Raw genomic sequence first — 72,089 nt, 5'->3', positions numbered from 1 at the left:
AAGGAGGGAGGAAGAGCAGAGCCCATGCCAGGGACTGAAGCTGCTGCCGCTAGGTGGGGACGAGAGAGGAATTGATGCTGCTGTGCAGGAGGGTCAGAAAAGGGAGGGAATAGAAAGAGGAGAATGCTAGCTAAATGGGGAACGAGGGAGGTGTGTGAATTGTTGCCTCTGAAGGAGGAAGAACTGTGCTGTAGCTGCATATTATTTTTGAATATTTTTTACACACATGCTATTTCAACCCAAATCTATTTATTGATTATTAGATGTTATAAAAATAGATAAGGTACTTATTTTATAAAATGAAAAAAAACCTGACCAACCTGGTGGCTCAAGTGGCAAGTGCTGTGCTCTGCCATGTAGAAGGTCCCTGGTTTAAACCCTAAATTGAGTGTTTTGCTCTCTAGGTTGGCTGGGGCCGGGGATGCTGTGCAGGCAGTGTTCATAGCCACTGGGGCAGTGTTTCCCAACTTTCTCCACAGCTAGCCAGTCAGGTTTTCAGGATATCCGTATTGAATATGCATGAGATAGATATGCATGCAGTAGACACCCAGGGCATGGAAATCTACCTCTTATATATTCATTGTGGCAAAACTGAAAACCCAATTGGATAGCTGTGCCTCCTGGAGAGGGTGGGGAGTCACTGCCCTAGGGAGGAGAATTCATGGTCCTTGCTTAAGGGTGACACCTAGTGGCAGGATTCAGGGCCCATGACAGCAGAGTTTCAGAAGGAGCCCTGGTGTAAGACCCCTGACCCAGGACCAACAGTGCAATGACCAGATTCGAGGGTGGGGAAATAAAATAGGGGAGAAATCCTTGGGTAGTTGTGAATGAAGGCTCATAGTGCCAGATCTTATCACTTCCATGTTAAAACAATTTTAGCTTTAATTTTAGGCAATCAGCCTCAATGATTCCTCAATGGCTACTTTCATCACACAGCAACATATTGTGATTTCTAGTAGTTGGTACTTGTGTGCAGCATCCCTGGGAGATGTGAGAAGCATAATTCTTTTAACAACAGCAAATAACTGGATTCCTGGAGTCAGCAACATGAGCATCTTCAGTATCAGATTTTTTTATTTTTTTTTTTTGTAATACAATTTTTATTGAGTGATCCTCAGACACAATATGAAACTTTGCCGATAACAGACAAGCAAACATAATACAGCAAACGATATTGATGACACAAATCACAGAACCATGAGGAAACACTCCTCAATTTTCCCCCTTCCAGATATCTATCACTGTGTCTAAGACATCTCTAGAGCCACCCTAGAGAATACTCATGTCGCCAACAAACTAGGAGAGGCTGCACTCTGATACCTCCCCCAGTCAGATTTGGGCCAGATGTACTAAGCATTTTTTTCATAGACACAAAATAGGAGAACACCTTTAATATATCTGGTTCATTATGAGACATGTTATGATATTAATTAAATTCAAACAGCACTTTCAGCTAAACAAGATTGCAGCACCCTCCTTAGTAGCTTAGTTTCAAAATGTGTGCAGATTACAGAAACCATTTCAGCATAATGAGACTGCATGATAGCTGTTATTGCTATCACGGAATTATAATAAACAGGGCAGAGATGTAAAATGACCTGCCTGAGGTCATACTGAGTCAGAGAGAATGAATTGAACTTAGGAGTTGCCTGATGTCCAGTCATCTGCCCTAATCACTATATTTATTATACTCTTTCAGTACACTGTGGGAGTAATTTTATAACATTGTGCAAAAAAAGGCAGCAAATGCTAGCATAAGTTACATCAATTTTCTACGTGGACTCAACGCGCATAAATCTGCTTTGAGAATTATCCTACCAATCTATCAAGTTACAGCTGCTAAAATATCCACAGCAATTTTTCATGAAAACTTACCTGGATACTTTTAAAAATCCAAAACTATGTGATTATGTCTAAACTCCTCCCCAACTCCACCCCCAGGAATGCCTCCGTTCAGTCTGGGTAAATTTACATGCGAAGATGACATACATGTGTAAGTTTACATGCATATCAGGCAGGCAGTTTTGTAAAAGGCCACTTCTGTGTGTAAAATACTGTTTTGCTCTCAGAAGTCCCTTTGGAAATTACCCTCCTAAAACCTAAAGCACCTGTGACATTCAATTGCATAAAAAATAAATTAAAAGGTAAAGTTGACTGAAATGCATAACCTGAAAACATATTTAAATAGAATTAATATGTATAAACTTCCTTTTAAACCAATGTCTTCAATTTTAAACTTGCGTCATCTATGCAGTTGGCACGACTGGACGCTATTTCAACGGGCCGCACTTTAGATGCTTCCTATAGTGCTTATTGGACTGCTTGTTTTGCTCTACTCCCTTTGGATATACAAACCCAACTCTTAAACACTGGCTATAGTACCACGTGGACATAATCGTGATTCTCCAAATGACTTATGATATAATGTTCGCCGGGACTGTATCATATCTCTCTTTAGACTAATTGTTTTTGTGCAAGTTTGGTTCATTTGCTGTTTGATTTTAAAACACCATCCCCTGGGGGGGGGGGGGGGAAGGGAGTTATAGGGGGGATGTATGGGTGGATATGTGAGTGTGATTGAGGTGGTTGACCTGCAAGTTGAGTGATGGGGGAGATATATAAATTGAGAAAAAGGGGGACGTGTGCGCGGTTACAGTATTTACATTGGTAATGGCACAATAGTTCTTTTGAGCCATGTTTGTATTTTATACTTGTTTCTGGATTGTATTGGTTGCCTCCCTTGAGGCTACTGTGATTGTAGACACGCGTTCTCTAACAAAAATGATTTTGAAAAAAAAAAAAAAAGAAGAAGAAGAAGCAAGATGTGCTGTAATAGCCACTTTCTCTATGTCCTAGCTGCAGTTTTGAAAAGTAATGACAGGAAAAAATATAATTTTTCTAAAAGAGGATTACAGTGATTATCATCAGGGTAAGACTAGTACTACAGCAGTGTGTATCAGTGTCTGCAGAAAAGGTACAGATAGAGAGACTGACTCTCTCTCTTGCAGCATGTGCTGTCATGTCTTTCTTTGTATAGAAGAAAGTGACGGTGTACTAATTCTTATAAGCGTGTCTCTTCCACTGAGTTTGACTTAGTACATATAGTCTGAAAGCATTAGTAGTTCACTGTGCTTTGTTTGTACGAAAAGCAGCCTGGTTTGCTATCTACATGTGTCCACATTAGGGTCTGCATTGTAACACGAAAAGCCCTTAACCTCAAAGTGATCTATTTTAATAAATTCCATCATGTCACTGACATCAAGAGGAAAACTTGACAATGGGAAAGAAACAGAGAGGGCTGAGGGCAGCATAAGTAGCAATTGCAAAGATGAGAGGCATAGGGTTACCAGGACAAGGATCCCCACTGCTAAGATCAAGATAGATCTTTTTAAGAAGAGGAAACCTGTGAGAGATGCAGGTTTGGATGAGAAGCTGGAACAAAAGCCTTCTTCTCTGATCTCCACTCCTGGTATGCTACAGAAGCAGAAGAAGGCAGAATCAGTGGATAGTGGCAACAGCAGTGTAGAAGGACTAGGAGGGCATAAGTTAAAGCCAGGCTAGCATTGCCTGATGCATTCTGACCAATGTCTCCAGCAAAGTCTTTAATAAACATACTGATTTAGATTGACCATGTGAGGTTATTTGAAGAATTGGAGGAAAGGGATATTGAAAATCTAGTAGCTGAGGAAGGTTTGGAAAAGGTACTGTGTAATATCCAGTGAGCAGCTGCAAGCATCTAGATTAGTTTTAAAGGTAGTAAGTGATAGGGATGTGATTCGGCCAAACCTTTTGGTTTGGCCTTCGTTATTGGCCCGCCACGAGAAATTTCATTTTCCTGCGGTTCGGGCCGATTTTTTTCAGCTACCCCGATTTTCGGGGTTAGCGCGCAGTAACCCCGTTAGTGTGCACTAACCCCAAAAAACAAATTTTCCCCAAATTTCAGGAAAATCCACTTTATTTTTTGGGGTGGCCGAACCAGGATGAATGCACATCCTTAGTAAGTGATTCTGCTGGTGCCAAGAGCACCCCCCCCCCCCGAAGAGCAGGTAGTTGAGAGCCTGAGAGCCTTTTACTTCCTGGTCTCCCCTCAACTCTGGTCCTGGAAGCAGCACCCAAAGATCCAGAGAGGGAATTCCACAATATATCATAGGTGTGGAGGCTCTTTAGAGTTATGGAGAGTCAGCATTTTGCAGACTGCATTCACTGTTTGAAGGCCATCTGTAGAGGACTGGTACTGGGCCATCTTTTAAACAGTGGTATGCAGTATCATATGCAAAACAAGCACTTATTACTGTTGGTATTCAGGGAAGGCAGTTATGTCTGGTGAACCCATTTTTACTCAAGGCAGCAACAGGGAAGACACATCAAAGAGGAAGTCCATCCCCCAAATTGAGTTCCCAGCCTCTTCTCCCAGTGTGGCGGTTGGCCAGCAGCCCTCACACCCTGTCAGCTGCAAGGCACCATAGAACATAGGGCGGTGTTTTGCATCACCGTCTCAAGGCAAAGGGCAGGCAGCATCAAAAGTGGTGACACGGTGCAGCAGGGAAATGATTGCCCTGGATGACCAGCCCCTGCAGGGGGTGGATAACATGAGATTTATATGGCTGCTGCACCACTTAGCCTCCAATTACAAAGTGTCCTCAGAACAATTTATTAGGCAGATAATCCCAACCCTGTACAACTCAGTTCCTTACCCAGATGAAGGCACAGCTGGCCAAGGCAGAGGGGAGTAGTATTTATTTCACCAGTGACTCCTGGACCAACCAGAACACTATGCATTAGGGATGTGAATCGTTTTTTGACGATTTAAAATATCGTCCGATATATTTTAAATCATCAAAAATCGTTAGAGGCGATATTTAATAGGAATTCCCCCGATTTATCGTCAAAAATCGTAAATCGGGGGAAGGGGAAGGGGAAGGGGAAGGGCGGGGAAACCGGCACACTAAAACAACCCTAAAACCCACCCAGACCCTTTAAAATAAATCCCCCACCCTCCCGAACCCCCCCAAAATGCCTTAAATTACCTGGGGTCCAGTGGGGGGGTCCCGGTGTGATCTTTTACTCTCGGGCCTCCGGTGCGTTGTAGAAATGGCGCCGGCGCAAGGTAGCGCCGGTGCCATTTTGTTTTTTGTCCCCCGACGTCAGGAGCATAGGAGATCGCTCCCGGACCCCCGCTGAACCCCCAGGGACTTTTGGCCAGCTTGGGGGGGCCTCCTGACCCCCATAAGACTTGCCAAAAGTCCAGCGGGGGTCCGGGAGCAACCTCCTGCACTCAAATTGTTTTGCCGTACAAAATGGCGCCGGCCATACGGTGTATGGCCGGCGCCATTTTGTACGGCAAAACGACGTCAGAAGCGTAGGAGATCGCTCCCGGACCCCCACTGGACCCCCAGGGACTTTTGGCCAGCTTGGGGGGGGGGGGGGTCAGGAGGCGCTACCTTTGCCCTGTCATATGACAGGGCAAAGGTAGCGCCGGCGCCATTTCTACAATGCATCGGAGGCCCGAGAGTAAAAGATCACACCGGGACCCTTCCTCTGGACCCCAGGTAATTTAAGGCATTTTGGGGGGGGTTCGGGAGGGTGGGGGATTTATTTTAAAGGGTCGGGGTGGGTTTTAGGGATGTTTTAGTGTGCTGGTTTTCCCACCCTCCCCCGATTTACGATTTACACGATATTTAAAAAAACAAAACCGCGATGATCCGATTCCCTCCCCCCCCCAGCCGAAATCGATCGTTAAGACGATCGATCACACGATTCACATCTCTACTATGCATGCATATCTCTTCCTGACAGTACACTGGAGGCAACTGAATGAAGCATCAGCTTTATTTGGGTGCACCAGCATGGTACAAGTGGGCTATGCTGCACATCTAGTTGAAGAACCAGAGCCATACCTCGGCCCATATCTTAGCAGTGATAAGTGGAATGTCCTATGTGAAACAATAGAAAGGTGCAGGGAAATAGAACATATTAACTGGAGTTTGAAGGATGAGTGGGAAGCAGGAAACAGTGGGGGCACCACTAGTTTATTCAGGATGTAGTCACCGGGTGGAATTCCACTTATCTGAAGACATCAAGGTTAGTGGAGCAACAGACCCTCCTTAATGAGCTATCATTGGATGCGGAGATCAATGTCAATCATCCCCCTGTATATCAGGACTGCTTCACTTGACACAGGCACAAGTCCTGAAGCCATTCAAAGATGCCACAGAGGATCTGAGTTCAACAACAGTCATCCTAAATGAGGTCATCACCGTAGTCAATATCCTGGAGCAGAAGTTACAAGGTTTCTAGCAGAAACAGGGGCTGGCTCCAGAGGTGTTGGTGCTGTGGCTTCCTTGTAAAACTGACTCAAACTCCTCACCCAGCTGGATCATGATATGTTGACCATCATGTATGATCCACAGGTGAATGGGATTATTACCTTGCAGTCCAGTGCTCTGGTATACTGGAAGGAGAATTTGGTGACTAGGGTGCAGAAATAGTAGTGGTAGGTGCAGAGGAGTAGTAGTATCAGCATCAGCATCATCCTGTCAGTTACCACTTCTTCATTTATCTGCTACCCCCTTCTGCCCCAGGGCTACCACAGATCAGGCCCTCCTGAGAAAGATCAGAGCTTTAGCATTTGGCATCAGAGAGTAGTTTCCCTCCCATCAAAGGAGCTTCTTATACAAATTTCAGGAACATGGTTCCTTGTAAAGCCCATCAAGATCATGGCCACAGATTCATTGGCATACTCAGTAGATAAGACCACAGTTTGGTTAATCTTTGTCAAGGTGGCCCATATTTCCTTTCCTACTCACCAACCAAATTGCCTGATGAATGGGTATTTTCAGTAGTAGAGGACATTTACAGCTGTAGTGCCAGCTGTAGTTTACAGCTGTAAATGTAGAAAAATGTAGGCCTGTCTGAAAAAGAGGTGGAATGAGCTCAGAGTTATGTGAAGCACTATCACATGGCTTTAACTATGCTGTTTTCATGAGTGTTTTATTACACATTGCAATGTTTGGGAGAGAGAGTGAGGGACTAGCTGTAATGCCTGCCCACTAGATAGGTATTTATATCTCTATGAGAAGCCCACCTAGTAACTCGAGGTGAGGTTTAGGTATTATTGTAGAGGTTAGGGGCCACTTTGACATTCAAAGTGAGACGTACGAACAGCACAGTGTCTCTTGTGAAGATTTGATGACCTTCGGAGTGAGGAAACTCACCCAAAGATGAGATTTATGCAATATTCTCTCAACCTTCTCAAGAGACACTGTGCTGTTCGTACGTCTCACTTTGAATGTCAAAGTGGCCCCTAACCTCTACACTAATACCTAAACCTCACCTCGAGTTACTAGGTGGGCTTCTCATAGAGATATAAATACCTATCTAGTGGGCAGGCATTACAGCTAGTCCCTCACTCTCTCTCCCAAACATTGCAATGTGTAATAAAACACTCATGAAAACAGCATAGTTAAAGCCATGTGATAGTGCTTCACATAACTCTGAGCTCATTCCACCTCTTTTTCAGATTTGCATGGTACCATGCATTATGGGTGTTAAGGGGTTTTCACATGTGTTAACTGTACTTAACGCATGCAAAAATGCAATAACACAATTTGATAAATGACCCCCAAAGTGAAATAAGGAACTAAACTGAAATTTATATCTGTACACATCCCTAGGTAATAGAGCAGTTTGGCAATAGAGATCATAGTATAATAAATATTTACATACTCCATGGAGAGAGAATAATAAATAAGAACATAAGAAATTTCCATGCTGGGTCAGACCATGCTGGGTCAGACCAAGGGTCCATCAAGCCCAGCATCCTGTTTCCAACAGAGGCCAAACCAGGCCACAAGAACCTGGCAATTACCCAAACACCAAATAAAACTACTGCAGTAGCATATAACTTTAAAAGGGATGATTCTGATAAAATGATGAAAGTAGCTGGAAGGAAACTAAAAGAGTAGTTGTAAGGGTTAAATTGTATAAGGCATAGAGATTGTTTACCATTGTGGAAGTCCACATAAAATCTATTCCACAACTTAAAAAAGGTCAAAAGAGATCAAGCAACTGCCAAAATGGCTAAATGATGATAAGAAAATGGTTATTAAAGCCAAAAAGACATTCTTTGAAAAAAGTCCTAATGAGGAAAATAGGAAAGTACATCATCACTGGCAAATTAGCTATGAAACATTAATAAGGCATGCTAAGAAAGAATTTGAGAAGAAACTTGCCAAAGAGGCAAAAAGTAATGATAACACATTTTTCAAGTACATAAAAAAATAAGCTTGCAAGGATGTCAGTTGGACCATAAGACACAAAGGAATAAAAGAGGAGGTCAGAGTGGATAAGACCATAGCAAAAACAAACTAAATGGAATCTTTGCTTCAGTCTTCACTGCAGAGGATGCTGGGGAAGTAGCAATACTGGAACTGTTCGTTAAAGGTAATATTTCAGAGGAACAGAAGCAAATTAGTGTGAAAAGGTCCTAGAACAATTTGACAGCATTCACACACTAGTTCAAAAGGAACTCAAATATGAAAATTCAGACTTGCACCTGAAGGCTGGAGGGTAGCCAATGTAATGCCAGCCAGTTTGTTTTTAAAAGGGCTCCAGAGGTATCCTGGAAATTATAGACCACTGACCTTGACATTGGTGTTGGATAGAAAAATGGAAGTTATTGGTAAGAACAGAATTATTGGCCACATGGATAAACATGACTTGACAGGGAAGAAATAGAATGGATTTAGCAAAGAGAGTCATGCCATCCTATTCTACCAGACAAACCAAAAACCACGGGAAAAAAACAGGATGATAACAAAATGGTAAAGAGACCTTCATATAATTGAGTGATCTATATTCGCCACATACTGTACCAAAATTGTATCAGATACAAAATTGTTTAAACTGAGCTTATATTTTGTAATCACTGGTCTCATCTAATATATTCCATATAACAATTTTTTTCAGAAAATTATTCAGTGATGCATTAAAATGGTAGAGAGCAGATCAGCATTTATCTTAAATTCAAGATGCTGTGGATCAATATAGATAAACTCCAAGTGAGATGGTAAGAGTCCTTTCTGTCAAGAGATTTAAATGCCACTTTCCGACAAACTGTGTGTTTCGTTTCTTCTTCAGGGGAGGTGATATTAACATAGGACAAGGGCTATCAACCTTAACATTTCCATATAATCCTTGAAAGCACACTTTCCTTAATGCTGTGCAACTCACTGAATTCTTAACATAATGGCGTCCTAGTCAGTGAGTTGCACAGCATTAAGGAAAGTGTACCACCCAGAGTCTTGGAGGAGTGAATCCTTTTCCCTACCAGTAAAATAACTTGGCTCTGGAGAGGGTGGTAGATGCCTGGAAAGCCCATCCAGAAGAGATGGTGAAGACGAAAACAGTAAAAAAATGTAAAAAGTCATGGGTTAAACACTGTGGATCCCTACCCCTAACTGAAAGCATGGGGATTACTACCATTAACCAATTAGCTTTCATGATTTTGACACAATTACAACATCTCTCTCCAACTCTACGGCGATGAGAAAAAGTCAGGGAAGGGGCGGGACCTGCGACAAAGCCAATAAGAACAGGCCCATTGGACTATTACCTAGAGGGGAATTAGATGTGTGAGTTTCATTTATTTTCATTGCCTGCTCAGCTGAACCAGATCGGGGATAGGAGTGCCCTCCAGCCCCGACGGGGAACAGCTGTTTGGAGACGCCCACCGAAGGGGCGGGACCAGTGACAAGGCTGATAAGAATGGGCCCATTGGACTATTAACTTGAGGGGAATTAGATGTGTGAGTTTCCTTTATCTTCATTGTCTGCTCAGCTGAACCAGACCGGGGGTAGGAGTGCCCTCCAGCCCCGATGGGGAACAGCTGTCTGGAGATGCCCACGGAAGAGGTAGGACTCGTGACAAGGCCGATAAGAATGGGCTTGCTCTGGCGCACAGCCAAAGCCATGCACGCCTAAGGGGCACGCGGCAATGGCAGGCTTAGCCTGGCTTTGCCTGGATTTTGACTGGTTACTGACTGAAGTGGATAATATTTCTTTTCCTTTTATTTGAATGGTTCTTGTTCCCCTCTCAGGTAGGCAATTAGAATATCTCAAGTTTTCAATTCTTGTCTACTATCCACCTCCATAAGAGACTCCTCTGTATACATAAGGTGCAATAAACCTTCGAGGCTAACCCTATTGCTAAGAGTTATATTGCCTTACAAATTTTCATTTGTATATAACGCCCCATACAAAGAGAAAGGCCAAATTAAGGCCAGCCACTAATATGGTGAATACTGAACCTGGGCAAAGGACTGTCTCAGAATGGCTTGGATCCCCATTAATTACCCCCCCGTGGAACAGACCACTTCAGGGGAGGATTTAGAGGAGAATCCGCCCCTTATTGTCATTGAGACATCTTTAAGTCTGGGGACACCAGAAACACCACCACCGCCCGGCATTGAAGGAGTTTTCTCCTCAAGAGAGCCGGGAAATATCCGAGGAGCTTCTAATAATCTTGATTTAATGGGGGGAACCCCGGAAGAGCACAAAGAATTAATCACTGCGCAATCAGAGCCCCAATTATCCATAGAAACATCAGAAGTTATTGAAAATGGAAACCTCCAAATAATTCCTAGACAAGAAAGTACACCTAAGTTGATTGTACTCAGTAAATTTGAAACTGTAAAACCTGTTACTTTAAAACCTGGTAATATTACATTAGAGACTCTATGGAATTATATTGTAAAATTGGATACATCCATTGTAAAATTAACAGAAGTAAAGGAAACGAACAATTCATTAAAGGAAAATAATGAAAGATTAGAAGATCAAAACAGGAAGATAAATGAATTGGAAAATAGATTTGCACAAATTGAGAAGATACAAGGTCAACAGATTAAAACTGAGGTTGAGGAGATGCCCACAAGATGGCCGACTGAGAGGACACGCCGGTGTGAGCTCCTGAGTTTTTCCTCGTTTCGTTGAAATTTCATGCCTCATACTAAGTGGAAAGCGAAGGTGCGGGGAGGGGAAACCTCCTCTACCCCGCTAGAATCTTCTCAGCCGCGTATTGGGAGTTTCTTTCCGGCGATTCCACCACTTACGCCGAGCGGGCTGGCCCTTGAAGGAGCGGAACAAGAGCATGGTCTGACCCTTCGGGCCGACGAAACTTCTCTGAGCCCCGGCTCACCTACCAGACCGGCACCCCCAGGCTCTGACTTGGAACGTGGAAGGACTGGAACCATCGATTCTACGGGTGACTCCCCGCAGGGAATCGAAGTGGTTAAGCAAGGAATACCATTTGGAGGACTTTCTATCATGGAGAACGCGACTAAAGCACAGCCCCTACCAGGTAATGGCCGGGGAGAGGATGCGGGAAACGTCGCAGTAATTGGTATTTCAGGCCTGGATAACGGTGCCGGGGAGGCTAGGGGAGGAGGAATGGAGAGCCGTGAAACTCTGGGACTGAATTTATTACTTCAGCCTACTTCTGAGGTGACCTTAACTGCAGTTTGAACGGCGCTTCAGTCAAGTGAGAAGTTAATACTGGCACTCTCAAAAGATGTTACTGATATTAAAAATCAAACCCTTTTAAATGCGAACCAAATAACGGAGCAAAAGCAAAAGAATGAATCGATAGAAATACGTCTGGAAAAATTGGAAAAAATACAGGAAACAGTGATCAAGAAAGAAATTGAGGTCGATAGAAGGCTTGAGAAAATTGAGAATAATTTGAGATCTCATAATTTAAGATTCACAAATTTTCCTGTTTTGAAGAATGTTTCCCCGGTTGATATATTCAGATTTTATGTCGCTCAGATATTGAAAGTACCGGAGGAGATAAAACCGGTTATAACTAAAGCATATTATTTACCTTATAAAGAAGTGGCCACAGGAAATTTAGAAGATCAATCCTTGCCAGATTTGACTACTCTTCTAGAATCGTCTTTAGAATTGACTGTCTCAAGGAGGAGACCATTATTGATCACCTTCACTTTTCTAATGGACAAGAATAATATATTTAAATATTTCTTCAGGAATCGACAAGCCATGTTCTTTGGACACAAGATATGGTGCTTTCCGGATCTTGTTAAGAGCACCCAAGAAAGGCGAAAGCTTTTTTTGAACATGAGGTCTGAAATACTACAATTGGGAGCGAGGTTCAAATTACAATTTCCTTGTAAATGTCTTATTTTCTTTCGTGATCAGAATTTTGTTTTCTTTGATCCATCCCAACTCAGAGTTTTCATAGACTCCCATTCCCAAGTCCCCCAATAGTTTAACAACTAATATGATAGGCATAAGCAATTATAAGTGGTGGTACCTCTCACAAGCCTGTATGTTTAATATAGTTAAATGTAAATTTTCCAATGTAATGCTCTTTGTTTAGGGGCTCTCCCATATTTCCTTTATTTTATAAAGTGCAATTAGGGGATTAAAACTGCATAAATAAATAATTAAAAAAAACAAAAAAAAAAACCTGAGGTTGAATATCAAAAAAGGTTAGAAAATCTAGAAAATGCTGTTAGAGCGCTGAATATAAGGGTAACTAATTTTCCTATCATAAAACAATTAGGGCCTGTTGAATTATTTAAATCATATGTTACGCAAGTTCTTAAGATGCCTAAACAGTGTCATCCTGTGATAGGGCCTTTTACGTAGGGGTAAAGAAAAAGGAACAGGTGGAATTTGATAATATTCAAGAATCCTTGATAAACGTTTCTGATTTACTGCAGAAATCTCAAGAAGATATGGAAATTAGAAATAGAGGTACATTGTTAATACAATTTGCCTTTATAACTGATAAAGACAATATATTGAAATAATTCTTTCGCAATAGATCTAGAATGTTTTATGGGCAAAAAATTTGGATGTTCCCTGATTTAATAAGAAGTACTCAACTGAGTAGAAGGAGATTCCTAGCTTTAAGAAAGGAAGTAGTGGATAAGGGAGGTTTTTTCCTATTAAATACCCCTGTAGGTGCATTGTCAAATATGGGGGGAAAGATTATTCTTTTATAGAACCAGATCAGCTTAGAATTCTCATTGGCTCTTAGATATCCGGATAGCGGTAAATTTTCAAAGGGTTACGCTCATAACCCTTTAAAACCTACTCCTGCGCGCGCCGAGCATATTTTGCATAGGTTCGGTGGCATGTGCAAGCCCCGGGATGCACATATGTCCCGGGGCTTTGAAAAAGGGGTGGTCTGGGGCGGGACCGGGGGCAGAGTGGAGGTCCGGGGGCGGTCCTGAGTCCTCTGGCACAGCGGCTGTGCCAGGGGATGGCGTGCCGACAGCTGGCAGGCACGCACAAGTTACGCCTGCCTCGGGCAGGCATAACTTTGACAACAAAGGTGGGGGGGATTTAGGTAGGGCTGGGGGGTGGGTTAGATAGGGGAAGGGAGGGGAAGGTGGGGGGATTGAAAGGAAAGTTCCCTCCGAGGCCGCTCCGATTTCGGAGCGGCCTCGGAGGGAACGGGGAAAGCCATATGGCCTCCCCTAAGGCTCAGCACGTGCAAGGTGCACAAGTGTGAACCCCCTTGTGTGCGCCGACCCCAGATTTTATAACACACATGGACACGTTATAAAATCAGGGGTCGGGCCACGCAATGGGGTGCACAATTGTGCACCTTGCACGCGCCGAGCCGCACTGCCTTCCCCCGTTCCCTCCCAGGCTGCTCCGAAATTGGATTGACCTCAGAGGGAACTTCCCTACCCCCACCTCACCTTCCCTTCCCCTACCTCCCCTGTCCTTCCTCCCTATCTTTTTCTTTTATTTCTTTTGTTTTAAAACTTACTTCAGCCCTGGCGATCTCCGGCACAGCAACAAATGGCCGCTGTGCCGGGAGCCTCTGACCCTGCCCCTCCTCCTCCCCACCCCTTTTTACAAGCCCCGGGACTTACACACGTCCCTGGGCTTTATACGCAACGCTGGGCTTTTTGAAAATAGCCCCTGGCGCGCGTAAGCCCAGTTATGCGCGTAAATCCTCCGGATTTATGTGTGTAACCTTTTGAAAATCTGCCCCAATATGTTTTATGGTTTTACTTGCACACTGCTTTGAACAACCTTTCAAAGACTGGGGAGGCAGAATGATTTAAATAAATAAATGGCAGATGAAATTTAATGTGGACAAGTACAAAGCGATGCACATAGGGAAAAATAGTCCTAACTATATGTACACAATATTGGGTTCTACATTAGGTATTACCACTCAGGAAAAGGAACTTGGAGGAGTTTTAGACAATATATGAAACACTCAGCTCAGTATGCAGTAGCAGTCAAAAAAGCAAATAGAATGTTAGGAATTATTCAAAAAGGAATAAAGAATAAATCGAAGACGATGCCTCTATGTACAGAACCTAAAGGATCTCTACTAAAAGGATTTCCCCAATTAAATAGGGGGAAACAACAGAGCTAGTTTAATGTGAGTTGTAGCTCCTCCCTGTGCGAGACTTAGATGGCGTGCTCTTACGGGTGAATTTTAAAAGCCCTACGTGCGCCGAAGCCAGCGATATGCACAGAAGTCAGGCTGTCGCGCACGAATTTTAAAAGGCGTGTGAGTACACACGTATCGCCCGGTACACGCGCATTTTTTTACAAAAAAGGAGTGGGGCGTTGGTGTGGTCTGGGTGGGGCATAGGTGTCTCTAGATTTCTCAATTAAATCTACGTGTAAGTATTTTCTCACACAAGCATGCACTGGGGTCCCCTACAGCATAACATTACTTCTGCTATGGATGGCGTGTAAATCCTAAATTAAAAAACTAACAAGGTTAATGGGTTCTATGGGTTGGGGCTAACAGAGTAAAAAGAAAGCTAATTTATGAGGGGGAGGGGGGTGTTGGGTTTAGAAAGTCTGATCCCTTAACTAGGCATGAAACTAGTTTTATTGGTAATTGCATTGGCGCATGTATCTACTAAAATTCCCCCACTTACGGAGTAGAAGCAGCATTTGCATGCACATGCTCGATTCCATATAAAATTGTGTGCACATGTATGTATGTTCCGTCTATTTTATATCATGCACACATAAATGTGGAATGTTATAAAATAGATGTGTCCATCGGCGTGAGCTGGCTTACGCGTGTACATGTACGCCCACGTGGCTGTTTGAAAGTTACCATCTTAGAATATAGAGAGCCTGCCACCATCTTAAGATAAGGATCTTTCTGTGGGCCCATCTAGGGGCAGCACGTTATTTTGCTGCTCCTGTTTAAGTTTATTTTCTTAGGAGAGGACCCTTGGATCTCTGGGTTTGAGACCTGGGTAAAGTGAAGAAGAGAGTGCCTCTGCCTAATTTAACCATGTTTTTGGAAACCTTGTTTTTGGAGGAGGACATTTCCCAACTTTCCTGCCTCTGTTTGGTTTCCCTTTGGTTTGTAATAGGTTTCCTTTTGTTCTTTTTCTAAGTACCCTAGGGCCTAGGGCCTCAGTTTTCTATACCATTTTAAGGAAGTGTGTCTTTCCCAGTGAGAGGACCAGTGAATTATCAGTGTCCCAGTAAAGGAATGAATTCTCATTCAGTCCTGGGGCAAAGGAGTGAGTGGGGTTGGAAGAAGACTCTGGCATCCCACCGTTGTATCCATGATAATCTCATCAAGGTAAACAGGGAAGTGAGGAGCTTGAGACACACATTCAGGTACAACAACAGGGAGGTGAGGAGAATGATGAACTACTGAAGTATCGGTATAAAGCTGGGACTTTGTATTAATGCCTAAATTGGAAAATCTTCCTATTCATCACTTATTTGGGAGAAAGCTTAAAGTCTACCTCAGAACAGCACCAATTGAGATAATTGGATTTAACCATCAAGTTAGTTGATTTGGAAGCCCAAGATCACAAATTTATTGACGATCTAAATTGTGGAGAAGGACTTGTAAATAACAAGAATTGTAAAGGAACATTTTATCGGTTTCCACCAGTATTCAGTAAAAGTTATATTGGAAACCATCCATTACTTTCAGCATCCTTATTGCTGCTGTTTACTATCATAAGATCATTAGTGCCATTTGCCAATGACATTAATGCTTGATTAAAAACTAAAACAATGCACAGGACCTAGAAGAATAATTTCCTCCCCTGTCAGGGAATTCTGGACACTCAGAGAGAAACAACATCAAAAGACCGGGATACATAAAACTGTGATTGAGGTGTGGTTCCTGAGGCCCTAGTAGGGGATTTTAGACCAGGGGTTACTCTCCATAGAAATCTGAAGTGCAACCTTACCATGAGTTCTGATCAACACAACTCGAAAAGCGTATAGCAGAATTAGAAAAGATACAAGAAGGATAACAAGAATGATAATGCTATGGATCAGCTCCCTAGTGAAGAAAGGCTTAATAGGTTAGGGCTCTTCAGTTAGGAGAAGAGATGACTCAGAGGGGATATGGTAGAAGTTTATAAAATCATGAGTGATGTAGAACAAGTTAATAAAGAACAATTATTTTCCATTTTAAATAGGACTAAGGGATACTCCAAGAAAACTGGCAGCAAATTTAATATATATCAAAGTAAGTATTTTTTCATTAATGCTCAGTTAAGAAGTGCAATTTATTTCTGGAGGATGTGGTCAAAGCTAGTAGTACAGGTGAATTAAAAATATTTTGTCAAGTTTCTGGAGGGCAGGTCCATTAACAATTATTAGACAGATAAACTTGGGGGATCATCACCTCTTCTAGGAGTGAACAATAGGGAATGGATCTCCCCACTGGGAACTTCCAAGCAACCTGGATTGTTCATCATAAGAAACAGGATGCTGGGCTCAGTGGACCATTGCTCCGACCCAGTATGGCACTTCTTATGTTCTGAGTGGTGGTATGTTTGTTTGCTGTGTTTGTATGTGTGCTGGGGTTTCCCCCATTCATTCCTTTGGAACTGGGGTATGCAGATGAGGCAGAATAAAGAGTGAAGTATGGGCAGGCAACTTTGGCTTTATGTCTTTGGATTGTGCTGCTAGCATGGCCTGCATATATTCAGTATGATTTTCTTGCTCTTTTCTATAGGAGACTTGTATCATGCAAGCAACTTTGCATGTCTGAAAAGAGAAAAGGAGGCTCATATATAGGCAACTAATAGAATTTACAGCTAGGAACTGAGTGAGCCTGGAATGCTTTTTTTTATTTCCTTTTTTGTCCTATTCACTTCTGTTTAGTCTCCTGAACAGCCCCTGTTCGCTCTCTGAATAGAAAACATTTTAATTTGCTGACCTATCTGTATAGCTATTTGCATCTGACTGCTTCCCAGTGGAGAAATGGATGAATCAATATGTGGTATTTACAGATGGAAATTTACCAGCTAATACAATGAAAATATAATTTTTGTAAAATAGTTCTTTGCTGCTGTCAGTACTGGCTTATGTTCAGGACCTAGGTAATAAATTTTATCAATAGAGGGAGCTAGAAGTGCTTTCCAAGCTAACAACAACCAGAGTAGAACTTCTGTACTGAAAAATGCTCTCACACCCACATGTGAAAACAGAATGCAAGATGAAGAGGGAAGAGCATTCACACAGCAACCAAGTCTGTGGCTGGCACTCCTGAAAGGAGTCCTGTGCTTGTACAGCTGCTTTGCACCAGTGGCTGCTGGCAGGTAGCTTTCTCTACAGCTGTCAGGAATAGTACTCCGGCAGGTAAGACTTAATAATTGAAATTGCACTTGGTAAACTGAGAATTTGCTCGTGTACATTTCTGCCCTACTGCTCACTTCAGGTCACTAAATCATAGTTTTTTGCAATCCATTAGAAACCTTTTACCACAAGATTTTCTTGAAAGAGAAACAATAGAGACGGAGCACGGGGTTAATTTTCAGAGTCACGGTAAAGGTTATCGGTAGGATACTGTGCATATTTGTGTTTGGTGAAACTCTGACTTCTAGTGTATTTAATTCACACAGGTGATAGAGAGTCGCTGTTTTTGTGGTAAAGGGCTGAATATGAAAATGAAAAATCCATTCAGAATTTAAATTTTGGATGACAGAATGCATTTCATCACAAAGGAAAGGGCGAAAGATGTTCCAAAGAGTGTACAGCTTTTGGTATAAAATATATACATTTATTCAGGCACAGAACCAAACCCAATGCTTTTTTATTTTAATACGTTTTAAAGCAAAGCTTCTGCACTCTTTGGAACCTTTTGGTTCTTTTCCATTTGCTTCGGAAGCACAGGCTGCCGAGAGGAGCACTTTTATACTTTCATTCTGGCACGCACTTCATCAACATCTTAAAAGCCAGTTCTTGCAGCTAAAGGAGGGCAGTGGAGCAAATAAACAAGTGTGGGTGGGTTGGTGACAGCGGTGCTAACATAATGCTTCTCAGAATTGCAATTCAGAGGAAGAACCCAGCTCATTATTTTAAGCTTTGTCAAAACAGGGAATGTTAAGTTAAAAGCAATAGTCTCCTTAACACATTGTGACCCACTGAGTCCAGAAGCCCACAAGAAGATGTAGGCTGAATGTAATTTGCATTGAAGTGCCTGAGAAGTAAAATAGAAATCAAATATCTATAAATAAATAGACTAACTCCCCCAACTTTTCTGCAAGGACCCTCTTTACTCAGTTTTATACAGCTCTAAAATAGTTTCGTTTTAACATTTCTGATTCTGAAAGCAAAGAAAGGGAGAGCAGTTAAGCTAGAAGAAAGGAGAACTTAGCTTAGTAGGAGCCTGATTTTTCAAGGGTTTCTCCCATAGGCACACAATGGGAGAAAAACCTTTACAAGTCATGCCTTCTTATTTGCATTACTTATATTCAATAAATCAGTATGGTCCTCCTAATTTAAATTTCTCTATATTGCATTCTGAAGTGGCTTCAATCAGTTTTAAACATGTTCCAAAATTATTGGTTATAAACCAGATTCAATTGATTTGTTTAAGGAAGTTAAAATAAGATTATATTGTACTATGCTTAAAATCAATTGTCCATATTCTATAGAACAGGACAATTGATTTCAAGAATAAATAAAGCATGCAATTTATTTTCCACAATAGGAACAGATATTATCTTTTTAATTGCTTTCTACATTTTGTTGTATTATATTAGAACTACATTTATTGGGAGCAATTTTCAAAACCATTTACACCCATAAAACCTGGTATTATACAGAAAGGTATATAGAGGAGACCTTCAGGGACATACTAGAGCAGTCCCAGCTCCAGTCAAGCAGCCCTTTTGTGCTTTGGAGAAGCAAGGTTACCTGGCAGGAGACCATCACCTTGATGTGGCAGGAAATGATCCTGTAGCTAGGACCTGCCCTCCAGGTGATGCTTTTATCCTCTCACACCGAGGAAGTGTCTCCAGAGCTCTGTGCCCAGGAGGAAAGGGTTAGGACAGCCATTGTAGTGGCTGATTCAATCATTAAGAAAGTAGATAGCTGGGTGGCTGGTGGGTGTTAGGATCGCTTGATAACTTGCCTGCCTGTTGAGAAGGTAGCAGACATCATGTGTCACCTAGATAAGATTTTAGAGAGTGCTGGAGAGAAGCCGGTTGTCATGAAACATATAGGTACCAATGACATAGGAAGATGCAGGAGGCAAGATATAGAGGCTAAATTTAGGCTCTTAGATAGGATTTGAAATCTAAAACCTCCGGGTTGCATTCTTAGAAATGCTCCCCATTCCATGTGTAGAATCCCAGAGGCATGACGAGCTCCAGTGTCTCAATGTGTGGATTAGATGATGGTCCAAAGAAGAAGGTTTTAGGTTTGTTAGTAATTGGGGAACATTTTAAAGAAAGAGGAGCCTCTTCTGATGGGATTGGCTCCACCTTAACCAGAGTGGAACTAGGCTGCTGGCACTAACTTTTTAAAAAAAGATAGAGCAGATTTTAAGCAGATTTTAAACTAGAACACGAGGGAAAGCTGACAGTTGCTCAGCAGTGCATGATTTGGAGGGAGGTATTTTCAAAGTAACTGGCACACTGAGGCCTGGATTTTCTAAAATTGCATGACTTTCTGAATCCCACGGTAATGGGGGCGGGGGGGGGCAAAGCGGGGGGTGGGCCTGCGAAAGCCGGCAGCAATTGTACCACCGTGGTGTTATTGCTGCCGGCTTTCATACCCAATAGCGCCACCGTGAAAGGTGGTGCTATTGGGTAAGTTACCGCTGCGTCCGCCCCAATACCGCCCCGATCCCTCCTCTTCCGGTCCCAACTCCTCCCCGACTCCACCCATATCTAGCTATCACAGGGGAAAAGTCCCTTTTCGCATGCAATATCGATAGAAAATGACCCCCTAAGTAAGTTAGAACGTCCCAATAGAGAGGTGATCATAAAAACTGAAAAATCCCAGATGTATTTAAATACAGAGCACACAGATAAAAATTACTCAAAACTGTATCATCAGGTAATAAGCAGGTTGTGGGTACATATAAAAATAGAAATAGAAATAAAACTACTTTAAAATGTTTGCCTATAAATCCAAGTCTGAAAAGAGATATAATGTATGGTGAGTTAGAATGTATGACGCTAAAGGAAGATATAGAAATAATAGTATCTCAGAGACCTGGTCAAAGGAGGAAAATTAATGGGAAATGATGATACTAACTACAAATTTATTTATTTATTTATTTTTAATTTTTATATACCGAAGTTCTTGTAGGGACTACAAATCAATCCGGTTTACATAAAACGAAGAACTGCTCAACAGAGAGCGGAGCTTTACATGGAACCGAGGAACATATGGAACAGTATAACTGATTGACAATTTAACATAGTGCTAAATAAAGTAATAATAGTTTAACTGGAAATAAATAAAGCAATATAATATTTTATAAAGACAGTTTAACTGTTTTAACGTATCAATAAATATAAATATAAGCAATGCCAAATATATATATAAAATATAGTAAATTTTTGAGCTTAACGGTAATTGTCCAGTAGCAGATTCTAAAATTAGTACTTGATGCCGTGTTCATAATTAGGGTAATTAGGATACTTAGGAATTGTGAAGTCTGTTCGTCACCGTAAAATTAATCGTCTGGGAAAGCTTGTTGGAAGAGAAATGTCTTCAATCTTTTTTTGAATTCTTGATGACTGGGTTCTAGTCTAAGATCTGGGGGAAGCATATTCCACTGGTGAGGGCCTGCTGAAGATAGCGCTCGTTTGCTCAATGATGATTTAATTTGTGGAGCCTGCAATGTTCCTCTGTAAATGACATCAACATGACAGAGCAGAAATAATTGGTGAGGGGAATTCCACTATATGTTAAGCATGACATAGAATCAAGCAGAATAAAAGTTTTGCAGGAAACAAACTGCACTCTAGAATCTTTATGGATAGAAATTCCAAGGATAAAAGAGAAAAGTAGTGTAGTGGGGATATATTACCACCTGCTTGGCCAGGATGAGGAAACAGACTGCAAAATGCTAACAGATATTAGACTGGCTAGTAAAATGGGCAACATGATAATAATGAGAGACTTCAAGTACCCGAGTATTGATTGGGAAAATATCACATCAGGATATGTAAGGGAGGTAAAGTTCCTAGATGCCATCAATGCTTCATGCAGCAGTTGGTCATGAAACCAACGAGAGGGGGAACAATATTAGATCTAGTTCCCAGTGGAACACCGGACCTGGTACAAGAGATAAAGGTGTGCATCTGCTTGGCAATAGTAATCATAATGTAATACAATTTGGCATAATCACTGTAGGGTGAATACTAACAAAAATGACTGCAATAGCATTTAACTATAAAAAGAGTGAGTATAATAAAATGAGAAAATTTGTTAGAAAAAAACTTAAAGGAGAATCCCCAAGGTTAAAAATTTGCTAGCAGTATGGACACTCATTAAAATTACCATACTTGAGACTCAGGCAAAATGTATTTTGTGCATTAAAAAAGGTCAAAGAAAAATCAAATGACTGCCAATTAAAGCCAAAAGGCATCATTCAAAAAAAATGGAAAGCAGACTCAAATAAGGAAAATAGGGAAGAGTATGCACACTGGCAAGTCAGATGTTAAAAATTAATTAAGTAGGCTAAGAAAGAATTTGAAAAGAAGCTTGTATAGAAGTAAAAACAAGAAGCTTGTATAGAAGTAAAAACAATTTTTGTCAAATATATGCAAAGCAAATAGCCTGTGAGGGTGTGAGCTGGGTCACTAATTGACTGATGGATAAAAGGGTCATCAGAGAGGATAAGGGAATAGCAGAAAAACTAAATGAATGCCTCTGTTTTTAATGAGGAGAATGTCTGTGTCATACTTTATTATTATTATTATTATTTATTTTTTTTTATTCACTTAATCACAATATTTTACAAAAGTAAATCAAAGTAATGAACATAAGAATTGTAATTACAAATTAAGAATACAATCAAAAAGATAATTCATAAAATGGTAGTTAATCACATAAACATATAAGCAAATATTAAAATAAAAACAATCATAAATATAATAAAAGTAAGTGAATATAAAATAACATTAAAAAATACAATAAAACAGATCCTGATCAGAAAACCAAAGATACAACTTTTAATAAAAAATGAACTAATAGTTTTCATATGCTTTAACAAAGAGGAAAGTCTTCAGGGCTTTTCTAAACTCATAATCTTTCTCTAGTCAAATGGCCAATGGTATAGAATTCCATAGGTTAGCTGCAAGGTAAGAAAAACTTCTCTTGCTGATCATTTCTAACCTCATATCCTTAGGCGAGAGTAAGACAAGCATTTCCTGTTGAGAAGATCTGAGTGGACGAGAAGAACAGTGAGATGTAATAAAACATGCAAGTAGGGGGGAACAACTGAATGTAAAACTTTAAAAGCCAGTCATCCTATTTTAAATTGAATGTGTAAGGTTATGGGAAGCCCATGTAGATCTTGCATTAAAGGAGTGACAAGATCTTACTTCTTTTTTCCAAAAATCGGTTATGCCGCAGTGTTTTGTACTAATTGAAGGCATCTTAGTTGATGTGAAGAGAGTCCATATAGCAGAGCATTACAGTAATCAATACAACTTAAATAAGAGCATGTATCAGAGTCTTGAGATCTGAAGAAGTTAAATATGGTTTAATTTGATACAAAAACCATAAAATGTAATAACAGTTTTGAATAACCTTGATTACATGAAAAGAAAAACTCAAGGATGTGTCTAGCCAGACCCCCTAATACACAAATAGACTCTTTGATTGGAATAATATTTCCTGCCATAATGAGAAATGGTAGTTGGTTAATATTTTTGTTCCTAAGAAACCAAATGGCATCTGATTTTGATGGGTTTACCTTAAGCTTTCAAGATGATAACCAGTTCACAACTTCAGTCAAACAGCTATTAAAGTTTGACAATGATTCAGCAGAATCGAGATCACAGGTGGTTAGAATCTGAATGTCATTCACTGGAAACATTTTTTGATGGTGAGGACTCTCAATGACTAGATGGAATCACTGTGAAACTGGAAGACATAATAACTGAAACTGACAGCCTAAAGAATAAAAAATTACCAGGATTGAATGGTATAAACCCCAGAGTTCTGAAGGAACTAAAAAATGAAATTGCAGATCTGTTTCTGAAGATTTGCAACAGTAAATGGATATAACACAGGAAAAAGAGGTTAGGATTAAATGGTCAGTTTTCTAAATGGAGAAAGGTTGTTAGTGGAGTTCACCAGAAGTCTGTACTGAGACCTGTGCTATTTAGCGTATTCATAAATGATTTGGAGAAAGGAATGACAAATGAGGTGCCCAAATTTGCAGATGACACAAAATTGTTTCGAGTCATTAAAATGGCAGTAGATTGTGAAGAAATGCAGAAGGAACTTGTGAGACTAGGAGACTGGGCTTCTAAATGGCAGTTGCAATTTAATGTGGACAAGTGCAAAGTAAAGTATGAAGGGAAAATAATCCTAACTACAGCTACATGATGCTGGGTTCTGTGTTAGGAGTCATCAACCAGGAAAATGACCTCAGAGTCCTTGTGTGGACAATATCTTGAAATCTTCAGCTCAGTGTCTGGTGGCGGTCAAAAAGAGAAATAGAATGTTTGGAATTGTTTAGAAAGGAATAGAGAACAAAATTGAGAATACCACAAGTCTCTTGTATAGATCCATGATGCATCTGCACCTTGAGCATTGTGCACAATTCTGGTCATAGCATCTCAAATAAGATATAGCAGAATTAGAAAAGTTTGCCCCACTTTAAAAAAGGCATAGTGTTGTGTTTGAGGCATTGTGGACTCTTGGTCACTGCAGTGATGACTCCGCCCACGGGGAGTGGCCCCGCAGGGAACTGCAGTGATAGGCTGGAGTTAAGGAACAGACACAGAATGGATGGAGGCTTTATTGTACTGCTGTAATAGATGATGTAGGCAGGTAGGCACTGAGGTCTGCGAAGTGCCAATACGTTCAACAGGCCCTGGATGTAGAATCTCACCCAGATGATATGATAGGCAGTAGCCTGCAGTCTGGCAATGCCGTTGCTGATAGGTGGAATAGGAGCACCGGATCGTAGAGGTACTCACAGGAATAGGTGACTTCCTGGTGGTTGAATGGAGGGACTGAAGGTCCGTGGTGCAGGATACTTGAAGATAGGCCCTTGAGGAGTGAGTACCTGAAGTCCGATATCCTGTAAGGTAGAAAGAGAGAAAAGATCCCCGAGGACCGGTTGTCTTTGTTAGTGGAGACCCCGAAGGGAGATGGAAGCGAGAGACCCCTGAGGAGCGGGTGTCTAGAGCTTCTGAGCAGCGAGGTCCTTGGAGCGAAGCAGTGTCTAAGCGTGCAGCTTAGAGCGGTCAGAGCAGCTTAAACCAAACTCTTTGCTAACTTGATTTGGTATCAGAAGTGGAGGATTGATATACCTGGAGGTACTGACATCATGCGGTGGGGACGCCCCCGAGGTTCCCGCCATGACGTGTATTTGAGCGCAGGAGATGTGCGCGCGCACGCCCTAGGAGGCCACATGACTGAGCATGGTGGACTGGGAAGCCCATGCTCGTCTGGAGACGCCGAGGCCCTCGGCACTCGGCACCGGAGGCAGCCATCTTGCCCAAGGAGGAGGAGGGAGGAGCGACCGATGGGTGCAACACATAGCGGACGTAGAAAAGTTACAGAGAAGGGCAACAAAAATGATAAAAGGGATGGAAAAGCTCCCTTATGGAGAAAGATTAAACAGATTAGGGCTCTGTAATTTGGAAAAGCGATGACTGAGAGGGAATATGATTGAAATTTATAAAATCATGAGTGAGGTGGAAGGGGTACATTGGGAACAGTTATTTACATCTTCAACTATCACTAGGACTAGGGTGATCCTGGAAACTACAGATCAGTGAGCCTAACATCTATGCTGGGAAAAATGGTTGAAAGATCAAATTACTGAACATATAGATAGACATATTTTAATGAAATAAAATCAACATGGATCTACCCAAGGGAAGACTTGCTTCACCAATTTGCCACATTTTTTGAAGGTGTGAATAAGCATTTGGATAAAAGTAAACCTGTTGATATAATGTATCTGGATTTTCAGAAAGTATTTGTCAAAGTACATCATGAGCGTCTCTTGAGGAAATTAAAAAGTAATGGAATAGGAGGCAGTGTTCTATTATAGATAGCTAACTGGTTAGAAGATAAAAAACAGAAAGTTGAGCTAAATGGTCATAATGGAGAAAGATGAATAGTGGAGTGCCCCAGGGGTTTGCACTAGGACTACTGCTTTTTAACATATTTATAAATGACCTAGAGATAGGAACAATGAGTGAGGTGATCAGATTTGCTGATGATACAAAATTATTTAAAGTTGTTAAATCACAAGAATATCGTGAGAAATTGCAAGAGAACCTTGCAAATCTGGGAAATTTGGCATTCAAATGGCAGATGACATTTAATGTGGCAAATGCAAAGTGACGCATGTAGAGAAGAGAAACCCAAATTATAGCTATACAATGCAAGACTCCACATTGGAAGTCACCGCCCAGGAAAAGGATCTAAGACTCTAGGATAATATGTTGAAATCCTCTACGCCAACAATTCTTTACCTGTGTGTCGCGACACACCAGTGTGTCGCCAAGCACCAGCAGATGTGTTGCGGCTCCCGGTGCCCCACTGCCCTGGTTGTATTTCCCTTCTCGCTTTTTCCAGCCCCTGCGGGCTAATGGGAAGCTTCTTTTCTTCCTGCCCCCACTGCCCAATGGGAAGCCTCCTTTATTCTTCCTACCTCCACGCAGGCCAATCAGAAGACTCCTCCCTTCTACTTGCCAGTGGAAGTAGGAAGAAGGGAGAAAGCCTCTGTTTGGCCAGTGAGGCAGGAAGAAGGGGCATTGCATAGCCCACGGAGGGGTGGGAGGAATGGCAGTGTCGAACTCCGACCAAGCAAGGCCACCACAAGAGCTCATCCCCGTGGCGGCAAAGAGGAAACCTGACCCTGACCAAGTAAGGCCTCCACGGGAGCCCATCCCCATGGTGGCGAAAAAGAAGGCCCGCCAGAGTAAAGCCGTGGCGGAACTGGAACCCATCCCTGCAGCGAAGGAAGAATAGGTTTGGCGGTGAGAGCTTGTATGTGTGGGTGTGAATGGGTACCTGGGTGAGAACTTGTGTGTGTGGGTGTGAATGGGTACCTGGGTTAGAGCTTGTGTGTGTGTGGTTGTGAGTGGGTGCCTGGGTGAGAGCTTGTGTGTGTGGGTGTGAGTGGGTGCCTGGGTGAGAGCTTGTGTGTGTGGGTGTGAGTGGGTGCCTGGGTGAGAGCTTGTGTGTGTAGGTGTGAATGGGTGCCTGAGTGAGAGCTTGGTGGATGTGAATGGGTGCCTGGGTGAGAGTTGGTGTGAATGGGTGCGAAAGCATTTTTGTGTGATTGAGAGCTTGTATATAAGAGCATGTGTGTGATTGAGAGAGAGACTAGTCAGGGAGGTGATGTGTTTCTGTGAGAGAGAAAGAGAGACTGGTCAGGAAGATGACTAGTGTGTGTGGTCAGGAAGATGACTGGCATGTGTGTGAGAGAGACTGATCAGGAAGATGACTGGTGTGTGTGTGAGAGAGACCGAGTCTGGTCATGGGTCTAATTGGGAGGGTGTGTGTGTGTGTGTGTGTGTGTGTGTGTGTGAGTGACTGGTTGTGGGCGCTAAGGAAGAGGACTGTTAGGACAGAGCTTCAGCAGCCCTTGCTGCTTCTGGTGAGTACTATTGGCCTGGAAGGGAAAGGAGTAGGAGAGTTGCTGGAGAGGGTAATTAAAGGTGGCTTTTTAAGTTTATTTTTCTTGATTTAGTGCCATTTTAATTATTGGGTATTATGTGATGTCTGCTGTTTTGAAATATTTTATTGATATTTGGACATGTTTTAATAATTTTTATGAGTTTTTAATTGTTGGACGTTATTCTGTTCAGCAGCTGTTTTGTAACATTTTTAGTATAGCTTTACAATTATTTCCTTTTGGGGCTCTGTAGCAACTTGGCTTGTTCTATTTTCCTAATAGGAGATGTATTAGTGTTTAGGGCCTGGTTTAATATTTGTAGTGTTGCCTTTTCATAGATAGGGTTGTTATTGTTTGAGAGTGTTCCATAATACAGGTGTTAACTTTGTGCAGATTAGTTTGTGTGCATTTTTGCAGATCCTGGGACTATGTTAGGTGCTATATTTCTCTTTCCATTTCTGCAGGTTTGCACTGTATGCAGAGTGGCTTTTTTGGTTTTCCATTCCAGTTTCTATCTCCATATTTATGATTTGTGGTTTTTCTGTACTTGGTGAAGGTCAGTTCTGGGTGTGTGACTGAGGTGAGGTATTTTACTAGCATGTAGGCATTTGTATCAATCTTATTTGTTGTGTTTTCTCAATAGGACATGCGTTAGTGGTAAATTACTGTCTTTTGATAAGGAAGGCTATTGTGCCTGGTAGTAAAGGGAGTTTGTTTTGCTTTTACTGAGATGTCATCGGAACCAGAATATCTTTTTTGTATGGTGAGTTGTATGGGTAATGCCCCTAGTTCTGCTCTGCACTCATTGCTGGGGGGTCAAGGGGTTCCTATGGATGCAGAGTGCATGTTTACATTTAGAGAGAACCATTTAGAAAACCACACTTAGAAAGAACCATTTAGAGAGAACCACATTTAATTGAGAACCACTGCTCTACTCAGTGTGTAGCAGCAGCCAAGAAAGCAAACAGAATGCTAGAAATTATTAGGAAAGGAATGGAGAATAAAACAGAGAATATCATAATGCCCCTGTATCACTCCATGGTAAGACTGCACCTTGAGTATTGTGTGCAGTTCTGGTCACTGCTTCTCAAATGAGATACAGCAGAATTAAAATAGGTACAGAGAAAGGCAACCAAAATGATAAAGGAGATGGAATGATTCTCATATGAGGAAAGGTTAAAGAGGTTAGGGCTCTTTATTTTGGAGAAGAGATAAAGGAAGGGAAATATGACAGTTCTATAATATAATTAATGGAGTGGAACAGGTAAAAGCAAATTGGTTGTTTAATCTCTCACAAAGTACAAAGACTAGGGGACATTCAATGACGCTATTAGGTGATATATTTAAGACAAATAGGATAAAATATTTTTTTGTACTCTGCATAATTAAACTCTGGAGGATGTGGTGAAAGCTGTTAGTGTAGCTGGGTTTAAAAAAGGTTTAGACAAATTCCTGGAAAAAAATTCCATAAACCATTATTAAGTTGGACTTGGGGAAATCCACTACTTAACCGTTTGATAAGCAGCATGGTATCTATTGATCTTTTGGGTTCCTGCCAGGTACTGGATTGGCCACTGTTGGAAACAGGATACTGGGTTTGATGCTCTTTTGGTCTGACCCAGTATAGCAAAACTTATGTTCTTAACTAGCAACCGGCAAATTTAAAACCAATTGTAGGAATTGTTTTTTACTCAGTGCACAATGAAGCTATGGAATCTGTTGCCAGAGGATGTGGTCAAGGCAACTAACATAGTGGGACTCAAAAGGGGTTTGGACAAGTTCCTGAAGGAAAAGTCCCTAGGCAGGTAGACTTGGGAAAGCCAGTGCTTCTTCCTGGTAGTGAGATATAAGAAATAGATCCCCAACTATTATGGATATACCAGGTATTTGTGACACGAATGGGCCAGGATCGGTCGGAGACAGGATGCTGGGTTTGATGGACCTTGGTCTGACCCAGAATATCACTTCTTATGTTCTTATGTTATGTTCTTATGTGGAGTTGGGGTAGAATTGAGACTAGGCTCATACATTTTGATTGGAAAAAACACTTGCATAAGTTTCGCCCTGCAAAGAGCAAGTGTAAACTTTGTATGAGGTAATTTGTGCATGTACTGGGCCAATTACCCCATTGTTTTCAAAGTGAATTATGTGTATAAGTTTGCTTTGAAAATCTTGGTTAAAGCCTACTTGTACACGTTACTTGCAGATTTTAGCCCTACAAGCACAGTTATAAAATTACTTTCATTAATATCAAGTTTTCACTGATATAATACATAATATTGTGGCATTTTCATGGAAGTAGCATATTCTTACCGTGTGACTAAAATAAATGGTCTGTACTAATTAATATTGGCAGAAACCACCTTATAGTGACTTTAACCTTTCCTCTCAAACTTTGCACAGCTTAAAATGTTTTCCTCATGGCTACTCCTAGTAAAAGTGGTTTCATATGGTCCAAATGCAATATATAGGGCCAGATGTACTAAGTATTTTTCAACATAGATGCCACATGGGAGAGAACCTTAGTCTTCCTTTATAGTTATTAGGTCAGAGAGAAAAACATGTGCGAAATAGCAGAACTTCGATTTGCCAAGGGCATAAAACCAAGATGGACAAAGGCTACATTTCTTTAGCACTTTGCAGAGAGTTTTATTGTACTGCAAAGCTGAAGAAGTGAAAACAATCTGCCAGTCATATCATGGGATAAATTGCCAGTTTGTCATGCAGGAAGTTTAGCCCATTTAGGTTGTTAACTTGATGATAGAATCACTAAGGACATGATCATTTAAGCATTAAGGTTGGGATGGGTGAGCATTACTTGGTATCCTTGTTTCTCTGGCTGTAACAACCAGATAAATGACTGCCTTCTTTCTCTCAGTCTAGAATGACTTCCTTCTTTCTCTCCAACTTGCCACAGTGATCCAAAGGCTCTGAAACAAAGCAAAAACATAACAAAACCTTCTTGGAAGACTGTTCCCTCTAGAGACATGTTGTACATCATGGAGTGAATTTTCAATTTTTTAAAGTATATGCTATTGAATTGTCAATAGGTTTTACTCATGTTAAGTGTACTTAACACAGGTAAATGGGCTTTTGAAAATTGCTATGATAGTATGTTACATTTACATTTTCCTTTGAAAATTACCCTGTATGTGCCAGGGGTAACATTGCACAAGTTACATCTTCCAAAGAGCAGGTGTAACTTTCTGTGCTGTAATGTGTGCGTGCACTTGGGCCAGTTACCCAGATTGTTATCAAAACGAACTTCCATGCATACGTTTGCTTGGAAAATACTGTGCACACACAGATATTACCACTATCTGAGCTGTTTTGAAAATTACCCTTCCTATATATCTCTTCTGTCCTCTCCATTTTACACGTGTTTACAGTTTACGTGTATTTCCCCTATTATTCTTGCACACTGAACTCAGTACAACTGTGTTGATCTTCATTGGGATTTACATTCTGTTAATTTTGCACCAAGTATTGGTTATTCATATGCCCACTCTTTTCAATGCCAAAGGTTTATTTAGTAAAAAGCCAAATCAGAAACTTAAACAGGCACACAGGAGCACATATAAGCACATATGTTTGCTCACGCCCAGGGACATGGCCATTTTATAACATACATGCATATATGTGCGCATGTTATAAAATAACCTGACTGCATGCACATGTGCATGCAATTTTAAGTGGATGTGTGCCTATGCACACAAATGCCAGTTCTACCTTGTAAGTGGGGGGATTTTAATAGACACGCATGCCAATGCCATTACCAGTTTTCCCAGTTCATTCCCAGCTCACCCAGGTAAGAATAGGACTTCCAACCCTCCTAGTTTAATAGCCTCCCTTCTCCCCTGTTAACCCCGACCTTTAAAATACCACTGATCTACCTAAAGTTTTTTGATTTACAACTTACATGTCATCCATAACAGAAGTAAAGTACATACACAACAGGGGACCCCAGTGCGCACCTGTGCATGTAAGTATTTATGTGCAAATTTCTCTTTTAAATTCAGGAATGCTCATGCTCCATCCAGACCATGCCCACACCCCGCCCCTTTTTTGGAATTTTTCATTTGTGCGCACAGTAGGAAGTATGCGCATACTCGAATGACTTTTAAAATCCGCTCAGTGCACCGGCTCAATTTTTGTGTGTAACTCCCAGTTTTGTTATGTGCCAGGCTTTTAAAATACACCTTTAAGCTCTTTGATTTTGAAGGTATTTCTTTAAATGAGAATAATGGACTTACTATAAAATATTATTAATAATTGGATATTTCTTTGGATGGAAGGGTTTGATAGAGATTGAAAATGAGGAAATAAATTAGAAGGAAACAAAAAAAAGCAGTTGCATGAGGAATGGGGATTATTTAGAAACATCATCTTGGAAGCCCAGCTAAAATGAATTCCACAAATTAAAAAAGGAAGAGAGAAGACCAAATGATGTCTAGCATGGCTAAATGGTACTGTGAGAGAAGTTATTAGAGCCACAAAGATGTCCTTCAAAAAATGGAAAGCAAGTCCTAATGAGGAAAATAGGAAATACCATAAGCACTGGCAAATTAGATGTAAAACATTATTAAAGCAGGATTAGAGAGAATTTGAGAAAAGACTTGCCAAAGATGCAAAAACTTACAAGAAAACCTTTTTCAAATATATCAAATGCAGAAGCCTGCAAGGGAGTCAGCTGGATCATTAGATGACAAGGGAATAAAAGGAGTACTCAGGGAGGTTAAAGCCAACACATAAAAACCAAATTAATTATTTGCTTGAATCTTCTCTTTACAGGATGTTTGGAAAATATCCACACCAGAACTATTGTTTGTAGGTGATGATTCAGAGGAATTAATGCAAATAAGTGTTAAAATGGAAGAAATGCTAGATCTAGTCGACAGTCTAATCACCAGGACCATATAGTGGCCTGATATTGGAAATCTGTAACCTATCATTAAAATCTATCACTAAACTTGAAGACTGGATGGTAGCCAATGTAATGCAAATTTTTAAAAAAGATTTCAATGCTGATCCTGGGAATTATGGATCAATGAGCCTGATAGCAGTGCCAGACAAAATCATTGTTAAGGATACATGGGTGGATTTTCAAAACTCCGTGCATGAAAAAATCGGTAGATGCATGCATGGCTGGGCCGAGTGCGTGCCGAGGGCATTTTTAAAACAGCCTGGCCACGTGTTTATCTACCAATACGTGCGGAAGTTCCAGGGTTCACAAAAGGGGCGAGTTGGGGATGGGGTCTGGGCAGGGAAAGGAAGGTCGGGTCAGCACCATTTTGCACTGTCCCGATGACTCATGAACCAGCAGTTGGCCGGTACATGCAACTTACTTCAACTCGGGGCACGAAGTAAGTTTAAAAACAAAAAAAGAAGAGATAACTAGGGCAGATTTAGGGACTGGGGTAGAGAGGGGAAAAAGGAGGCAGGTTAGATGGGGGGGGGGGGGGAGGGAACTGGGACGAAGCCCTTTCGCTTCATTGTGCATAATTGAAAAAATCCCCCCATACATGGAGGAGGCCACCCACCCGTACATGCACACATGGACATTAAAATCTGGTGCATATGTACGCATGGGAAACATATTTTATAATATGCACATACCGACGTGCGCATGTTATAAAATCGGTGCATCCATGTGTGTGTGCTGGGAAATGCGCGCACATGGACCCGCACGCACCTTTTCAAATCAACCTCACAGTTACTGAATTTATGGATAAACATGGGTTAATAAGGGAATAACCAGCATGGCTTTAACAAATGGAAGTCAAGTTATTTGAATTCTTTGAAACTGTAAATGAGCATGTGGATGAGAACAAGCTGGTCAATAAAGTGGATCTGGTTTTTCAGAAAGCATTAAAAATAAAATCCCTCAGGAGAACCCTGAAGAAATTAAAAATTAATGGAATAGGAGATAATATCCTATTGTGAATTGATAACAGGTTAAAGAAGTGTTTTCCAACCCTTTCCTGAAGGATCCATCTGAAGAAAGTAAGAAAAAGCATAAGCATTGTCAAGTTAAGTGTAAAACATTGATAAGGCAGGCTAAGAGAGAATTTGAAATGAAGTTGGCCATAGAGGCAAAAACCCATAATAAAAGCTTTTTAAAATATATCCAAAGCAAGAAACTTGTGAGGGAGTCGATTGGACCGATAGATGACCGAGGGGTTAAAGGAGCCCTTAGGGAAGATAAGGACATTGCAGAAGATAAAATTCATTCTTTGCTTCTGTGTTTACTAATGAGGATATTGGGGAGATACTGGTTTTGAAGATGGTTTTCAAGGGTGAAGAGTCAGATAAACTGAAACAAATCACTGTGAACCTGGAAGATGTAGTAGGCCAGATTGACAGAGTAGCAAATCACCTGGATCAGATGGTATGCATCCCAGGGTTCTGAAGGAACTCAAAAGTGAAATTTCAGACCTTTAGTAAAAATTGTACCTATCATTAAAATCATCCATTGTACCTGAAAACTGGAGGGTGGCCAATGTAACACCAATATTTTAAAAGGGCTCTAGAGGCGATCCAGGAAACTATAGACCAGTGAGCCTGACTTCAGTGCCGGGAAAAATAGTGGAAACTATTCTAAAGATCAAAATCACAGAGCATATAGAAAGACATGGTTTAATGGAACATAGTCAGCAAGGATTTACCCAAGGGAAGTCTTGCCTCACAAATCTGCTTCATTTTTTTGAAGGGTTAATAAACATGTGGATAAAGGTGAACTAGTAGATACAGTGGGGTAGATTTTCAAAGGGGTACACGCGTAAGATATGCGCGTGCCCCCCGAAAACCTACCCCAAACCCCCCTGCGCACACCGAGCTTATTTTGCATAGGCTCAGCGGCGCGTGCAACCCCGGGATGCACGTAAGACCCGGGGCTTGCAAAAAGGGGCGGTCGGGGGCATGGCCAGGGGCGCGGTTAGGGATGGGGGTGTGTCGGGGGGGCATGTGGGCGGTCCGGGGGCGTGACCGAGTGCACAGACACAGCGGCCTGTGTCGGGGCCTGCCGCGTCGGGGCACGTGAGTTACTACTGCCCGGAGGCAGTAGTAACTTCTTCGATAAAGGTAGGGGGGGTCTTAGATAGGGCCGGGGGGGGGGGGGGTGGGTTAGGTAGGGGAAAGGAAGGGAAGGTGCGGGGGGTAGAAAAAAAGTTCCCTCAGAGGCCGCTCCGATTTCGGAGCGGCCCTCGGAGGGACGGGCCCCAGCGCGCGCGCAGGGCTCGGTGCGCGCAAGTTGCACAAATGTGCACCCCCTTGCGAGCGCCGACCCTGGATTTTATAAGATACACGTGGCTATGCGCGTATCTTATAAAATCCAGCGTACTTTTGTTCGCGCCTGGTGCGCGAAGAAAGAAAGTACGCTGCGCGCGTATGTTTTTAAAATCTACCTCAGCGTATTTGGATTTTCAGAAGGCATTTGACAAACTCTCTCATGAGAAGCTTCTAAGAAAAGTAAAAATTAATGGGATAGGAGGCGAAGCGATGTCCTTTTGTGGATTACAACTGTTTAAAAAACAGTAAACAGAGAGTAGGATTAAATGGTCAATATTCTCAGTGGAAAAGGGGTAAACAGTAGAGTGCCTTAGGGATCTGTACTTGGACCAGTGATTTTCAAATATATTTCTAGATGATCTAGAAAGAATACGATGAGAGAGGTAATCATTGCAGATGATACAAAATTATTCATAGTAGTTAAATCACAAGTGGATTGTGATAAATTGCAGGAGGACCTTGCAAGACTGGAAGATTGGGCATCCAAATGGCAGATGAAATTTAATGTGGACAAGTGCAAGGTGATGCATCTTGGGAAAATAACCCATACTATAGTTATATGATGTTAGGTTTCATAATAGAGCTACCATCCAGGAAAAAAATCTAGGTGTCATAGTGGATAACACATTGAAATCGTCAGCTCAGTGTGCTGCAGCAGTCAAAAAAGCAAATAGAATATTAAGAATTATTAGGAAGGGAATGGTGAATAAAATGGAAAATGTCATAATGTCTCTGTATTGCTCCATGGTGGAGTCTGCACCTTGAGTACAGTGTGCAATTCTGGTCGCTGCATCTCAGAAAAGATATAGTTGCAGTAGAGAAGGTACAGAGAAGGGTGACCAAAATGATAAAGCGGATGGAACAGCTCCCCTATGAGGAAAGGCTAAAGGGTTAAGGCTCTTCAACTTGGAGAAGAGATGCCTGAGGAGGGATATTATAGAGGTCTTTAAAATCATGAGATGTCTAGGATGGATAAATGTGAATCGGTTATTTACTCTTTTGGATAATAGAAGGACTAAGGGGCACTCCATGAAGTTAGCAAGTAGCACATTTAAAACTAATCAGAGAAAATTATTTTTCACTCAATGTATAATTAAGCTCTGGAATCTGCTACCAGAGGATTGTGGTTAGTGCAGTTAGTGTAGCTGGGTTTTTAAAAAAGGTTTGGATAAGTTCTTGGAGGAGAAGTCCATTAACTGCTATTAATCAACTTGACTTAGGAAACAGCTACTGCTATTAGTGGCATCAGTAGCATGGGATATACTTAGTGTTTGGGTACTTGCCAGGTACTTGTAGCCTGGCTTGGCCACTGTTGGAGGCAGGATGCTGGGCTTAATGGACCCTTGGTCTGACCCCCAGTATGGGAATTTCTTATGTTCTTATTTCATAAGGCACACCTAACCATTCGTGTATTCAGAATATCATAAATGAATATGAATGAGATAGATTTGCATACATTGGAGTCTCAGGGTATGCAAATATATTTCATGCATATTCATTGTGGCAATCCTTAAACCTTGGGATAAAGAATAGGAAAAAAGAGTAGGACAAAACAGCTTTCCTAATGAAGAGAGGTAAATAGTAGAGTGTCTTAGGGATCTGTTTTGGCACCAGTGTTTAACTTCTAATCTAATCTGATCTAAAGAGGCATTTATATTCTACTTTTACCCAGATGTTCTTAAGGTCAAGGTGGATTACAATGTTGCAAGTACAATAAAACATTTATGATTTGGAAAAGAGGGCAGTGAGTAAAGTGATAAACTTTGCAGAGAAAGTTAAAGTTGAGTTGAGTGTTTTTTTGGCCTCGTAGTTACTCCTTTTGCTTCATGTTCAGACAGACCTTGCACATGAGTACTCAATTACAACCACCTGGGGATTTTCCTCCTATTTATGGAGATTCACCTTTCTCAGCAGTAATGGTCCTTCTGGAACCTGTATCCTGGACTCTTTCTCACCTACAAATGCCTTCACTCTGCAGCACCTTACTGCCTCTCTCCTATCTCTCTCTATACCCCTCCTCATGCACTCTGCTTGCTGGATAAGTCATGCCCTTCTCCACTACTGCCCAATTCTCGACTCTGTGCTTTCCACCTGGCTGCGCCAAGTGCTTGGAATAGTAGTAAATGTGGCAGTCACATATGTCACCATTAACAAAGATCATAAATCCCTTTCCTAGGAACTGTGGAGCTCATAGCTCTACAGCATGCCTAACCCTAGCAAGCTTGGAGAGTGGAAGACCTGACGCAAGGTATTGAACCAGAGCCCTTCTATATGCAGCAAGCAGCATTTCCACTCAGCTACCGGGCCAGCCTATAAATGATGGATGAAATGTAACATGGAAATGTGTAAAGTGATGCACATTAGGGAAAAATAATCCCAACTATGTTTATTTATTTATCTATCTATTATTTATTTATTTGAAATATTTCTATTTCACCTATAATGACTGTACTACAATTATATATATGTATACAATTCTAGGATCACTCACGAAAAGGATAATACATTGATTTAATACACATTGTAAGGGTTTCTTTTTTTTAGTCAATGCACAAACTGTTGCCAGAGGATGTAGTCAAGGTCAAAGCATAACTTGGTTTTTAAAAAGGTTTAGATAATTTTCTGGAAGACAGGTCCATTAACAACTATTAACCAGGTAGGACTGAGGAATGCAAACCTCATACTGCCTGGTGAACAATAGGGAGTGGATCTGTCCATTAGGATCTGTTGTGGACTTCTTCCACGCCACCCAGATTGGCCACATGCCTGGGTTCGATAGACTATTGTTTTGACTCAATAAGGCATTTATTTTTACATATACCATTATCCTGTTCATAATGGAACCTGGAGTCAGAAATTGAAATAATTTCCCGTGATCTCTCTCCTCTTTCCATACCACATGTGTTCCTGCTGAATCAGATGACTCCAAAACCCTCCTGGCAACTTTAGTTTTCTGTATATTTTTTTGCTGTGGTGGTGGCTGCATCTATAAGATTCCAATCAGATTATGCCATGATTTATCATTCGGGGGTAGATAGTCAAAGAGCTGAGGAATGGTAAAGTTAACCAGTTAATTTAACTACTTAATTTTGTCCACATATTCAGCCACAGCTTACTAGCTAAAGTTAGATTTAAGGCAGACATTTGTGTAGCTGCACTTGGGGAAAAATCTGATTAGAGTTCCATATTGGGCTCTCTAAAGGCCTAATTTACTAAGCATTTTTCCCGTAGACACATAATGGGAGAAAAGCCTTAGTAAATGACTCCTTGAATCTGTGCTCAGAGCGATTTTGTGCAGACGTGCCCACTTCTCTTTGCTGGGACAGCTCTTGCCTCCTCATCTCCCCTTCAGCACTTCTTTCTGGTACTCACGAACTCCAGGCCAGCGACAGTACCAGGTCTGTGGAGCCCAGGTGAGCTGCTTCACCACTTGCATGCCCGGAGGTGAGCTCTGGCAGCTCAGCAGTCAGCGCTTCTCCAGCCCCGAGGCTGCAGTTGCACATGGAGCTTCCCTCCCCCTCAGCCTGGAAGCTCCAGAGATCATGCACAGAGTGGGAGAGCTAGATACGCTCCAGCAGCACCGGACATGGCTGCGTTCACTCAATACTGACCCACTGAATCCCAGCCTGCCTGATAGAGAGTGAGCAGCTGGGCTGGGGAACTGGTGGGAGTAAGGAGCCAGGAGAGAAGCTGCAGAGCTGCGCCGGGAGTGGGGAGGGGAGCCAGGATTCGGTAGCTGGGAAAGGAGGAAAGCCAAATCAAAAATCACATACAGTTTGAGGGGCAGTGTACCTCTTGCCCGCTATCATTTCTCCTGTCACGTCTTCCTGCTATAGCGCCACTTCTTTGGGCTCACGCAGCTTGATGCGCCTGCCATGAGTTTTAATAGAGAGAATGATATCTTTTTATTTTTGTGAACAAGGGAAATGGTGTTTCCCACCGTTTCCCCTCAATTTGATTCTTGACGACAGTTCTTCTCCAAATGGAAGCTGCCAAGGGGGAGAGTTATTGCCAGGAGAGATTTTTAACCCATAGCATCACACACTGCCACAACTCCTTTCTCCTTCCCCTGTCCATCAAATATTGTATTTACCCTGGTGACCACAGGGCCATAGGAGATGAGCAGACCCGGCCCCAGCTAACACAGAAGTCTTCACTTAACTTCAACAATTTTCCAACCTTTGTGCCTGCAGACTGATTTCAATCCTTTCTTTGCTTGCTCTTAGTCTTCTCATAAGTGCCCTCTCTGCTTCCACATTCCTTCTGTTTTAGCATTTCTTTTCCTGTCTTCCTCTCACTTGTTTATCATTTCTGTTCTCTTCTGCTCAGGTGTGTATACCTCCCTTTAACCATAGCCTGTCTCTCCACAGCTTATTTTCTTTCACTTTTTTCCCAGTCTTGGTCCCTCCTGTCACCTCCTTCACTCTCCTGCTCTTTTTCCTTCTCTTTCATCATCCCTTCATGCCTCTTTCCACCACCGTGATCCCTTCTCCTTTCAAAACTATTCTCTCACCTCCTTTCCTCTCCCAGCCCCACTTAGCTCCTCTCCCAGTTCTCTTCACCTCTCTCAGTGCCTCTTCCTGTGAAAGCCTGTGTCTCCTCTCCCATCCCCTACTCCTGCTCTCCTTCCCTTCATGCCCCCATCTTTCAGTTCTTTTTCCCTTTCTCAGTCCATGTTCCCTCAGCTCCTCTCACCCTCACAACCTGTATCTACTCCTTTACAACTCCCCCAGTAGAATTCCCAGCCCTTCTATTATCTCCTCTCCCCTCTCCCAGAACCTCTCTCAGCCACTTCTCTCAGCCCCTCTCCCAGCTCTTATCCCTTTTTTAGTCCGTTTCTACTCCTCTTCCTCTCTTCACCGGCTTTACAAGCAGGAAGTGTGACGTTCCTTCATTTCTGCTCCTTATTCTCTCCTCTTGAAGCCTATGGATCAGGCATTCCTTACCCGTAGGGTAAGGAATGCCTGATCCATAGGAGGAGAGAATAAGGCTTCTGTCTCCTTCCTATGCAGTAGCATAGGAAGGAGACAGAAGCCTTCACTGCCTGCCCTCCCCCTACCCACAAGATGATGTAGCGCCCTCACCAGATGACGTAAATAAGTGAATTGCACAGCAGGGGCAGCTGTCCATAGGCACTTGCTTACGCTGCCTATTAGTAAATTCGCCCTGTACATATATGAATATATTTATGTTTATCTATTTTTCCTGTTTCATTTTTATTTTTGTTTAAACCAATTAATGTATCATTCTCCCTACAGGCCTTCAAGTTGGTTCAATGTAATCAAGTGGAAGAACTGAAATATGATAGCAGCCAAATTTGAAGAGAGAAAAAGCTAGAGTGATCTGCCCCTTGCTTTGCTTCCCATGCCGGAGTTTCTTTGAATACAGTACATCATGAACAGCAGCAGACTCCTTGCTATGAAGCCTTCAGTCCCATTTTTTAAGAACTATAGCTTTGATTTCCTCTCATCTTTTCCAGATCGGTGTAAAAACACCACTGACATCACTTCATTCTTCGGTATATCATATGGCTTAGTAACACTCATTGGGCTACTGGGAAATATTTGCTTGATTGTTGTCATAATCAGGCAGAAAGAGAAAGCCAACGTAACTAACATACTGATTGCAAGTTTGTCCTTTTCCGACATGATGGTATGTATCTTCTGCCTGCCCCTTACCATTGTGTACACCTTCATGGACTACTGGATCTTTGGCGCAGTTATGTGTAAGATGAATGAATTTATTCAGTGCGTGTCAGTGACTGTGTCAGTTCTGTCTCTGGTTCTAATTGCTTTGGAAAGGCACCAGCTTATAATCCATCCCACTGGCTGGAAGCCCAGTTTTCTTCAGGCCTGCCTTGCTGTTGTGGTGATTTGGCTGCTGGCTTGCTGCATCTCCCTGCCCTATGTAGTCTACTCCGTTCTGACTGACGTGTCACACAAGAAGTTATCTCACATTATGGACTTTATGCTGATAAAGCTATGTGCATTCATTTATGGCCTTCAGAGCAGTATCGAGTAATTTATATGACCTCACTGCTTGTACTGCAGTACTGTGTTCCTCTCTTCTTTATCGTAGTGTGTTACCTGCGAATCTACTTACGTCTGCGGAAAAGAAAAGATATATTTCAGAAAAGGGAGTACAACTGCAGAATGACCAACATTAAGAGGGTAAACATTATGCTGGCATCTATGGTTGCTGCCTTTGGTGTTTGCTGGCTGCCATTAAACATCTTCAACAGCATTTTTGATTGGAATCATAAAGTTATTGAAATCTGCCACTACAATCTGATCTTCTCCTTATGCCACTTGTTTGCCATGATTTCCATCTGCATCAACCCCATTATTTATGGTTTCTTAAATAGCAACTTCAAAAAAGAAGTCAAATCTCTGATTCAGAACTGCAAGTGGAGCGCATCGGTTTCGGAAGAGTATGAACATTTTCCACTCTCCACCATGCAGAGCGAGATTTCCAAGGGGTCGCTGCGCCTCAACTCTAAAAATAACTACGCGTGACAGATGGAAAACTTTTGCAAACCCTGTTAGGCGAAGGCAGGGCTTCTGTGATGCGATATTCCTGTTCAGCTCAGACAACAGACAACAGCGGCACGGTTTGACAGTAATAAAGGGATGGAAACTGAAACCCAGCAGCCTGCATGAACTCCTATGACTGGTGGACACCAGAAGAGCAGACATTGGTCTGAAAGAGAAATAAACATATTAACAGCTAAACCTCATGAGAAGTACAGGAATTTGTGGTCTCATTCTGGGCACATCTCCTGAGGGGATATGCGGAAGATGAAACATCACTGATTTGGGCAGTATATATAAAATAAACATGCATTTCCTAAACAGTGGTCTTTACATAGCTCATTCAGGTTTCAGACTAGCTTTTCTTTGCTTTTATTTGACCTGGCATTTTTTCCCCCTGCTCCTTTGGGCTTCCAGTTCAATTGCAACTAAACCTCTATTGGGGCTTCTGCGTCATGAATCTTCATTCACTGCTTTCCAGGATTTATCCTGATTCTGTGACAACCCCTCCTCCCCCAACTCATGCAACCCAACCTTCTCTGCAACAGTTCTTGATCAGAGGCCACAGACTGCGTCTCCTTCTGAAACCTGGGACCATTTCTTCAGCATGATAGTGCCCAGCACTGCCGCTAAGTCACTGGGCCACACAGGTTTCTTACTACTTAATTGTTAATAGATGAAACTTATAGACATGTGGAGTTATCCATTGCTTTAATCATTTTTTAACACCTTATCTAGTTTATTGTTTGAGTCTCATTTTATTGGAAAAAAGTATAGCTGATTAGATAGATAAACAAAAGAGCAAGAGGTATGCATGACTGTACCTTGTTTGTGCCCAGGGAAAATGCCTTGGGTTAAATATCTTCAGGTACTTGCCAGGTACTTGTAGCCTAGATTGGCCACTGTTGGAAACAGGATGCTGATGGACCCTTGGTTGACCCAATATGGCAATTTTTTACGTTCTTATGTTCTTATTCATCCTTTTATCCTGCTCGGTGATTTTGCAAAATAAAGGCCATGATGGGGAACTTTATTCACCCTCATGATATCAATAAATGTCACAATGGGGGGTGACAAGAGGTGAGCTGACACTCTAGTAAGTGAATGAGGAACCTGCTGTTAAAGGTATGTATTTGGATGACCAATTGACTCCAATTGACCAAAATGATAAAGGAGAAGGAACGGCTCCCATATGAGGAAAGGCTAAAGAGGTTAGGGCACATCAGCTTAGAGAAAAAATGGCTGAGGGAGAATATTATAGAGGTCTATTAAATCATGAGTGGAGTGAAACAGGTAAATGTAAATCGATTGTTTACTCTTTGAAAAAATACAGACTAGGGGACACTCCATAAAATTATTAAATAGCACATTTAAAACAAATCAGAGAAAACCTTTTTTTTCACTTAATATACAATTAAGCTCTGGAATTCATTGCCACTTAGCCTAGCTGGATTTAAAAGCGGTGTGGACAAGTTCCTGCAGGAAAAGTCCATAAACCTATATTAACCAGATAGACTAAGGGAAAGCCACTGCTTATCCTTTGGCATTAGCAGGGATCTATCTACTACTGGGACCCTGCCAGGTACTTGGGACCTGGATTGGTCACTGTTTGAAACAAAATACTGAGCTTGATGTACCCTTAGTCTGACCCAATATGGAAATTCTTATGTTCTTATTCTGTCTTTTGTTTTCCTTCTATTTCAAAGCATGTTGTCCTAGTTTCCTAGTTTCACTTCATACACTGTTTGGTTAACTAATTTACCTGTCATAATTCTTGAAGAAGTTAAGTATTGAATTCTCTGGGAAGCCAATGTACTACATTATTTATTTAAAACCAATTTATACTCTGCATACATCCTCTAGTTTGTAGTGAATCACAACATACATACACAATTTAAAAACGAATATGATAAAAGACAAGCAATAAAACACCAACATCTATATAAGTATCTCTATCAGCTAAAATAATTTTTTCATAAATTTTGAGTTCCCTCAATGTTGTAATCACATGGGCTGTTATCATGTGTTAATTAATGTTTGATAATGGCCCACGTTAGTCACATGCAGATATTACTGAGGTGTAGCAAAGTTTCTCACAAGTCATGGATCTGAATTGAAATTTGTGTGTTATTTAGCTATGAGAATATATATCCCAATTTTTTAATGTAGTGCTTAGGGCTGAAGTCCATGTGTACTAAGCACTAGCAGACCTTGGCCATCTGACAGCAGACTTACACACATAAATCCACTTTTCCAATTAGTAGGTGTGGTATGAACCCTCTCACGGCATGCACTCGAACAAAGGCGCCTGCATAGGAGCAGGTGTAAATGTTCACGTAGACATATAGAAAGTATGCATGTAAATGGTTTCCCTGCCTGCCTCATTTAAGAAATTGCTTCCGGCAGGCTTTTACGAGTACAGCTCCTGGGGAAATTTGTGAAAAGCCTACATACATATGCAAAATTATATTTTACCCATGTATATACTTTTGAAAATTCAGATTTACAGAATTATGCAGCTCATTACCAAGTTTTGTATAGATATTGTGGTGAACTGTGCAATAGCTAAATAATATAAAAAAAACAGCAAATGGAATAGTGCACCTTGGGGCTCATTTACTAAGCTGCATATTTCCCCTTTGGGGAAATGGCATCTGCCAGCCGGTTTTGTACTTATGTCACTATCACGTGATAGAAGTATACTTACAAAATTGGATGACTGGCCCAGAGCCCCCCTAGCTACTAATCAAGAATTGTAGCTAACTTTGAATCCAATAATGTGGCGTGTGATTTTTGAGGCAAGCCATGTCATTTGATTTACATGTTTTAGGATAGTAATGAGCTGCTTTGCATGTATTTGCATATAAACAGCTTATTACCATACCTGCAATAACAGGTGAAATAACGCACAGTATTTAAAATACTGCGTGTTATTGCTGCGTTAAGGCATTTACTGCATGGTAAACACCTAATACAGCTAAGTAAATGAACTTGTTTGCTATTTTTTCATGCATTATCACTTTTGCAAAGTGTAATGTATTTTAGTATATCAGCCTCTATGGTTACCTAACGAAGTAGTTATTTGTCTCACTGAGAATCTGTTTCCATTCTTTTAAGAGTAACAAAGTCTAATTTGGGATCCATGCTGGTTAAGAAAAGGAGTTACATGGGTAGAGTGAATCCACATAAATGGATGTTTAGCCAACTAAGAGCACACATATACTTTCACTATACATACACTTTTAACTGCATTAAAAGAGATTCTGGGGGGTGGTTGGGGGATGTGTTTGGAAATCACGTGTGCATTTCATTTAAAAAACCTATGCATTTACATTACATCTCCATTTCCACCAACTTAAGGTGCATGCATAATTTTTGTCTGCATAACAATCCACTCTTCAAACAGAAACTATGCAGATAACTTTGAGTTTGAATATCAGGTTGTTTTGTGTATGTGTGTACAATGCCAGTAAGAACCTTACAATATTTCTTGGGCATCTGCTTTTTTGACAAACTGATTCTAGTGTCATGGGTATGGATATGGAAAGGGTTTCTCTTGTGAACATAAGAACATAAGTGCAATGCCGGGTCAGACCAATGACCAGTAAGCCCAACATTACCAAATTATGACAGTTCTTGTAGTCTTTTAACTGAATATTAGGTATTCATACTGAATTTCCTTTTATCTTATCTTCTTCTTTTATTTGAATCTTTTATGCAACTTATATTTCTTTAACTATGCAGGATTTTTGTTCGAATTGAATTGTATTTTTTTCAATTGATTGTATTTTCTATAACATATTTGAATTGTATTTTAAATTATTTATTGTTCCTCCCCTTGAATGCGTTCTGTGGAATGGTGGGTTATACATCAAAAACAATAAACAATAATTATTCTGTTTCTGAAAATGGCCAGTTCAGTTACTTGGAAGTACCGGCAGATCATTCCTTTTTGCTTACTCTTAGAAGTAAGAGATAGTAATATCTAAGTCTACCTGGCTAATTATTGTAAATAGACCTATTCTCCAGAAAATTGTGTTAGCATGAAGCTAACTTCTCCACATAGAGATTATATCCTGAGCTGTACTCAATCATGTAATCGGGTATGTCTATTTTTTTTTTTTTTTTTTGCTTTTGCAAGAATCTGAAGCTTATTGACTGTGTTAGCCAGGCCATCTATAAAACACTATACCTTGAGGAATATACAATGGACTAAACTTGGGACTTTATATCCCCTACTCCTGAATAAACCACAACCTTTGTCCAAAATCATATATTTTCTTACTAGTGTATGCTGTGAAATATGACTTTTGTAAATTGTTTTATTTGTTTTTACTTCTGTTTTACTGCTATTGTATTGTATGGGCTGTCACCTGAGACTAGATATTATATGTGTTTGTATTGTATCTAGACTATTTTATAAACCTTTCTAATATAGCTGTGCATATACTATACCACGGTGATAACACCTATGTTGTATTTTTAAATAACTGCATGTATATTTCATACACAAAGATTAAAGCTCTGAATGTAGCTAATAAATTACAAAGAATATGAGGGCTGTCTCATAATTTTATATTGTGTCAAAATAATGTTATGGGATTGAATTACTTTGAAATTAGTCATTGACAGAATTACATTTCTATAAAAGAATTAAAGAGAGCATGGGATAAGCACAGAGAATCCTTGGCTAGGAGAAAGGGAAAGTCAAAGCAGAGATCAAGTGGGAGCTACAATACTGCGGAAAGAATCAAATTGGGCTCACTAGATGGCAAATAATACCGCTCAAAAAAACTGTTCAAGCACAAATCTGAGGGTGAAGGACTTGGGGTTTTTCCCAAAAATACTAAAGTAAAAAACATGAACAAATATTCCATTGAAGATGAATAAAGGGTAAACTTTCAGAGGCTTACGTGGGGTGAAAACGTATACAGCAAGTAGATGTTCAGCCATTTTCACAACATGAGTGCTTTTGACAGCATTTAAAAGAGTTTTCATTTCAATAGCATGTTCGCAAACATGGAGGCCAAGGTGAATCTTTAACCAAAAACTTAGGCCCCTAGTTTCAGGTCAAAATTCCCCTAAATCTAAATGGCCAGATAGATTTATAACACTCAGCCTTGTCTTAAAATGGATGCCTAAACTTAACCCAATTGGCCCTCTCCACCCAAGCCACCATCCCCTCCCTTCCTAGCCTCTAGACTTAAAATACCTCATCCCCCCAAGCCACAATCATCCCCCTTTCTCTCACTGAACCCTGACACCTTAAACATCTCCCAACCCTGAGCCATTATTCCCTTCATCCTAAATCACCAGAACAATGATGCACTGCTGGCCCCTCAAGAAGATCCCTGCAGCCACCTGCACCCTCTGGAATCTCAGCTCATAGTTCTTGAGAGTTTTCTATCTTCACATGCAGGAGGGACACAATCTCTCTCCTACTGGCATCTTCTTGGGTGGAGGGTCAACAGATCATCATTTTAACAGGGGTGTGGATGGGAGGAAGGGAATTGCAGCTTAGGAGGTTGGGGAGGGGTTTGTTTAAGTTATCAAGATTTGGCAGGAGGCAGGAGGGAGGAAGGGAAGTGGTGATTTAAGTCTCAGGGCTTTGGGGGGGTTGGTGATGATCACTGGCTCTGGGCACAGGTGTAGTGCCGGGCTTGAGGATAGCCATGTAAATTAGGTGCCTAATGCTGAAAATCAGCACTAGGTGCCTAGATTTTTTGCCCAATCAGCCTTTGCCTACCTCTACCCATTTTTTAGTTTCCTAATTTAGGTGCCTTTTGAATTTCAGCAGGGGTGGCTCTATAATGAGGCAGAGTGAGGTGGCCGCTTCAGGCGGCAGAATTTTGAGGCGACAAAGAAATGCCTCTCTTAGAACGCCACTGTGTCATCCGCCTCACCCTGCCTGCCCCTGCCGCGGCTGCTGATGCAGGTGGCAGTGGCAGAAAAGAGGAGGATCGCTGCTGCGGGCTGCTGCCGGAGGCCAGGCAGGCAGTGTGGAGGAGGGTGGAGGGCTGCCGCCACTGGAGGGCAAGCTGGTGACATGGAGGAGGGCTACTGCTGCCACCGCCAGAGGCCAGGCCAGCAGCGGCTGAAGGGAGGAGGAACATGGGCGGGGTGGGGTGAGGGGGTGCCATCTCATCCTTTGCCTCAGGCTGTAGATTGCCTTGAGCCACCCCTGAATTTCAGGGCCTGTATTTAAGAACATAAGAACATAATAATTTGCCATACTGAGTCAGACCAAGGGTCCATCAAGCCCAGCATCCTGTTTCCAACAGTGGCCAATCTAGGCTACAAGTACTTGGCAAGTACCCAAACACTAAGTAGATCCCATGCTACTGATATCAGTAATAGCAGAGGCTATTTCCTAGGTGCTAGGCAGGGAGAATTTTCATTTTGGAAGATCTAGGCATCTAATTCTTTAAGACAGGAACCTAGATCTTTTGAATATTGGCTTCTATTATTCATGTTTGAGTTTTAAAAATGTACATGTTTAATTAGCAATTTGTTAATAAATATGTAACAGACACTCAGTTCCGTTACCATTAAGTCCTGGGTTTTCAGTGTCAGCTAGTTAGTGCAGGATGGTTAGTGGGGATGGTCCATTCAAATATAGCTCCTCCTTCTGAGGGGTCTAGAATGGGCGTCCCCCTGGTAATACTATATAACCGCACCCTTGCTATAGCTCAGGAGGCAGTCCTTTGAGGTTGCTAAAGAGTTCAGAGGTAGAGAGGAGCTTAGATTTTGTTATTTTTGCAGGCCCAGTCAGAGGAGCCAAGCGAGCCCTTTTTGGTGGCCCTGACCAGGCTCGGCAGGAGTTTTTTCCTTTCCGGTCCACTCACTGGCTGGCCTGGATTTTCCCCTCTGTAACCTTTTAAGTGTTAGGAGTCTTACTGGAGCCTGTTCAGCTCCTGGGCCCAGCGAACGGGGAGCCCTGGGTCTGGGCCTGGGCAGGTTAGGGAAGACCTGCCCTCCATACCCTCAGTGAGGAAAGGGGGTGCCAGTGATCCACTGTAAGAGTGGTCTCTTCAGTTTCGAAAAGTTTGCGTTCAAGATCCAGGAAGAAGATTTGAGTGCTGCCCTGTCAATTCCTGACTGAAGCACAAAGAGTCCTGCTTCAGGGGTCCCTCCCATCAGGGACCCCAAAAGGAAAGAGTTGCATCAGAAACAGAAGAATCTCGAAACCAACTAACTGTGAGAAAAGGCAAAGCCTGACATCCTTTGAAATCTCCCTTCCAGTGCTTCCAAACCCCTGGGGGGAGAGAGAGTTTATCTCTCTGTGCAGAGACAGTAAAATTGTATCCTTGCCAGCAGGAAGGGGTGTTCTGCCCAGTCTAAGGACTCCCTGCGCACCCAGGGGGCTCTGTTTTTTTGAAAGCTCGGGAGGGTAGAAGTTCTCTCCTGGCATTAGCAGCCGATATTCCTGCACAGATTGGGGAGGAGACTGTAAAAGAGAAGATTCGGTGGTGCTGTGGCTCAGTGTTGTGCCATTTTCATACATTTCACAGTGAATCGGTTATTTACTCTTTCGGATAGTAGAAGGACTAGGGGGCACTCCATGAAGTTAGCATGGGGCACATTTAAAACTAATCGGAGAAAGTTCTTTTTTACTCAACGCACAATTAAACTCTGGAATTTGTTGCCAGAGAATGTGGTTCGTGCAGTTAGTATAGCTGTGTTTAAAAAAAGGATTGGATAAGTTCTTGGAGGAGAAGTCCATTACCTGCTATTAAGTTCACTTAGAGAATAGCCACTGCCATTAGCAATGGTTACATGGAATAGACTTAGTTTTTGGGTACTTGCCAGGTTCTTATGGCCTGGATTGGCCACTGTTGGAAACAGGATGCTGGGCTTGATGGACCCTTGGTCTGACCCAATATGGCATTTTCTTATGTTCTTATGTTCTTAAGATTTATTTGGACACTAACCCCATGACTCCATGATTTAGTTGGCACTGCCAGCATACACCAGGTTCATTAATAATAACCTCAAGGGAGGAGAGTTAGTTACCCCGCAGCTGGGACCCAAGAGGACTCCTTTCTTCCCCCAGTCAAAAGAGCCTTCACCCTGGGAAGGAAGGGAGGTTGGAGAGCTAGCCCGGGTCCCTACCTCAAAGAACCTATGAATTATTTTATGGCCCCATTGGAGTCCATCCCACACCTGGGGATGGGGTTATACATAAAAACATGAGAACACAAGAAGTTGCCATACTAGGTCAGACCAAGGGTCCATCAAACACGGCATCCTGTTTCCTGCAGTGGCTAATCCAGGATACAAGTACCCAAACATTAAATAGATCCCATACTACTAATGCCAGTAATAAGCAGTGGCTATTTCCTAAATCATCTTGACTAATAACAATTTATGAACTTCTCCAGAAACTTGTCCATATCTTTTTTAAACCCAGCTAAGTTAACCGCCATAACCACATCCTCTGGCAATGAATTCCAGAGCTTAATTTTGCATTGAATGAAAAATAATTTTCTCTGAATTGTTTTAAATGTGCTACTTGCTAACTTTATGTAGTACCCCCTAGACCTTCTATTATCTGAAAGAGTAAATAACTAACTCACATTTACTCGTTCTAGTCCTCTCATGATTTTGTAGACCTCCATCACATCTCTCCCTCAGTCATCTCTTCTCCAAGCTAAATATCCCTATCCTCTTTAGCCTTTCCTTTTACAGGAACATTCCACCCCCTTTATCATTTTGATTGTCCTTCTCTTTTCTTTCTCCAGTGGTGACCAGAACTGAATACAGTATTCACAGTGTGGTCTCACTGTGAAGCAATATGGAGGCATTATGACATTCTCCATTCTAGTTACCATTCCCTTCTTAATAATTCCTAACATCCTGTTTTCTTTTTTGATCGCCGCATTACAGTGAGCCGATGACTTCAATGTATTGTCCACTATGATGCCTAGATCTTTTTTTCTGGATGGTAAATCCTAACATGAAACCTAATATCGTGTAACTACAGCATGGGTTATTTTTCCCTATATGCATCATCTTACACTTGTCCACATTAAAGTTCATCTACCATTTGGGTGCCCAATCTTCCATTCTAGCAAAGTTCTCCTGAAACTTATCACTATCCACTTGTGATTTAACTACTCTGAATAATTTTGTATCATCTGCAAATCTGATCACCTGTCATTCCCTTTTCTAGATCATTTATAAATATATTAAAAACCTTTGGTCAAAGGACAGATACCTGAGGCACTCCACTAGTCACCTCTCTACGCTGAGAAAAATGATCATTTATTGCTACTCTCTGTTTCCTGTCTTTTAACCAGTTTACAATCCACAAAAGTACATTATCTCCTATCTCATAACTTTTTAATTTTCTTAGAAGCCTCTCATGGGGGACTTTGTCAAACGCCTTCTGAAAATCCAAATACACTACATCTACTAATTCATCTTAATCCATATATTTATTAAAGCCTTCAAAAAACATAGCAAATTTGTGAGGCAAGTAAATCCATGCTGGTCGACGCTTCCTGTGGGGATGAGCCCCACAAGTCCCCACCGTCAGTAGGCAAGACTGGTGGAAGCAGAGGCCCAGCTGGAGCTTGACTACTACCAGCCCACATTCCCCCTTAGGTTGAGCCCTCGGGTGCAAGGGCCGGCTGGACTTAAGTGGGTCCTCTGTGGAGGTGAAAGTTCAGGGAACTGAGGCGTAGCAAGCAGCAGCACACCAAAGGGTCAGCGGATGAACAGCCAGGGGAACGGAGAAGAAGCAAAGCAGGCTGGGGTCATGGGCCAGCAGCAAAACACGAAGTCAGAGTCCAGGCAGAGGTCGGAGCTGGCAACAAAGCTCAAGGTCAAAATCCAGGCAAAGTTTGAGGCAAGTGGCGGGAAGCAAGGTCGATGCTCAGTCCAGTGTCAAGCCAAGATCAATCCTTAGGGTTGGACGAAGGAAGGGCAGGAACTCAGGAACTTGCACTCCGAAGGAGCAGACCTGTTGCCAAGGCAAGGGCTGAAGGCATGAGCCTGTCTTAAGTAGTTCCTGGGTGCAGCGGGCCCTTTAAATTAATCAGAGAAGAGTGCGTGTGCTAAGGAGGACGCTGGCAGGGACAGGAAGCTGACGGCGTGGCTGGTGGCTCAGGACCGCGAAGATGGAAGTCGGTGTCAGCGGTGGCTGCCCCCCGCTACGAGGGAGACCGGGACTGATCTGGCCACGGCGATGCGGTGTGGGGTGAGTGAAGCCAGCCGCGGGAGCTCCGAGGCCAGCAAGCGTAACATGCTCTCAGCACTTCACTGCAACAAGAGCGATCAATGGTGGCTCTTAAATGTGCAGGAGCTCTTTTCTGAGCAAATGTGTAGCCACCCTTGTCTCTCTTTCTTAGCTGCAGCATCAGTCCTGGAGTGTGGGAATTAATGGGTAGCATACAGGGCGCAGATAGCTGGGAAAGTATACACATTGCATTCAGCACTCCCCCTCTTCTTCCTCCTGAGCCTCTTCCTTTTAAGCATTCCAGTCTCTGTCTTACCTCCAGGCTGAGTGAGATGGGAAAAGCACTGGGAATTACTCACTCTGAGGAGGAGGAGCTCTGGCAGCCAAAGTAATTAATCAAACCAACTGCCCGCATCACATGGACTTCTGCTTTCTCCTGCATATGGAGTGAGCTGGAATCTGGGAGTGGAGAATGGGGAGGTCTGCTCGTGGAGAGGAACGAAGGGAATGGGATAAAGTGGAGGAGACTATGCATGGTGAGGAGGAGAGGGTGGAGAAGAAACAGGATTCTTCAGGCAGAGAGGAGCAGAGGGAGCAGGAGCATCTACAAGGTGAGGAGCTGGGGCAGGTTGATAATGGGTCCCATATTTAGAAAGTGAGTATGGACAGTGAGTGAGAAAGCAGCAGGAGACAGAAGGGGGCCCCAAGACAAGACGCCTCTATGCACAACAATGGGGCCAAATTATGGCTGAAACCCAAGCAAGTGTTACTGAAAAATGTGCTGAAGCTGTGGATAACCAATAAATGCAGCTGGAATTTCATCCTCCAGTACCAGAGGAGCCATGGAGATAGCAGGGGAAATTCAACGGTAAAGAGTGGAGGAACAAAACCTGCAGGAGTTATCCGCAAATATACAAATATATATAACCATACTGCTTAAAGCTGGTGGTATGGGGGAGTCACCACAGCCTTCTGCCATAAAACAGGCATGTCAGTTAATTAAAAAAAATCACCAGAAAACTGCTCCATTGTGATGGGACCATGTGCATCTCTGCCCCTTCTCTCCCTTTGTTTAGAAATTTGAGGTAGATTGTGAGGTTTTCACTGCTTCCCAAGCTCTTCTTTTGACCACATGAGTTGTCTCCATGTCTGCACTGACTGCCTGCTCCACAGTCGTTGGTATGCTGCAGTGCACAAACATTTCTTAATGAAGATGTGACTTGGACTTGAAAAGGTTGGGAAATACTGAGGTTGCACATTTAAATTAAATCGCTGAAAGTATTCATTCAGTTCACAATTGGAATTTGTTGCCAGAGGATGTGGTGAAAGCAGTTAGCATAGCTGGGTTTAAAAAGCATTTAGACAGGTTCCTGGAGGAAGTATCCATAAGCCATCGTTAGTCATGTAGAACTGGGAAAGCCACTGCTTATGCCTTATGAATAAGAAAGATTGGATCTATTCTTTGGGATCCCACCAGGTACTTGTGACCAGGATTGGCCACTGTTGGAGACAGAATGCAGGGCTTGATGGACCTTTGGTCTGACCCCTGTGTGGCAAGTTCTTATGTTCTTAAAGAATCAAATCCCAGACAAGCAATTCAGGCTGAAAATAGTGAAAGAGTTCCAATTGTATCTGCTTCATTCACAGGAGTTTAGATATTTACTAAGGCCACATCTGCAGCAATTCACACTGAAGTAAGTTAGTACATTCACTCATACTATAAATAATATCACCAAACACTCAGCACAGTTATGGCAAATCACAACCCAGGGCTGACTCCCTACCCCATGAGCTAAAAAACAAGGCTCTCCTTTGTTTCTCTTCTGTTCTTCTCAGTCACATCACATCATTTATCATAGAAGATTCCAATTCACTCCTTTATGTGACATGTCTGGTGAAACTCCTTGGAGGAAAAAGGGATCTCTCATCTGAGTCTGCATAATCCTCTTAGAGGCTGTTGTAGTAGTCCGGATACCTAGGAGCTGGAAAGTAAGTTGGGGCTCTCCATGCTGGACAACAGGAGCTCAGAATAAATGGTGCTTGCTCTTCTGCTTCTTCCTGCAGACTGGCCACAGTAATAAAGCACTACAACCACTAGAAATGTATACTCACATGTCAGGGGTTTCCAGGATTACCAGCAAGGCTTAGACCTCCCTCCGCAAGCAAAGGTTCCAGATTGCATAAGAACATATGGTAATAGGGCATCAGAGCTATAGTAGATAAAGCAGGGCTTCCCAAACCTGTCCTGAGGACCCCACAGCCAGTCGGGGTTCCAGGATATCCCCAATGAATATGCATGAGATCAATGCGCATATATTGAGTCTCCATGTTAGGCAAATTTATTTATGCCATGCATATTCATTGTGAATATCCTGAAAACTTGACTGGCTGTGGGGTCCTCAGGAGAGGTTTGGGGAGCCCTGAGGTAAGGCTTAGAGTGCTCCACCAGAACAGTAATTACCTGATGGTAATTGGGTGTGGGTTAACAATAATCAGCAGATGAGTTCTGGTATCAGTAGGGTTACCGTTCTGTCCTGAACTGCTACAATTTACACCACTGGTGCTCCATTCCAGTCTTTAGGACCCATTGGCCACGGCCAGTCTGGTTTTCAGGATATCCTTTATCAATATTCATGAGATACATTTGCATACAATGCAGGCAGAGCATTTTAGTGCCCAGGGAAGGCAAACATATTTGCATCTGCTCCACCACCACTCTGCTCCCCACTCCTTTTTCTCTGATCTCCCTCCACGCTGATCCCTGATTTCCCTCTCTCTCTCCTGGATGGTAGAAGCTGAGCAACATTCTTCCTGGCTTTTCATCCTTGCATTTCAGTCATTTTTCTGGCCCCGAGGGGCTTTGCACCCTAGATGCTTGCCCTTCTTGCTCGTCCCTCGATATGGCCTTGAATATTCATTTTGGATATTCTGAATTCCAGGCTGGCCAGTGGGGTCCTGAGGACTGGGGCTGAGAAGAACCACTGATTTAGATAAGAGAATCTTATCATTTTATTATACTATCTGCACTTTCCCCCCATGCCATTGATGAATAGCCTGTATCTATCTTTCTGCATGCTCCCTTCTTTACATTGCCTATTGAATCATATCTTCTGCGCTTGCATTTAATGTTATGATTAACCATTTGAATATTAATGCTTGATACTTTAGCAAATTCTCTAATATGTTCTCCAATTTCTATTTCCTTGTCCTTGTTACAGGATGTTCTTGGGACTTATTTTTAATTTTATTGAAGTTGCCATCGGGAAAGTACAATCATGTCTCATTCTGTGTTCTATCCGGTGGTTTGTGTGTATTCCACATAGATAAACAGTAAACACATATCCGAGTTCTAATTGTTTTCTGATATCCCAAGAAACGTTTGCCCTGCTGATGGGTATCATACAGTATGCCTGCAGTATTTGTTTGCTGTGATATACAGTCTTATTGCACACAACTGTCTCCTATTGGCATAAAATTGGCACGCTTGTTGTGTAATCTCCTTTTATTTACAACAAATTGTTCAGCAGCTTTATTTACAGTATTAGACATAAAGCTATAAAAATAACAGAGTGCACATGTTCCCAGCATTTATAATACAGTCGAATTGCATCTTACAACAACACAGTCATAAATTACACCAAACAAAAATCTATTTTGTGTAATTTCCATATTATAATAAAAAATAAAACAAGATTGGAAAGTGCACGCCATGGAGTACACAAAATACCAAAGACTTTCTTTATCTCTAACACTTACTGACCAGTGACAAGACACATTCACCTCTCCCCCTCCAATTGCATTAATATTTTTAAGGGTGGTAGAAGGCAGGAATAATTAGTGAGTGCATTTCTTCACTTGGTAAGTACACACTCCATCCCATACTGCTTTGCAGCCCTTGCACTCTACCCTCCTCTCCTCTTCTCCCTTCCCCATTCTGATGCCATCTGTTCTCTCTTCCCCTCCCTCCTCTCTACCCATTTAACTATCCTCTTTTCCCTATTCATGCTTCTTCCCTCAACTCTCCACCCATATACCCCTCGTCCACTCACCCCTCCGTCCCTTCCCCATACTCTCCTCCCAGTCTCTCTCCCACTCACTTCCCCTCCCCCACTCTCTCTTCATTCTGTAAATTCTGAAATCTAAGCATTTCAGAGAATTTGTGGGCTATATTCCTCCACATCTCTCCTATTCCCTTCCCATTTACTCTCCCACCACTCATTCTCTCCCCTGCTATTTCTCTTCCCATACACGTCCCCTCCTCTTTCCCTACAGAATCCCTTTCATCCCACTCACTGCCTTCACTGTCCCCCTTTCCCTCCTCACTGTCCTTCTCTCCTCCACGTCACAAAATCTCTCCTCTCTTTCCTCAGTTGTCTCTGTTTCTGTAATCCTGACCTGATGGAGGCTGAAGACTTGCAACAGGAGGGGGCAGTCAGGAAAGTGGCTGATTCGGGAGATGAGGGGAAATGTTTGTCTTTGGCTGGTGGGGGCCTCAAAAGCTCTGCTAGCTCCATCTGCTTTTCTTCAGCTGGCGGGGAGTGTGAAACCTCACCCGCTGCACTGCTGCAGCATAGACTCCATCTTCTTTTCTTCACCTTCCAGAACCTGGGGGATTCCCAGCCAGTTCCCCTATTCTGGACCTAGGCCTGATTCTGCCTCTGTGGCCTGCAGTCAGAAGATGGTCTGTGTACTGGGGGTTCTTGAGGATGTGACAGGCTGACAGTCTGGGCAGTGGACCCCTTTGGTAAACCAGGAAGCCAAGGAGACAGCAGAATGGGAGTTCTTTGCAGCTGCTGCACTGGATTGCAAGGCGCCAGGATGGCTCATAGCAGGGCCCAATAGGAAGGAGAAGCTCTGTTGTCCTCTGTAGAGAATGTCGTGGTACCAAAGCCCTGCATCCCTTCACTGACCGGAGCAGCCACAATGCAGAGGCAGGCATTGTCACTACTGTCCAGCTCCTCTAGCAGTCTCCTGGAGTTAGGGGGATCTATAGATGATGTGAACTGCTGAAAAGAGGAGAAGCCATGGTAGTACTGGGATGTGCTTGAAAAAGAGCTACAGCAGCCACTCCTAGTTCTTATTTTGCTGCTTTCAGTACGTGAGAGCAGAGAAGCCAGCCTCACAGAGGCCGCAGGAGACATTGAAGAGAACAGCTGAGCCAGTGAAGAAGATGCAGAGAGCTGGTGTGGATCACCAGAGGTACAGGGGGCTGCTAGAGCATGCGAGGTGGCAGAAGGTAGTGGGAGCCAACAAGAAAGACACCCATTATGGCAGGGAAGTGCACCTGAAAAGAAGGTGTCTGCGGTTGAGAATTCAGAGACAGAGCAAGCCATTCTGCCTCCCTGTCCATCTCAGCAGAGGGCTGCGGATGAGGCTGAGAACAAGAAGACAATATAGAAAGCAGCAGCCAAATCAGAGAGAGGCCTGGAGTGAGCACATGAACTGTGCAGCTGGGCAAGGAAAGAAACTACCAGGTTCCTAGTGCGAAGGGTAAAAAAAGTAAAAAAAAAAATGAAAAAAAAATGTTGAAGTCGGCCTGTGGCTGTCGGGTCGAAAACCGGACGCTCAATTTTGCCGGCATCCGGTTTCCGAGTCCGTGGCTGTCAGCGGGCTCGAGAACCAACGCCGGCAAAATTGAGCGCCGGCTGTCAAACCCACTGACAGCCGCCGCTCCAGGCCAAAAGGAGGCGCTAGGGACGCGCTAGTGTCCCTAGCGCCTCCTTTTGCTTGTTTCTACTGCCGGGCCTCATTTAAATACTGAATCGCGCGCACAGGCAAGTGGCGCGATTCAGTAATGTCATCTCCCCTTGATGACTTTACTGAATCGGCCCGACTGTGTCCTGTGTGGTCCCTGCAGCATCATCAGAAATCAAACACAGTAGAACTTGGCATAAAGGAGGATAGTCCACTGAACTGCCTGGGCCTTGATGGTTATCCTTCCTCGCAATAGAAAAGAATCCATTCCTTGTGACAAGAAGTTTGGAAAAAATGAAAATTGAAATTAGCCCCAAGATATAAATTATTTTATGGCCCTTTAGGATACAGCTCATCCACTAGAAAGAAATTATATTTGCTAATATTTTATTCTAGGTGACCAACTTTATTTGAAAAATACAGTACTCAGTTATAGTGAAAGATGGGAGTACGCCATATGTTTAGTGTTATTCGGGTGCCTAGATTTTCAACCAGAGAGTCCATAGAAGTAAGAAGGAAGAACCAAGAGGACTGTAATCCTGACACTTACAGTGTGGTGTGTGTTTCCTTTGTTGAATTGTTTCAGAGGACCTCCAGAGAAACTCTAAGGACCTTGAAAGATTTCCTTTTTCTTCTGGGCGTGAAGAACTTGGGCGCATGGGTACAACAATGGCCCATGACCTTCCATGTGAGACCCTGCTGTCCAGGAGAATTTGGGGCAGGGACGACACTAAAAAGAATGAAGTAGGGTCATCTTGATGTTAAGAAAACCTGTACATGGTACAGTGATGTACTGTTGCATGTAAATAGCTTATATTTCAGTCAAATAAAATAAAAGTTGAAAAAAAAGGAATGAACAATGAAGCATGAAAACCTCAATGGAGTTTACAGAATATATATATATTTTTGACAGATTACCTTTGAATGGGGGAAAAGTCATCAGGAGTAGTTGAACAAACAAAATAAATCTGTTGTCTTCCTTCTACAATTCCAGTCAATACTGCCCTTTGATCTGGTGGATGGTCTGGCAGAGCAGCAGCTAGTGAAGCTTACAATCCAGATAGACAACATTAGCTCTGCTTTTCACAAAGGCCTTTGCTTTTCATTTTAATTCACCCACCTTTATCGGTTTATTTGTTTCAGTATGCATTTATGCTGGTGTCCATAATTAAATCTGGACATGTTTATTAAATCTAATTTGCATTCCTAGCTCCCTTTTTTGTTGATGGCAGCTTTTTCTCTAAAAAAACGAAAAAGGACAAAGAATTAGAATCCCTCAACCATTATTAACACTCATCTGATCAACAACGAGACAGTGAGAAGAGATACTAAGGAGCGTAGGTTGAAGTCAATAACTGACTGTCACACCACCAGTTCTAAAGGTGATTATCATTTATAATGTGTAGTATTTTCCTCTGGGTTTTCAGCTTATCTTTTGCGTTGAATTTCTTTTCACTGTGCTTACTGCATTCCATTTTCAGGGTTAGAAGAAGCTTAGTTAGGGGCAGACTCTTCCACTAGAGCTTTCTGGTAGGTTAGAGAGAGGCAGGCACAGAGGGCTACGTCCTTGAGGGCTGTTTTGTGCTCATTTTATTTGTTCAAATAGCATTTTTTTAATTGAAAAATATATCATGCCAATTACAAGCACTAAAATACATTCCTGATTGTTGCAAAGTTTCATTCTGTCAAAAGCCATTTTTTCTCAAATCTTTCTGTGTTCTGCTTCCGGATGTGAACCCTTGGTCCAGCGAGGCCCGTAAGACCGGTCGCTGGAAGGCGAGACCTCGCCTGAAACTCTCCTCCGACGGCGGGGCTGGAGATCTGGATGCAGGCGCCTCCTGCAGGTCGTGGAGTCCAGATAGCTAAAGCCTCCTGCCGGTCGTAGGATACGAAACGTCTCCAAGGAATCGTGGAAGAAAAAGTTGACCTGGCGCCTCCAGCAGGTCGTGGGATCTGAGACGTCTTGGATGAGTCGTGAAAAGTAAAGATGAGCTGGCGCCTCCAGCAGGTCGTGAAGTCAAAGAAGAGTAGTCCAAATGGAGCGGAGACAGAGGAGATCCAAAGCCGGTCCAGAAGTCGAAAACCAAGAATACCTCACAGCCGGTCCAGGGGTCAGAAAACCAAAGGGAACACTGCAGCCAGTCCAGGGGTCGAGAGCCAGAGAGTATACCAGAGCCGGTCCAGGGGTCGAGAACCAGAATATACCAGAGCCAGTCAGGAATCGAGAACCAGAAGATACCGCAGCCAGACAGGAGTCGAAATGGAGGATCAGACGCAGGAACCAACGCAGGAACAAACCAGGAGCCCAGAAGAAGTCAAGGCAAGGTCTGAGGAGCAGACCTTGCCTTTAAATAGTTCCCTCCAGCCGGCACACCAAGGGAGAGCCAATCGTAGGCAGGAAAGACTTCTGCAGCGAATCCCCTGCTGCCACGTAGTCTCTGGAGGGGGCAGAGCCAGCGACCCGGAAGGAGGATGACGCCGCGGCCATGTTGTGCGGGGCGAATCGCGGCCCCGATCCCTCGACCCAGCACCTCCTCCACTACAGAAACGCGGCGGTCTGCCGCACAGGTAGGAACAGCTTCTCATCGCGGCTTGCCGCCGCCGCCGCGCTTCATAACAGTACCCCCTCCTTTAGGCCTCCCTCTAGAAGGCTTGGATTTCTCGGGATGAAGTGTATGGAAGGTCTTGAGAAGATCCTTGTCCAAGATATTTGTAGCCGGTTCCCAGGAGTTCTCCTCCGGTCCAAAACCTTCCCAAGCAAGAAGATACTCCCATTTACGACCTCGTTTGCGCACATCCAGGACTTCTCGAACTTGGTAGATAGTATCCTCTTCAGCCTGAACCGGTGGAGAGAGACAGGGATGGCTGGAACTAGTGTCTGGGTCCCGGCTGGGTCAGGTCAGGCGGCAAGCAGCAGTGTAAAGTCCAGGCTGGGTCTGGGCAGGCGGCAGGTAGCAGTGTCTGGGTCTAGGCTGGGTCAGGGCAGAGGACCCGTAGGTCACACACGGACACACAGCAGAGAGCCCGAAGGCTTCACACATACACACAGCAAGGCAGAGGGCCCATAGGCCACACACACACATGCACGGTGGAGCAGAGGGCCCGTAGGCCACACACTGACACACAGCAGAGAGCCCGAAGGCTTCACACATACACACAGCAGGACAGAGGGCCCGTAGGCCACACACACACACGCACGGTGGAGCAGAGGGCCCGTAGGCCACACACGGACACACAGCAGAGAGCCCGAAGGCTTCACACATACACACAGCAGGACAGAGGGCCTGTAGGCCACACACACACACACACGGTGGAGCAGAGGGCCCTTAGGACCGCACGCACAGTAAGCAAGGCAGGGCAGAAGGTCCGAAGACCATACACAGCACAAGGTAGAAGGCCCAAAGGCACACACAGCGAAAGGCAAGGTAGAAAGCCCGAAGGCCGCGCAAGGCAAGGCAAAGCAAGACAAGGAAGAAGGCCCGAAGGCCGCGCAAGGCAAAGCAAGGTCCAAGGACCACACGCACAGCAAGCAAGGAAGGCTAGAGCAGGGAGCCCAGGCGAGCTCGATGCCGAAGCACCGAGGGAACTATCAGGCAGGGTTATAAGGGAAAGCCCAGAACATAGAGTGGACAAGGGAGATGGACTGGGCCTGTCAGGAGAGCCAGCACTAGAGGGACCCCTGGTGGTGAGGCGGTTGCACAGCAGCCATAGCCGTAACATTCTGAGACTATAAGTAACTATATAAAAAAAATATTTGTGATCTCAGAAAGATTTCAGAAATTATAGTTTCTATTTTAGTGGTTTGCATCTGTGCCTTAATTTAACATAAGATTAAAAAAAACAAAACAAATATATCAATAAACTGCACTGTTCTAAGACCACTTATATACTATAAAAGACAGATTCCTTTCCCAGGATTTCAATAGTGAAGATTTATTACTTTTATCATCTATAACATGCAGAATTTAGTGCAATAATGTAATGATAGAAACCCATAAATACTGTATTAACATATTTGTAACTGGTGAGGAGGTCATAATTTCTCATCTCTACCCTGTCCAAAGTCCTCTTCTGTAATAAACCAACTTGATTTCAAACACACTCTTAGCCTTAACAATAGCTTAGAAATGTGTTTCTCTAACAAAGTAGCCACTTTTACAGATGCTACTCATGTCAGTGAAGTGATAAATATATGATGGTATTGCCTAGGAACCTGGATAGAGGGAGTAACTGATTAGCAAATGAACTTTCCTATGTTATACATTTCTACTTTCTAGTACATATTATTTATCTGCATATCTATTTATCTATGCCTTTATATGACACACTAATTATGAGACTTTTGGACTGGAAAGTGATCACACAGAGCTGGTCCTTTGGCTCAGTGTCAGTGCTTTGCCATGCAGAAAAACCTAGGTTCAATTTTTACTAATCACTTCTATGCGACATATGCAGTGCTATAGAAAAACAAATAAGAGAGTCAGTCCCTGCTTGACAAAGGTTACAATCTAATCAAGGCAAACATATAGGGCAGTGTTGGCTGTCCCTGGCAGTAGAGGGAGTCATTATCATCATGTATTCATGAATTCATCAGGGTGCCTATTCATTCCATGAGATTATAAAAGCTTTAAATGATGATATTAATATAGTCCTACCTCCAGGATAGATAAAATTGTGAGAAGTACTATGCCTGAATGAGGGTGGATAGACTCTCAAATGTATTTAGTGGGTACCAAATTATGGGTTATGCAGTTGGTAAAAGTGGATCCGGATAGAAACAGTAGGGCTAACTCATTTTCCTTTGGTCAGGGAGAGCAGCATTGGCCCTTCTCCCATTGTGCTGGCACAAATAAAGCCTAGAAAATAGTTACACCACTCTCAGGAAAAAACAAAATTCTCAACTTTATTTCTGGCTTTACAGCTAGTCACTAGAGATGTCCAAATCCCAAACCTATTGGTTCGGACTTCGGTTTCGGCCCGCCGCAGGAAATTTCATTTTTCCTGTGGATCGGGATTTTTTTTTTCCGGAACCCGAAATTTCGGGTTAGTGCGTACTAACATTTAAATGTTAGCACACACTGATGGGGAGTTAGTGCATGCTAACCCAAAAAATGGCTTGTTCTTGCACCGGTGCCCCCTGTCTGCCTTTGTTTCTCTTGGTGTCCGGGTCTCCGGGACTTCGCCTCGTCCAGTACAGACTGCCACTCTCTCCTGTTACTGCCTGTGGGCTGACCTCGATCCTTCCATCGATGACGACTGACAGAGGCCCATTTAAGTCCAACGGGCCCTGGCACCCAAAGGCTCAACTCGCGGGGAACGAGGGCTGGTATTGGTGAAGCGCTAGCCGGCCTCCGTCCATCAGCCCTCTTTGACTGCTGACAGTGTGGACCTGTAGGATATCTCCTATTGGTTGCGTCAACCCCACCTCGGCCCAAGGGTCAACCTCCAGGGCAACACTTGGTATTCACTCAATACAGGGTTTCCACAGGAATCAACATTATTTACAACCATTTTTAACATCTACTTAGCCCTGATCTGTTGTTAGGAGGTTTAGGAGTTAATTATTGTATCTATGCTGGTTATAGGCAGTTTTTTGTCCCAATTATATCAACTTGGTCAGATGCAGTCTGTTTGATGCAAAGTTGTTTGAAGGGAGTGAGGTTGTGGCTAACTGACAACAAACTCTTGCTTAATGTTGCAGAAACTGATATCCTAATACTTAGTAAAACTCTTTTCACTAGTATGCTGACAAATATATAATTTGAAGTTCATACTATATTAGTATCTTCACAGGTGATTAATCATGGTGTATTATTTGAGCAAGACCTATTTATGACAGCTCATAATAAATTGGTGGTTGTATCTTCTTTTTTCAAACTTTGGATGCTGCGAAATTTAAAACTTTATTTGAATTACTCCGATTTTCATACAATTCTACAGGTCATGGTGTTAGGAGGCCAGGATTATTGTAATTCTTTATATATTGGATTACCAGCAGCTATTTTAAGATCTCTGTAGGTAATCCAGAATACTGCAGCTCACATTTTGACAGGAAAAAGTTTACATGAACACATCACTCCTGTGTTGCATGCTTTACATTAGCTTCTGATCACATGGAGGATAGAATTTAAATTAGCCATGCTTATACATCGGCTCTTTACAGTGAGATATGACCACATGCACTAATGTTTCACTGAAGATTTATAATCCCCCCAAAGTGCTGATTTTGGCAACTCGCTTTCTTCTCGACATACCATCATCTCGGGTGGTATGTCTTGAGGATACTAAGCCCAGAAATTCTGAGTTAACTGGACCTGTATTTTAGAACTCTCTTCCTGAGGAATTAAGGAAAACTGCTTGTACACAGACTTTTAAGAAAAAGTTACTCTTTGTACAAGTGTTTGAAGTTTAAACTGAAAGGAGTAAGTGTTAATTTAATTCAAGGCTCAATATGTGTTTAAAGTAACATAATAATGGAAGTCTAGTCTTATAGGAAGGTGACGGATAGGATTAATGATAATTTTTGTTATCATTAATCCTATTTCTGTTTCAAAATGTTGATTTGTCGAAAAATTAGCTGAAGGCTAATACACAGGTATTAATGTAACCAGATGGTTAATATGCAAGTATTTAGAGATGCAGGTTTAAGCTCTAATTGAGTTTTGCTGCATGGAAGGTTATTATATATGTATTTATAATTGCAGGATTATGTATTGTTTGATTTTGTTTCTATTATGCATGTTTTTATGTACCCCACCTTGACTAGTGGAATGTGTGGGTAAGATCTATTTTTTTAAGAAATAAATAAATAAATGTGATCGAGACACTTAGTGGCCAAACATGGATCCTTGCCAGGGGTGGGGAGGGTGAGGGGATGGCGGGAAGTTTCATTCACCTCCCCACTAGATTTTGTTGACTAATTGTTATTATTTCTATGATTTTGTTTTTATACACCCCCTATTTTTTGTTTGTTATGCTACTCTTTCCCCCCTGAAAATGTTTCTGTGGGAGTCCTGTGGTCAGTTCTAAGGATGAGGTTTGTAGGGTTCCAGAAGGAGCCCTGGTGCATGGCTACTGACCCAGAACTATCACTGCAATGACTGGGCTAAGTGAATTGAGAGGGGATATAAAATAGGAGAAAAAAATCCCTGACTGGTTGTGAATGAAAATTCATGGTGCTGGATCCTTGCTCCGGTACCGATTGAGCAGGATGCCCAAAAGAAGAGGAGAAAACTACTGCTTACTCCCATCCGGAAAAAAATAATGTTTTGCTACACAGATTTTAATGCACTTTCTGCTGCACATGGTATGTGACCCAATGTACTGAAATAATGGTATGCAGAGTACATGTGATCAAAGGGCCACATAAAAGGGAGCATGTCACTTTTAGCGTGTGCACATTTTAAATATAATTTGGCTTTCTCTATGCTAAGTGCTACCTTCCCGGTCTACATATCTGGCCCATCCCCCTCCAAACCTCTCCCCAAAGCTAACATATCCAGGCGCCTGGATTCTCATAACACCCCAAGACTGGCTGGCAAGTTAGCGTCTTACCTCCTACTATCTTGATTCCATCATCTATTTGGCATTGCCTAGCCCTGAATCAAATTATGGACTGCCATGACAAGTCAGCTCACTTGTCATGGCTGGATTCATCATTCTTCGCAGAATGATGAATCCAGCGAAAACGGGGGGCGAAGGGGGGGGGCAGGCCTGAGAAAATCTGCAGCCTTCGCACCAAGGCGGTGTGATTTCATCGGCCGTGGTGTGCCGGCTGCTGGCTTTCGCACCAAATAGCACCACCGTGAAAGGTGGTGCTATTGGGCATGTTACTGGCGATGATAATGTTAGTAATATTATCGCCGCCAGCGAAGACACCGCCGACTCCACCCCCTCCCTGCCATGACGACGCCCTGAATCGAATTTGCATGCTATCGCATGCGAGAAGGGCCTTTTCGCGTGCGATAGAGCTTATCGCACACGATACGGCCGTATTGCGTGCGATAAGCTTTTAGAAAATAACCCCCTAATATTTTACGTCAGCTCCAGATCAGAAGTGAAAGTTGATGCATTAGAAGGTATGTGAAATTTAACTTCTGGTACTATAGGCTTTGTACATAGTATGGCAGTCTCTAATAATGTCATTGCCATAATATGTAACAATTACGCATATGTAGCATACTAACTTTTAATATACTTGGATATGGGCTATAAAATGCCCGCCGGGCCATGCAATAGGGCTTTTGTACATAGTGCTGTATTTAGCATGTCAAATAAATGCACTTACAGCATACACTAATAATAGTAAACATGCTTTTCAGCTGTACAGTTGAATTTAGTGTGTATTCAGCTACATTTTCATTACTTCAAAAAATGTAATTGGGGCAGTTGCCCTGATTTTGTTTGTCACAGAAGCAAAATATAACAAAAGTATTAAAGGGCTGATATACTAGAGTATTTTCCTATTTTGTATCTACAGGAAAAATGCTTGGTACATAGCTCCCTAAGGCAGGTTTATTGGAATACTACCCTTCTTCTGCATCTTGCCTATAACCTTTGAGTGATCTATAAAGAAAATCTTTATTGCTATCTGTTCCTCATTAGTGTGAAACAGAATAGGGACAGGAAATTATGTTCATTGAAAGCTGCAAACAGGTCTCAGTATCAGGATATCTACACAGAATATTCATTCAGATTTATTCACACATATTTGGCATACTTTGTATATTTTAGTTAACCAAAAGATCAGACCTATATGCAGCTCTTGAATATCAGAATTTCGTATCCCTACTTTATGAGAGAAAATCTCCACTAACATGATGGTAAGGTCTTATTGCTTTACTAAAAGCAATACTGTATTCATTTGTAATCAGGCCCATACAGTATAAACTGCACGGGAGAGACAGCGCTGCAACGCGCGCAAAAGTACCTCTCCTGGGCATGCGATTCAGTATTTAAATTAGGGCCCGTGCTAATAAGGAGGCGCTAGGGACACTAGTGAGTCCCTAGCGCCTCCTTATTGGTGGAAGCAGCGGCTGTCAGCGGGTTTGACAGCCGACGCTTAATTTTACCGGCGTCTGTTGTCAAACTCGCTGACAGCCACGAGTTCGGAACACGGACGCCGGCAAAATTGAGCATCCATTTTCCAACCCGTGGGACACAAGCAGATTTTTTTCTTTTTAAAGATTTTTCTTTTTTTTTTTATTTTTGGGACCTCCGACTTAATATCACTATGATATTAAGTTGGAGGGTGTACAGAAAAACATTTTTTTCTGCTTTTCTGTACACTTGCCTGGTGCCACCTGAAATTAACTCCTGCCTTTGGCAGGAGTTAATTTCTGAGAGTAAAATGTGCGGCTTGGCCGCACATTTTGCTTTCTGTATTGCGGGTGAATACCTAATAGGCTCATCAACATACATTTGCATGTGATGAGTGCTATTAGTTTCGGGGGGGGGGGGGGGGCTGTGCATTTTCCATGCGCTATTACTACCCCTTACTGTATAAGGGGTAATAATAGCGCGTCAAAAACGCACGGCCAAACAGGGGTTAATGTATTGGCCTGATAGTGAGCACCTTCATTTCCCATTGTGAACATATAGTTTTGCTGTTCTGCCTGTAGATTTTGAAATGATTTGGTCCTGGACAAGGATGATTGGGTGCTATATTTCACTGAGTGACAGAAGGAATGCAAAGACCCATACAGAAGAAAATTTAAATGTTCTTCTAAACTAGTAGAGAGTTGGGGGGGGGGGGGGTCAGAATTTGAGTTTTCAAGGAGAAAAGGTGCCTCAGCCTGATTTCCCCCTTGGTACAGAAGAGAAACTAAACCATATGTAAATCCTGAGAAGAGAGGAAGTTGATGACGTTCTAGAAAGAAGAGTTGAGAAAGCAGAGGAAGGAATGGAAGTTTATCCTGGAACATGAAAGTTCAACCCTTGCATTGCCCGGTATGACAGAAGAGAAGATCTGTCCCTGATCCAATCACTCTAACTTTCACCTAAAGCATGAAGGAGAGAGAAAGCGGTAAACTGAGTAGTTTGATTGTTATCAGTAGTACCTGCAGAAGTTCCCTGCATCAAGATCAGTAAATAACCCGACCCTGGGATACAGATTGCCTGAACATCCTGTTATATATAGTCTTGGCTTGGGAAGGACCGCCAAGCCCTGGAGTATTTCAATAAGTGCAAGATAGAACATTAATAGAGATTATTAAATGGGTTGGTAAGAAAAAGAAACCTTATTGGAGAAAAGAAATGACTTTCTTTTTCACAGTGTTGAAATCTGCCCTTTCAGTTCAAGGAGATGAGAAGGTCTAACGAAACTGCTCTGATGTAAATATTTTTCTTGCCACTTTCAACAAGTGAAACAGACTCTGTTTTGGGAACGTCATATCTCATAGGCTGTTTCTGTGTCTTGACTGTTGTAAGCGAATTGAAGGAATGTAAGGCTCCTGACTAGGAATAGAACATCCACTGACCCTCATGATGGCACCAGGAGCTAAACAGTGGCCCTAGCGTCTGAGGTGATATGGAGGCTGTCACCAGAATCAAGAGGGTTGGGGTTGGCTTGAGGGATGGGTGGGAGGGGGCACTCAGATTTCAGCAAAATTTGAATCGTCAAGTGGGGGGGGGGGGAAGCTGGCTCAGCTCCTTGAACCTTTTGACCTGCCATGTTTTTTTTTTTAAAGATTTTGGAAGAATTAGGGAGGAGGGGATATGGTCCCATTGGCACCAATGTGAACACCTTTTGGGATGAGGGGTGGGGGTGGGGAGTGAAGGATGGCATGGACCACCAGCCCAAACTTGCTTTTTCTTTCAGTTCTGTTGGTGATTATATGGCCATATCCTTTGAAGATAGCTGCATAAGCTTAAAGTTACCCGGGAACACGTTCTTGGATAACTTTATACCTGCTCATGTCCACATTTAGAGTTATTCAAATAACAAATTTGACTAACTTCAAATATTGGAACTAGCCAAATAAGTAATATCGCTAACTCATCTTCAATCCGGAACATACCTGAAATGCCCCTACATTATTAAGCTAAATGTTAGCTGGATAATGACTAATCTGATGAAAATGTAGCTGGACAAATTCCAGCAATATTCAATCATGAGCATTTATCTTGTAAACGCAAAAGTTATCCAGATAAATGCCTTTGAGTATTGGCCTCAGAGTATGTATAATAGTAGAAGTTCTGCTGCCATGGAGAGAGGGTAGGAATGTCATCATAGCTGCTGCTACTAGTGAAATTAAATCGGAGAGCCTACAGGAGTGGAAAAGAAATCATCTTTATCCAGGTTGCTCTATCCCGCACATTCAAAGGTATCAGGAGAGGAGGAGAATCACAAGTAGTAATCAGGAGCCATCAAGGGATTTCCGAAAGGTCTGAGAGAGAATCCCTGGGAATGGCCTAAATGGGTATCTGGAATCAAGGGAGACCACTACATGTGTGAGAACTGTTTATGTGACTTTGTGGATTTAGTTCATGGACATCATCAGGAGGCAATGTGTATTTTTTAAGCTTATTACTATTCAGCAGATTTCTCAGTAAATGCTTTTTTTTTTTTGTAATACAATGTAAGTGCAACACCTCTGAATATATTATAAATATACTAATAAATGCATCAGAGGGAATAATACAACATGTAAAATATTTGTTTACATTACATATTGTCACAACATCTTATTAATGTTTATTATTATGTGATACATACAAAATTGATTTGCTTAATCTTTTAATATATTTGGTAAACACATATATAATAGTTTTACATAAACTAACAACCCTCATAAATACAATTATATTCACAAGTATGCTTTTAAAAATATATGTTATAAATAGTGCACCCAAGAGACAATGATTCTAATATGTGTCAAATATCCCATAACAAATTGGACACATATTCAACCATATTATAAATCCATATACATAATACTAAAACCTAATATTAATCCCTCCTCATGCTATTAAACATCACTCACTACACTCATACCTTACTTACCATTCATACCACCACACTCATTCATCCATAACCATGCTTTACCTCAAAACTTATATAAATACTGTCCAGGTATCAAATATTATCCATATATACTGTAATCCCAAAATTCAGTACCCTCCGTTTCTACTATATTTCCAATGTTCAATGTCTATCGTTTTTATAACAACACATTCTAGTGTGGAGGTGTCTTGATTTTTAAGCAAACATGCAGAAGTATTTATAAATCTCTAAAGAAATTTGAAAAAGTGTATAAAAGAGAACATTTTTAGAAAATATATATATATGTGAAAGCACTGCAGCCCAAACATAGCGCTTTAATTTAGTGTGCTCTCATAGAATCACCGGTCTCAGTGGCTACATATAAATAGAGCTTCTTGTGTGAGAAAAAAATGCTAATTCATACTTCAAAATATAACAAGTAAATGTTCAAAAAGTCTTAAATTTGTGTAGTGTCTGTTCAATAAATCATCTGTAAATTAGAAAAGATCCAAAAATCCGAAGTCCCAAAGTCCCGATGAGGTTGCGTATAGAAAATTATCTACATCAGGGTCCATCTCTCTCTCATCAACATCTGGTTTTGATCGATTTGGCCTCTGAAGAAATAGCAAGCCTCTTTTAATGCTGCAAAGTACGCATATTAACAGCATGTTCACACATTTGCAACACTGTGGGCTATTCAAAATGGCCTCCAATGAGGGCAGTTTTCAAAGTACCTGCATGGCTGCAAAATCTGTGTGAGCTTTTCAGAGCTTATGGCCTGGGCCATAGGCGCCATCCTCGAGGGATGCCATCAGTTTCAAAATGTGATAGACAATCTGCCAGCCTCCCCTCTACTGATAGAGCTTTGGCAACTGAAGAGCTCAGCTGCCAGGGGGAGAAGAGCTGCTGTACCAGCTTCTGGAGTCGGGGCTGGGGGTGGGGGAAAGCGGTGTCGGCCCCCAAATTGGGACAAAAAAAAATCACCAAATGCTGCCCCCTGCCCATGAGCTGTCAGGTGCAGAGGGGCCCGCAGAGTTGCAAGAAGAAGCATCGGCCAGCAGCGCACTCTGCCAAACAGCATCGCCTCCTCCACTGCATTTAGGGAGCGCGTGAGCTGCGAAAATAAAACATTGGCCTCTCTGCCCGTCCCCGCAGCCTGAAGAAGTACTACCCTTGGAGCTGCATCAGCTTCCCACCCCACCTCAGCAGTCAGAATGAGCGCGCGGCCCATGGAGCAGAAGTCAGGAGGAGCCAGGCCATGAAATAATATGGGCCTCCTTCACCTCCCTCGTATTTAAGAACAACGTGGCCCGTGGACCAAAACCCACCAAAGGCCTCCCATACCACCCCTGCAGTAAGAAGAAGCATGCCTGCAAAGAGAAAGAGAGAGAAAGAAGGAGCATGTGTGTGTGTGTTTGTGTGAGGGAGAGAGCAATGAACCATGTATGTGTATGTGTGTTTGTGACTGAGCATGTGTAAGAGAGAGCAAATGAGCATGTTTGTATGTATGGTTGATCATGTGTGTATGAGAGAGACAGCACAGGAGCATGTGTGTGTATGTGAGCATGTGAAAACGAGCAAATGAGCGTTTTTGTGTGTGTGTGTGTATGACTGAGCATGTGAAAGTGAAGGGCATGAGTGTGTATGATTGAGCACATATGAAAGAGAGTGGAGCATATGAGAAAGTGAACAAACATTTGTGTGTATGATTGAGCATGTGAGAGAGCCAATGAGCATGTGTATATGATTGAGCATGTGTGAAAGCAGAGCTTGTGTGTATGTCTGTGTGTGTATGACTGAACATGTGAGAGAGCAAACAAGCATTTGTTTGTGTGTATAAGTGAGCATGTGAGAGAGCAAACTAGCATGTATGAGAGTATAATTATATATGTAAAAGAGAAAACAAGTGTGCGCGTGATTGTGCATGTGAGAGAGATTGAGCGAATGTGTATGTGTGCATGATTGTGCATTTGAGAGAGAGTGAGCAAGCATGTGTGTGCAATAGTGTATGTGAGAGAAAGCGAATGAGCATGTGTTTGTGTGTGTATAACTGAGCATATGAGAGACAGAGCAAAGAGTTTATGTGTGTATGAGTGTGTTCATGTGTATGACTGAGGATGTGAGAAGGCAAACGAGCATGTGTGAATATGATTGAGCATGTGAGAGTAAACAAGCGTGTGTATGTATGATTGAGAATGTGAGTTAGAGAGAGAATAACCATGAGAGGGGAGAATGTTTGTGTTCAACAAACAGCTCCCCCTACCATCCTGCTAATCCTTGACAATATTAGAGCACCTGGAAATCAAAGGTTCCCAGGTATGGAAAGCTGGGGATTATTAATCTCTGTTAGTTATAATTATTGGGTATTATTTATTGTATCTGCTGTTTTGAAATATTTTATTGCCATGAGGAAAAGTTTTATATGAGTTTTTAATTACTGGATGTTATTCTATTTGTTAACTGTTTTGAAATATTTCTTTTTATTAGTATGGTTTTACTATTATGATTGATGTTTTATATTTCTTTATTTTATTGTTTGGTATTTTATGAGGAATGGCGATGTTTCTGTTTTTCCCTTGTTGCACTACATATAGAGTCTGACTTTTTGTGGTTTTCAGTTCAGTTTTTGCATATTTCTATCTATAATTTATGGTCTCTTTACTTGGGGGTAGATTTTTAAAGTTATGCGTAGGCGTAGATTTGTTCGCGCAACCCAGTGCGAACAAATCAACGCCCGATTTTATAATATGCGCGCGCTGCTGCGCGTATGTTATAAAATCCAGGGTTGGCGCGCGCACGGGGGTGCACAATTGTGCAACCTGCGTGCACCGAGCCGAGCAGCCTGCCTCCATTCCCTCCGAGGTCGCTCTGAAATCAGAGCGACCTCGGAGGGAACATTTTCTCTGGCCCTCCCCATCTTCCCCTCCCTTCCCCTACCTAACCCACCCCCCAGCCCTAACTACCCGTCTGAGGCAAGCGTAACTTGCGTGCACTGGCCAGCTGCCGGCACACCATTCCCCAGCCCGGGGGCTGGTTTGGAGGCCTCGGCCATGCCCCCGGAATGCCCCCGAATGCCACGCCGCCCCCGACACGCCCCCAACACGCCCCCCCAAGCAAAGCCCTGGGACTTACGTGCAAGGCTTTTAAAATCTCCCCCTTTGTATTTAGTGAGGGTCTGTCTATGTTCTATACATGTGACAGAAGTGAAATATTCTGCTAGCATGTATGTTTTTTGTAGGGATCTATAGCAGCCTTGCTTGTTTTGTTTTCCTAATAGGAGGTATATTGATGTTTTAGGACCTGGTGT

The 72,089-nt window shown here is 42.4% G+C and overlaps 1 protein-coding gene across 1 annotated transcript; it reads left to right on the top strand.

The window, feature by feature from the left end:
- Nucleotides 1-17,473: 17,473 nt before the first annotated feature.
- LOC115095646 (neuropeptide Y receptor type 4-like) lies at nt 17,474-42,296 on the top strand. The gene is given in 3 exon segments (XM_029609655.1): nt 17,474-17,633; nt 39,654-40,360; nt 40,363-42,296. Coding segments are annotated over 2 exon segments (1,119 nt in total). The 5' UTR covers nt 17,474-17,633; nt 39,654-39,789; the 3' UTR covers nt 40,911-42,296.
- The last annotated feature ends 29,793 nt before the right edge of the window (nt 42,297-72,089 follow it).

This window comes from Rhinatrema bivittatum, chromosome 7 (genome assembly GCF_901001135.1).
Source record: "Rhinatrema bivittatum chromosome 7, aRhiBiv1.1, whole genome shotgun sequence".
In the NCBI taxonomy this organism is placed as follows: Eukaryota; Metazoa; Chordata; class Amphibia; order Gymnophiona; family Rhinatrematidae; genus Rhinatrema; species Rhinatrema bivittatum.
The sequence above is the reverse complement of the archived record's forward strand: the minus strand, read 5'-3'. Positions and strand labels throughout refer to the sequence as shown.